The sequence below is a fragment of the Hyposmocoma kahamanoa genome, unplaced genomic scaffold (assembly GCF_003589595.1).
Source record: "Hyposmocoma kahamanoa isolate Upper Pololo Valley unplaced genomic scaffold, ASM358959v1 202, whole genome shotgun sequence".
Lineage (NCBI taxonomy): Eukaryota > Metazoa > Arthropoda > Insecta > Lepidoptera > Cosmopterigidae > Hyposmocoma > Hyposmocoma kahamanoa.
Window position 1 is genome coordinate 3,789,265 of NW_020653726.1, and position 72,089 is coordinate 3,861,353.

At 36.1% G+C, this 72,089-nt stretch overlaps 1 protein-coding gene across 1 annotated transcript; it reads left to right on the forward strand.

The window, feature by feature from the left end:
- Window positions 1–4,958: 4,958 nt before the first annotated feature.
- Window positions 4,959–44,098, forward strand: LOC113226811 (mitogen-activated protein kinase kinase kinase 15). The gene is made up of 24 exons (XM_026459575.1): window positions 4,959–5,118; window positions 8,360–8,554; window positions 10,883–11,052; window positions 16,366–16,644; window positions 18,090–18,373; window positions 19,828–20,029; window positions 21,014–21,125; window positions 21,282–21,451; window positions 22,330–22,510; window positions 23,019–23,219; window positions 23,693–23,843; window positions 24,902–25,116; window positions 25,305–25,400; window positions 26,292–26,431; window positions 27,292–27,441; window positions 29,195–29,290; window positions 30,141–30,234; window positions 30,497–30,679; window positions 39,454–39,718; window positions 40,115–40,271; window positions 40,996–41,112; window positions 42,090–42,269; window positions 43,799–43,902; window positions 43,944–44,098. Exons 1-24 carry the CDS (start codon window positions 4,999–5,001, stop codon window positions 43,982–43,984), a joined length of 3,903 nt encoding a protein of 1,300 aa, XP_026315360.1. The 5' UTR covers window positions 4,959–4,998; the 3' UTR covers window positions 43,985–44,098.
- The last annotated feature ends 27,991 nt before the right edge of the window (window positions 44,099–72,089 follow it).

A 72,089-nucleotide genomic window follows, 5' to 3' on the forward strand; every position in this document is an offset into this window, starting at 1 on the left:
AGAATCAAGTATTCATTACCTTTTGTTACAAACTGTGGCTCGTATTTAAAAACTTTACTCAATGCTCAAGTCAGGACCTGAGTATGATTTCAAGCACTGGAAATACGACCCTAATGGCAGGGACAGGAGTATGATTTCGAGAGCTTTAAACCATGCTCAAATCCTAACTTGAGCAGACTTGAGTATGATTTCAATCACTGGAAATACGACCCTAATGGCATTTAAAGCACTGAAAATCATACTCAAGTCCTGACTTGAGCATTGAGTAGAGTTCTGGAATACGACCCTTGTAATATTATTTTTTTTTAACAGCAACACCTTTCGATACATTTTTAATCTCAATTAGCATCATCGATGAGTTTTTGCGATTACAACTTTGAACTCGGTTTTTCTAAACGCTGCTGAATCTTCACTTACGAAAGTAGGTTGCTAATAGCAACTGACTCCGATAAAACCTTCTTTTAGGAAAACTGCAAAATCAAACTACATAAAAAAGTACACTGATCGATATTAATGAATAAGCTCTAATATTATTATGAATGTGCTGCCATTGACAGGGTTACACTGTACGGGTTAAGAGCCTTCAGCTCGCCCCTAAGTCTGGTGGCACAGTCAAACCCATAAGGGCATCAGTAACCATTTGCAAAATATCTTTAATATAAATCAAACAACACAATCATGCATAACACACGTAAAATTAAAAAACCCGCTATTTTTCTCAATCACATTTCAGAACTATATCTTAAAACGAAATGTTAATTTCAGAACGAACATTTACGTCATATTTACTTCAGTTTATTCTAGAGTTGTTCTTAAAAGATTTAATCATAAGAGCTTGTTCATTCGACTCTTCGTTTCATGATTATGTTTTAAATAACCCACAAAGAATGTATGTACATACTATTGTACGACATGACTAGTACATATATATATTACCGTACACCGCTTTATTCAATACACATAAAATGATTCGTAAAAGAAATATACAATACAAAAAATATTTTAATGATTTTATTTACAAAAAGTTTGTTAAAATGTTAATTATGCGTGTTTTTATGAATTTGTATATCAAAACAACAATCTAAATTAAAACCTTAAATAATGTCTTGCGTCACTTTACAATTCATTTATTTATTTAAAAACACTTGAAAGCTTACAGTATTTACATGCTTACATGCACGCTTACAAGCAAATCTGATTACATTAATAAAAAATACAAAAATAAAATTAAGAAAAATGATATTACACAATGTACGCTACCCACTCTACAGGACACCAATGCTCGAAAGGTAGTTCACGAACAGGACCTTACCATGAACTCTTATTACGATTCAATTTAGGACCTAAAATGAATCATTGTTAGACAGCGCTACATGAAGTGTTCACCATCCCGCTTTTTTGACATTACAAACCTACACTGAACTGTAATGAGAGTTCATGGTAAGGCCCCAGAACACTTAACTAAAATGTACAACTTGCCTGTCTTTCTTTGTCTGCCGGTACTCGTAGACTTGTGCCAGATCAATCTTTAAAGGATGCAGTCCTATCTAGTTTAAATATCTGAGGGGCGCTGCCACTGCGCCTGTCACTCTGATACATAAGTTAACAAGTCCCATGTTCCTTCAATTTCACCAGCACCCTTACCCAATAGGTCAACTGAGCTAGGTCAGTCTTCTAGTTCATCTAGTTAGTTTAGTTCTTCTAATTCGTCAGATCGTCTTCGTCTTGCTCGCCCATTGAACAAAGGCTGGGATCTAGCTATTTTATTCACATGTACTACTAGCAACTTTCAGTATTATGAAGTCAATACACACGGTACACTGTACTAAATATTTAATAACACAATTTTGTATGGAATCGGTAGTATATGATTTTACTTCATACTATACTTGTTTAAAACTGTCATTCTAACTAAATATCTTTTCTTTTTACAAAACAATAATGGAATAACGTATTTCAGTTAAAATGGTGTGTTTAAAAATTAATATTCACAAAAATTTAATTTACGCAGATTGACAATATATATACAGACAAAATACACATCTACCAAAAAATATGAAGAATACTTACTTTGTTGCAAGCTTACATAATATATATAATGCACCGTAATACGTATTAACTTTAAATGAGCTGGCAACATTCAGTCGTGCATATCACAGACGGATAATTGCCTCGCTCGCACCGACCCTACTGATTAAAAGACAGGTGATTTATCAATCAACGCAGACAGTTCCTAGTTCGAACTGAACTAAGAACGACCGTTGAACTATGTGATGCGCGTTTGTGAATGATTTCGATATTCGATTCGTTAGTAAATAATAATCCTGTCATTCAAATGACAAATTAGTAAACTACTAATTTTCGTATTCGAATGATCTGCTTGATCATTCATTAGTATTATTAATCCATGGATTCCGCAGAGCATTTCTGCTCGTGATTAACTAGCCCTCTCTGGCATAAATGGTAAATACCGTAATTGTGACGAGGACAGGGATATTTTGATATGGATATTATTGGTGTCCTCATTCAATGTAAAACATCGAAACCTTGATCGACATCGATCGATGTTTTTCGATGCATCGCAAACATCGATATATAATAATACTCTTTGTTTTTCTTAACTTAACAGTGAAAACAGAGTAACACTATACCAATAGAGTGGTGCTGTCGCTGTAGTGACGTTTAATTTTGTGATACTGTGTGTTAGTTTAGTAGCACTGGTCAAGAGAAGCAAGGAACTTTAAAAAAAATAGTATTGCATCGGTAAGACATACATCTAAAAGTGAAAAAAAAACTTCAAATGAATAGAAATGTTTTTACGTAACAATAATTCCTTGTAGGAATGTTTTTTGCGATAAGGTAAACTGTCTAAAATAGACAACTATGTTCGAAACATATTCAATTATTCATTCACAGAAGAATGAAATATAGGATTATAAATACAAATAAAACTTTCCATTCGATAGTCGGATCCAATAGTCTGATCCGACTACCGGAAGGCGCTCGTACCATAGAATTGTATGAACACACAATACGCCAACGCCACATCAAGTCCGATCCGATAATAGGATCGGACGTGATGTGACTTCTGAGTGGGAAATAGCGTCCGATTTTATTACCGATCCGATTGGCTGAAGGCGCGCTCTCTATACTTTTGCGGGGAGATGAAATACACGTCCGATTCTTCCCTCCGATTTGCAGCGTTGCCAATGCAAATTATTCAAAATCCCCAAAAATCAAAATTATAAATTTGGGGAGAGCAAAGGTCATATTTCCCACATGTAAAAACATTTATTCGTTCTCAGTATTTGTTATATTACTATTGTTACGCTTAAAAATATATCAAATAGTTAAGAAAGTCAAAATGTACACATCTATTACATAAACGTTATGATATAATTAGAAATAAACTCAACAAGTTGAATTAACTTTAAACCTTACTAATTAAGCTTGACGAGTGGCAAGTTGTGGTATTAAAGTCTTTCCACATGTATCCGGGCCGTGCCAAAGGACGTGAAGGGGCCGTGCTCCATCAGAAGCTCAAAAAAATATCGTTGCGTTTATTTTGTATGAACTCGTTCACACATGTCCGTGTCTGGGCGGCGTCGAGACGGGCCCGCAGTTCATACAAACTAGCACGCCCCGTCCACGTCACAGGCACGGCCCTGATGTGTGTGGATAGTCCTTTAAAATACCTGCTGCTCGGCTTTGTTCGGCAACAGCTGTATTAATTTTTCGAAAAACGAGGAAGAGTCGCGCGCTTAACACGCACCGACTAATCATCATCATCTTATTTAAGAGCCAGGGTCTTCTCGGTGACTGATAATAGTAGTAATTTTACAAGTCAAGACAGAGCTATTCCAATCCTACTGGATAATTTTAGACATATAAGAGGTTTGCTAATAATTCTATATAAATGTTGCTATATAAGCAGCGCACGTGCTATGTTGAAAAAAATATCAATATCGTTCATAAACAAACAAATAAATAGTGTTTATATCAGTGATCGTCAATGTAACAAAAATATGATAAAATTCTAGAATGCGAGGACATTTTCCCCACATAGGGTAATCCAAACGAAATCCTCAAAAGTTGTTTAGTTGAAATTCCTTGTATTTGGGAAATTTCCTAGGAATTGGCAACACTGTATTTAGTTCAGAAAAGTCTGACGTAAGAATCGGATGTGTATTGAGTGAATCCGATTCGATAGTCGAATCCCAACCATCAGACACGAAATTGGACGTGTATTTTCGCACTAAATGACTTACAATATCAAATTAAAGCACAAAGTCACGGCCTGACTTAGTGTTTCATATGATTCGATGTTTTTATTCAAAAATATCGATGCATCGAATACAATTTCTTCTTGTCAAAACATCGTATCAATCCGACGTATCGTACAATAAACATCGAATGGATTCTATACATCGATGTTCAACGAATATCCCTAATGTATATAGTGAATGATCGTGAAGTTCCGAGTAGTTCCGTGTTCGGTATCGGGTATCGGTAATCATTCGACTCGACTTGATTTGCCCATTCTAATGATTAGTATTAGTAACATTCAAAGTCGCGCAAACTAGTTCATGTCGATCAGTGTCGGAATATATTCCTAATAGTTCGTGGTTTATGTACTACACAAGTCTAAGTACTCAGCTCAACACTATTTTGTTAAATAACAAGTTTGTAACTCGGTCTCAGATGTTGAGATTTTTGTTTCCGAGCTGCGTAAATTAAGCGGGATACAATTTTAAGAATTCCAAATGTGAGACGGTGCGATAAAATGATAACTTTCGGTGCTGCTAGCACTTCAGCGGCGCTGGAGGACTTTGGTACGGCGCTGTTGCCTTTGTTTTCTTCATAAGTATAAGTTTGTTTTCATGGTGTCAATTCATGGTAGTTTCTTTATTTGTAGGAGAAGTAAGAAGTATTAGTGAGAGTGTGTGCAGCGATGGGTCCAATGCTACGGTACAGGCGAGTTCAAATCAAAGACCTCGTATGGATATTGCCTGTGTTTTGGACATCACACACTCTACTAATTTGGCCCAAAGAAAGCGAGCTTTAGAAGAGGTTCGGCTGGTATCTGAACTGGTTAATGCTAATCTGCACCATATCCCGGTACGTATACGGTGCATTTAATAAATACCTAAAGCAAAGTATGCTAAGAAAAATAAAATCGAACATAAAAAGGTGAGTAAAAGGTAAACAAGTGTTCTTTTCACAAAAACTTGGTAGATCGTTATTTTTAATCCCTCTCGACCTGAGCTTTATAGCTACCTACCAATTCATTATGAAATGTTAGAATTTTCTTTAATAGATACCTATGTTGTATAGTGAACAGCATGGCAATCTTTGTACTTTGTTCATTGAATCTTGAACAAGCAGTATAGAGTTCAATTCAAATCTTAAGTGTCAAGTTAGATGACAGGTTGTTGAAGTGGGTTGTTTCCCCAACTTTATATGTCTATTGGTATGGCATATTATGGTGATGGTACACCAAACAGCTGCTACCGTCCATTATCTAAAACACGGCTAAGTGACAAATGGTCAAATAACCGTTTTAACCTTCCAGTGGTCGCATCCTTGCACCGAACATAAGCAGTCGCGTGCGGTCTGTGAGACCGCAACTTTGCGCGTTCTGTTTGAGAAGACAATTGAATATTTTCATGACATTGTGTAGCACAAAAGTCTAACATCTATTTAAATGAAAATAAGAAAACATTATTTACTTATAATTTTTTTTCATTTGTACTTATTAGTTGAACAGTATATAAAAATGCAAAGTTTTAGTCATATGACACAAACAACGTTAAAAATCAACAAAATAACAAAAGATGGCATTTACTTTCTTTATCATTCATAAGTATAACACTATAATAGATTATTATCGAGATCAATCAATATTGTCATCAATTGCACAATATTGTAGGAACTCTAAAATAACATTAATTTTTTAATATTTTTTTCATGATGTACGTAATATCTCAATTGTTATAAAATAAAAAAGGAAAACAATATAAAAAACTTCTAAGTTTTTTTAGGAGCAGGTAGTATGATAATCTACTAATTATCAGTAGCAATGGTTTGACATAATCAAAATCTTCATCTTCTGTTTCCGCCTCCTCTGCAAGCCTTTCTGATTCTTCGTAACTCATGTTGTGTCTACAACACATAGTGAAATAATGAATAATTTAATACATATTACATTAAAAAATGTAATTTAGTAGGTAATATACTATAATTAACATGTAATACTCACCTTTTTCACCTGTTTCAATTTCATTCCATGAATTTTTCTGGAACACGGCCGGTCGCGCGCGGTATCTGAGACCGCAAACACAAATAAAGACACATATACGCTTGCGACGAACATCACAGGGCTACTAAACTAAGGGAAGTACCTCACCCCCTCGAGGATATCACGGTCGCGCAACCGTTTATTGTTTATAGTTTTTGTAAAATGACTAAAATAAGGTTGCAGCGGTCTCTGAGACCGCGCGCGACCGCTGGAAGGTTAATAGCAAAAAATAGAGCACAAAATTAACTTTTAAAAACAGTTAAAATTAGTTAACGTGTTCGATTTATCGGAACTTACCCTAACGATGCATAGCTGAAATATCATTGAACAATTTCAATATTCTGAAAACGGGGTTATGGTTATTGATGATATCTCAAACAATTATTTTGTCACTTAGCTTCGTTTTGGTTAGTGGACGGCAACAGCTATATTAGCATATGGCAAGTTTATAACTTCAACTTCTTTAGATGTATCTATTTGTTACCTATTAGTAATTATTCCATAAAGTACTCAAGGTCAACATGTAGTAATATCATATTAAAAATATAGTTTGTTTTTACTTTGTGGTTTGCATTCATTGAATAATTAAAGTAACAACTACACTGATTCATCAATGCCCATAAATAATAAAATTTTTGATAACAATTCTTCTTTTCTGAGTATTTTATTTTACATCCCGGACTTCAAGAGTTTTTTTATGATATCAAATTGCGGTGTAAGGAGGTCACACCGTCATCTTACCTCTTTATATCGCCTCTCTCCGCTTGTATCCTATCATTTTTTATTTTACATGTATTTAAATTTGAATTGTTCCATCTTCCATCACTTTCTCATTTTGTTTTCGCACCACGTTCACTCTCAGCTCGACCGCCACAACAGTCGGAGTTGTTACAAATCCCATCGCGAATAATCGCTAATTTTGGGTCTTTACTATGTTTATAATCTTTAAATAAGCTAATCATGTGTAATAATTTATAAGTCTACAGCCTTGATGTATCTATATCTGTAATTCAGTTTCTCGGCCCATTTAGGGCCCTTTCTTTAAACTTTACTTCTTTAATAAATTTTGTGGACCGGAAGTCTCCCGTTTCATTGCCGCGAACCTGTTCACGGCTAGTTAGGGTTACAACCCTTTCAAAGTGATAGAACAAACAAGTTATCCGCCTGGTGGTAAGCATCGTGCTTGTCCATAACAGTTGCAGTGCCGCTTAGAGCTTTAAATCACAAAGATCTGGGTGGCGTGAGAGGCCACTGCACCCCTCACTCTGAGATGTAAGTTGAAAGTACCATATGCCTGTAATTTCACCAGCATCATTACTCTTCAAAACCGAAACGCATTAATGCTTACATTATTGAATGGCGGCAGTACTTCCCTGGACAAACTCTTTCATAAGTAACTCTACTGTTACTAAAACTAACTTTCTTATCAGATATTTACTATCTACAATCCCCTCATTGCTGATTTTTGCAACCCCTGATAATATCCGTCTCATTGCTTAGTATTGTAGGGCATTGTATAGGCAACAACTGGTTCTCTTTCTTCTCATGCCTGCCCACCTTGAAGGTGGTCTAGTGTGATTAGCTTCCATTTGACCCAGTATTCTTAACTTAAATTTGTCTTGGCTACTTTGGGAAATCACGTTAAGCTAAAAACCCTTTCATAGAATGTTTATTTATCACAGTCTTAGATGCTCATCTTTAGATGTATGTTTCCCGAATGCTGCTGCAAATATTATCCCACCAGAGAAACTATCTTGCCCAGCAATTTATGGCTTCAAACTATGAATTTTAGTTAATGAGCATTTATAATTTCTTTTTTTAATTAATCTGTGTGTTTTTTTTTTAATGTACACACTCATTGCGCCGCATTAGGGAAACCTGTATCATTGGTGTCAACCACACACACACACACACACACACTATCCTCAAATTCAAACTCACGAGATAAATAAATGTAGGCCTTGCAAATACTTCTCCTGTTCATTCGCAGAGGCAGTTATGATATTGATTATGAAATGTATAAATGTTGACTATTGACTAACAATTCATAAATGTTTTCAGTTCGAAACTCTAGACTTCGGTGAGACCAGTGTATTAGACACATTTTACAATGCAGATGTAGCACTTGTGGATATCAGCTTACAATTGCAACAGAGTGCTTTGCTATACCATCTTGGAGTCCGAGAAAGCTTTGACATGAAAGAGAATGTACTGCTGTATAATGATGTTGATTCGGATGCTACATTGAGATTGAAGGTAGGTTTAGCACTTAATTGTTATGGAAACAATATATCTGCTAAGCAATGAAGGTTATGTTATATAAACTAATTAAGGTGATTGTAGCGGAGTGCTTAAAATGCAGGAAGTGTTCCCCATTCAATTCTACCTTGTTAAATATGAGTATTTTTATCTGAATACATATTTTTAACTTATTACAACAATGAAATGTTGAATGAGCAAAGTTTGATTGACTGAACTTACATTTCAGAGACAATGTTGAATAGGTACATATTTTGTATTTTATATTGGTGTTTATTGTGAATGAAAATGGTGAATGCACTTCTCAGAAATGAGAGAAATAAAGAAACTAATCAGAGTAACTAATTGAGGAAAACTATTTATCAGTAGTTCCTTATCTAGAATATTTATAACTAAATTTGTTAATCCTTGAACTAGGTAATTGAAGATCATGATAAATAACTCTTTTTAATCTGATGCATGTATTCATTTCATTGATAAAAAGTACTTTAGTCTACAACCAGAATCCTATAACCCAGAAGTTCGGAGCTTGAGTATGTGTTAATTGCGTAATGTGTAGAACGAAAAGATAGTTAGTATCTGAAATTGTTGTTAAAAATAAGTAATTGAAATTGTTTTTGAAATACTAAAGTCATGGTTCTGGTTTATTGAATAAATTGTAAAACTTAACAATTTAAAAAAGTTTCTCGAAAATATATGTATTGAAGACAATAAATTAGTGTGAAGAATCTTTTCACGAAATATAAACAGGTTACTTGTTTTTGGTTACTTTCTATTCACATCAAGTAGAAGAATCTATTTTAAACACAAATATAACAAAGTTCATGTTACATTCTACAATCAAGGGTCATCTCAACAGTGCATACCAATTTGTCAATTACCCTGGCACACAATCATGCTGTGACATCTGCTACCTCGTTTTATTCAATTACCCTGTCATTCAATATAGAATACAATTGTTAAGGAATTGTTGGGAACTAGAATCTATCTTGGAGTCTCAAGGTTTACTTATTTGGTTTTTGGGCCGTGGTTTAGTAGGCAATGGAGGTTTATTTTAATGAAAGTTCTCATATATACATGGGACGGGTTTCGACTATTTCCCCGCCATGCTGGTCCAATGCATGTTGGCGCGTCGCCAGATCCCCGTCGGTAGAAGTAGGGTGTGTTGTAGGACGTGCAGGTGAGGTTGGCTATTGAGCACCAAAGGTGTTAAGGTTCTCGAATGGAGACCAGGGACGGGACGGGCCCTTACTAGATGTACGGATGACCTGGTAAGGGCGGCGGGTAACCGATGGATGCACGTCGCGTCCGATCGGCTAGTCTGGAAATCTTTGGCGGAGGCCTATGTTCAGCGTTAGACGTCTTCCGGCTGATATGATGATGATGATATCATTAAAAAAATCTGTGGTAGCCTAATAGTTCGACTTTCCGCCTCTCAAGCAGAGGCCGTCGTGGGTTCGAATCCGGGCGCGCAACTCTTGAGTTTCTCGGAATGAATTGTGGGAAATTGAATTTGAAATTTACCATAAGCTTTTCGGTGAGGGAAAACATTTTGATGAAACTTGCACGTCGAAGAAGGTTCACAACCCTCGGAAAAAGTGTGTCCGCAATCCGCGTTGGGCTAGCCTGGCGGATTATGGCCTAAACCCTCGCCTGACAGGACCCGCGTCCAGCAGTGAGACGTATAAATGGGTTAATGATGATGATGAATCATAACAAGTGATAATACCTCTAATACGGACACTGTTTAGGATATTATACACATTTATAGATATTTCAATGTGTAATTTATTTTGAGAGAATATATACTACGAGTGACTACAATAAAATCTTGACAACTATGTCATTCATTCAATTTAATAATTGTCTTTAAAAAGCCAATAAAATACCATGGTTGTCATCTATCAATTTTATCATTAAAACAACACAGCAGCTGTAGTGCTTAGGTATTCAACGTATTTGCAAACAAACGTGAAAATAATATATTCATAATCCGTGGTCCATGGACCCGTGAAGACCTGTATGGGGTCCGTGTAATGAAGGCTGGAGGTCCACGGTGAGCTAACATAATGCATTAATACAAAAGTTGGTATATAGTATGTATGTACTGCGTGCATGACTTTTTTGGATTTTGACACCCTTTGACTACCATCCTTTATTGGAGCGAGACGCTCGTCAATGCAACCCTTCTGAAAGCCTTTCTTTTTCATGTTTTTGGAAAGGGTTCATGGGCTCTTTGAAATTCTGAGAGGCGTTCATGATTACAAAATGGTTAAGAAACCCTGCTTTAAAACCTACCAACTATTTAGCAATTGTATTTTACAGGTATCATTGCCAAATTTCCTGTTCGTCTCATACAAACTTACGGATGCTGGTACATGTGTGACTACTAACCCGGCAGCAGCGAAATTCAAAGGCGAAGATGTCCTTGATCCTAAACAACATTTGATGCTGAGACTTAGGAATATATTGCAAGATGTTGAAGTTCAAACCAAGTGAGTAATAAGTTTAGTAGCAGTAGAGGTCCTTGTGAAAGAGTTCGTCCAGGGAAGTACTGCCACCTAACCTTTTTCTGCAGCCAAGCAGTAATGTCAGTATTACTGTGTTCCGGTTTTGACGGGTAAGGGTGATAGTGAAATTACAGGCACGTGAGACTTGTCAACTTATGTCTCAGGATGAACTTATGCCTAAGAAACATATCCGACTACATAAAGAATTTCCTTTTTTTTATGATTCCAAATGATGGGACAATGAAGTCGTGCATATTGTGGTAAGCGACACGCCTGTTCATAGCGGTTGCAGTGCCACTCAGAGCTTTAATTCACAACGATCCGAGGGGCACTACAACTTCGCCCGACAACCTGAGACAAGTTGAAAAGTTCAACGTGCCTGTAATTGCACCCTGTTCTTGGAATAACAAATTAAGCCCAGAATCAATACCCGAAATACCCACTCTTAAGCAAAATGAATTTGGAAACGTTTCCTAAATTGGTTCTATTGAGAATCAAACACCGGATATCATCTTATTGCTGGGTGGCGAAATCGTGGCTTAGTGACAAACAACACGCAACATTTCACCGCGAGTATTTGATTATAACTTCCTTACATGAGACGTGAATATCACTCAAATGTGCTTCGTCGTCTTACAGTGAATAGTGTGTGATTTCTATGTAATTTTTCAGGAGAAACATGAAAATGTGGAGTAAAATTTAATAAACCCAAAACTACAAATTTAACATTTTAACAAATGCTACATTACTTTAATGATATGTTTAAGCAAGAGCTTTATTAGTTTTCCTTCAACAAAAACCCGACAATACAAAGTATATGTATAAAAATGCGCAACTGAGGCTTTTCACTCTATGGAGACGTTATGGAGGTCCTACTTTATTAACTGGCGTACTTTAAAGGGCATTTTCTATACTGGTTTACTATAACGCCTTTGGGATCGCGAATAAAAGCTATTTCACATATTTGGACCCACAAGGGGTACTACGGATTTGAACTTTTTTTTATAATATCAAGTGACGGCACGAACAAGTCGTGGGCGTGTTGATAAGCTACACGCCTGTGCATAACAGTTGCAGTGCCACTCAGAGCTTTAAATCGCAAAGACCTGAGGGGGCACTGCCAATAGGCCCGTCACCCTGAGACTTAAGTTGACAAGTCCCATGTGCTTGTGATTTCACTTGATTTTGATTTTTGATTTTTTTGATTTCACTTGACTTGGCTAGACGAAGACATGACGTTCGCAAGTCGCATTGGGTTAGCGTGGTAGATTATTGCCTCTCTTAAATTATTTCCGTAGCAAATAGTGGAATGTGTACGGTTATAAAGTGCAAGCTTATATCAGTTTTACGAATACGAATTGAAAAGTAATGTCACATACATTGTAATAATTTGAAAGAATGCCAGAACTATTTGTGTAGGTGCAAACAAACATTAACATTCTTTACATAAATTTGCATCTGATTTTGTACACAATGTTGCCAAATATTGCCAAAGTTTTTCGAGTATGCTTATTACGATATGCAATTTAAATATATTTGACTTGAATGAACCTGTAAATCGCTGGTTTTCAAGAATGGTGATCCATACGAAAATAGTTCATTCTCGACTTATATCACAATTGCAATGCAATTCAGAATGTGCGAAATATTATTGTGAAACAGACATCTTTTAACATTCCATGCTTAAAATAATCATGTCGTTTGACCCCAATGCCTTTTTTTACGTATAGGATCATTGATTGGACCGCTAAAACGATGTGTCTTTGCGCGCCAGATACGATTCAACCAAATGATTTTTAACCATTAAGCGTGAAACTCACAGAGAGCGGGTGCGAGTCGGGCGCGGGACGGGCACACTGGGGCCCACACACAATGTAATGCTCAAAATTCAGTTTTCAAAAAAAGATAATTTTTAAATACTCGCATTTTGAAATTTGAGTTTGGAGCACTACCTTGTATGGACCGCGCTCGATGTGTTCTCGTCCATATATACACGGAATTAGACCGGACTCGCGCCCGACCCGCACCCGCTCTCTGTATGTTTAGCGCTTTATCTTTAGAAATTTTTGAGGTAGGCCGTAATTTTAGAAATAATCGGCGTGTAGTGTGTGGGTATAATGTTAACTCATTTATTAGCAATTCGTTATTATATTGTGTGTGTTAGCGTTTTTTAGGTTCGGTTAGGTTATTGAAGGTTTGACTGTGTATCTGTGCGTCTGTGCGTTTGTCTCTCTGAGGGTAATTTTCAGATTAGTTTTCTCTACCTAATTTCGGTGGCAAGTTTTATTTGAATATTCTACAATATCATCATAAAGTATTCATTAATATTCGAGTGTAGTATCCTGGAATATTATTTAATATTTCACGATAATATACTCGAATACTTAAATAATAAAAATTGCCACCGAAATTAGAGAAAAGTAACCTGAAAATTACCCTGATGATGACGATGGACTGATCTCAAAGTGGTTTTCTATTTGAAGGCTAATCGGGGTAATTATTTTCTATGTTTGATGAATATCTGCTCAGCTGTTTAAAGATTATCAGCTCTTTTCCCAGTAAGGGCGTGTTCTCATTATGTAGTGTTGCCAGACAGTCGTGCAGTTTATAGAGTCGTGTCTTGTATATTAAAATGAAGTTGTTCACATATAGCACAACACGATTAACTGTCGTTCACGACTTTACGACGACAGACTATCATGACAGTGGGAACAGCTAGAACGACTGTCATCTGGCGATAAATAAAACGTCACGATAAAAATGTCGTGCAAACGACAAGGTGGCTACCGTGAACTGATAAATTGTCGTCACGATCTAGTGGGAACAGCTAGACACGACAATCGTTCAAATGAAATAAGCGCCCACGACACAGTCACGACGTATAGTCGTGATATGGGCACAGGCTAGACGCGACAGTCGTCAAACGATAAATAAAACGTTACGACATAATGGGAACGCGCCCTTAGTGCAAGTCTCATTCTTAAAATAAATATTTATTTTACTCCACCTATCCGATTGACTTCAAATTTGGTATACCGTGAAAATTCGATGACATTACAATAATATGGTAACCTGGATCTGACGTTCCTACCAGGACAGTCTACAGACTACTCAACTCCTTCACCGTGGCCGAACGGTTAGCATGCTGATCTGCCACGAGCAGGCTCCGGGTTCGCTTCTTTAAATAAGAAACATTTGTATGGCTTACATTTATTGCTCTCGTAAGTTTGGGCGTAATTTGTGGTTGTCTGTGTGTGTATCCAAGGCACCCGCGACACAGGGTGTGGTGACTGTATTGACTTTTTGAAGTATGCCGTTTTACACCAGGGGAATTAAAAAACATAAATATAAATAAGTTCGATTAAACGGTAAGCTGTAGCATAATATCAGCTGCAGTGTTAAGTACTTTTGTCACTGCCATTATGCTGAGGAGCAAACTTACACCACCATTCATATCACCGTTTTAGTTGATAATATTCATTATTTAGTTCATTGTACTGTATATTTGTTAACGTATTTGGATACATACGCGATTTTATTATTATTTAATATATTTTTTAACCGAACTTAAGTTCGGATCTATAATATATGCGAAATATAGTTTATTTTTCATTAATAATCGCAGAACAGAGTACTAAAAAAACCGTCCTCAAAAGGTCATATCATACAGTCGAATTGAGAACCTCCTCCTTTATTTGCAGTCGGTTAATAAGAAATAATCAGCATCAAATGCTAAAGAGGACCAGTGACTTGGTTACAAAATATATCGTCGCCTATCAAAGATAACTTGAAGATCACCCTTACCACATTTTACACCTAATATACCTGACTGACTGACATAATATGTCTGTGTGCTCTCTAGTGACCATATATTTAACCTTTATTGCAATGATATGCCTACCATTGTGCGCCTTAGTGGTGCTACTCTAAGGGTCGTATTCCAAAACTCTACTCAATGCTCAAGCCACGATTTGAGCAGACTTGAGCATGATTTGAAGCACTGGAAATACGAACCTAATGGCAAGGACTTGAGTATGATTTTCTGTGCTCACTGCAATACTCAAGTCTTGACTTGAGTATTGAGTAGAGTTGTGGAATACGACCCTGAGTATGAATATATCATTCAATGAGACCAATTTTGACAACTTTTTTCGACAGCACACTCGGTTCTAATTCCGTTACTCTAATATTCGTGGTATGAGGAATTGCATAGATTGACACCAGATTACACCATGTAACACAATTTTTGTTTCGGTGTTATCAACATCATTTCTTTATTTCTATGCAAATACTTTCCTGTTGTGGTCATGATAACGAAAAGTTAAAATTTGCTAACCATTAAGGAAACGTAGGGTTTTCTTTTTATTTAAGGCAAAAAGGGAACATTATATTAATGCTTTATTTTAACCAAAATTTATCATATCAAGGAACCTAGGAATGCATACTTTAAAAAAAAAACTTTTACGAGAATATCTAAATACAGTTATGTAGTTAAGTAAATAGGCAGCTATGCAAATGCCACTGTGACAGACAAAAGTAAAATGTCAGAGGTATAGCAACTCTTTTCTGCATACTTGCTGCTCAATTAAACATAAACCAAACCAGAAACAGAACCTTTTTGAATATTTGTTATATAATAAGCGTGATAAAAATTTAATTATTGTGATTGAAATTGTTATATTACTTTTAACATATTTCATAATTAATTGTAAATAATTAATGAGCATATACAATATTTAAAAAAAAATGGAAATAAATAATTGTGACTATTCATACACTTAAATGTTAAAATTCAATTCATATTAATTATTATAATATATACGTTGCGGATTGACATAATTACATAATTATGTCAATATTGACATAATTACATAATTATGTCAATCCGCAACGTAGGCTTCGTCAGGAAGACACAAATATAAATCAGCAACAGGCTTCGTCACAAAGAAATTAATAATCCAATTCGCTGGACTTAGTCATTTCTATTTAACTATAAGAATGAAATAGGACCGCTCTAATTCTTAGCTAGCTCAAACGTCTCCATAACACTGGCAGCATTACCGCGCTGAATAGCCAACGAAATTTGTTGCACCAAATAAGATTCAGAGCGTGGATCATAGCCTCTTTCTCTAAGCCGACGACCCAACACCGTGATGAGTTCTTTATGATATTAATAATTGCCCTTTCAGGGTTATCTTTTAATATACATGTAACAACTTTGTCAATCGACATGACACAATGAACAAATGAATTATGACTGTTTAGCATATTGATCAAAATCTTCATACTATTTTTCAGAGCACATCTCCAAGAGAAATTCCTATCAGACCTTCGTAAAGCGCGTGAGAGCTACTCTGGCTCGGAACTGGCCAGTGTACTCCACGCCATGCGACGTCGACTAGACGACCCTGCCGTACTGTCCGGAGACACAATATTGAACATGCTTATATCCTTTCGGGAAATACAAGATTACGACGCGATAGTACAGGTCGTTGACGATTTGAAGACCATCATGAACAGAAAGAACTATGTCAACATGCCCATTATACGTTTTCTTTATGTATTTGCTATGAACAGGTATATTAATTTATTTTTAAGAATTATTAGTATATTATTAGGTTTTATTGTGTTTCATTTGTAGATAGCTTTTCATAGACGTCACATTCTGTATATATTATTATTAATAACAATTTATTCATCGTACAAAAAGGGTTCATTTGTGTTAGTACTTATGAAAAAAAATTCTTAATCATTCTTATAAGCGAATGTTATAGTTCTGAAAAAATAAGAGGAAATGTAGTCTATACATAGACTATTTACATCCCGCTTTTGATGTCGCTATATTGGCCAATATAGTCGCAGTCCGTTCTGTGGGCGATCATTTGCAGTATACTGTTGGAACTGTCCCTAGAGTAAACCCATGCCCAGTAGTGGGATCGAATGTATTTCGCTGTTTAAACTGTTGCCGCGATAATTTACTCACGAATCTTATATGACATAATAGTAGACTAGATTTTAGTTCTTGCCTGTATGTAAACATTGTGATACGATAATCTTATGTCGATTATTGCTTACGATTTCTCGTCACGAGACGTCCGATACTCTCCATATAAATGGCCCTTAAAGCCAAAATATTGCTTTGTAAAAAAACAGTTTAAAGCAGCTTTAGCACAATAAATTTTAACATAATATATTTTGCTGCGAAAATATCTGATATATTGGTTCGATATGGGGGGGTCTACTCCCGTCCGTCATCCGTCCGAAACCAAACTAAGGGTCGTATTCTAGAACTCTACTCAATGCTCAAATCAGGATTTGAGTATGGTTTAAAGCACGCGAAATCATACTCAAGTACCTGCCATTAGGGTCGTATTTCCAGTGCTTGTGTTTCCATTGCAATCCTGACTTGAGCATTAAGTAGATTTCTAGAATACGACTCTAAGGGTCGTATTCCAGAACTGTACTCAATGCTCAAGTCAGGATTTGGGCAGACTTGAGTATGATTTCAAGCACTGGAAATACGACCCTAATGGCAAGGACTTGAATATGATTTTCAGTGCTCACTGCAACACTCAAGTCCTCACTTGAGCATTGAGTAGAGTTCTGGAATACGACCCTAAGTCCCACCAAATGAAATGACGCGTGATGTGAGTGGAGCTTCATACTTGACGTTGGCTTTTTAATTTGGTCGAGTGTTACTTATTTGATAGTAATTGTTTAGGACGGATGACGCATGTCGATAAAGTCGAGCGCTGTCTGAGAGGATAATTTACTTATTTTTTAGTAATGTTAATTTTACTGAATATCACGATGATGTACTATCATGATATTCAATAATTTTTTGTAAAATTGTACCACTAGTTTGTTATAATTATTAATACAAAAATGGAACACTTAAAACTTCCTTCGATCCGGTTGGATTCGAACCAGCGCCCTAGTTACAGTCTTTGTTTTTGATTTATAACGATCATTTGCCGTAGCGCCATCTGTGGGAAAACTATGAAAGTTTATTTTATTTTCAGACGAAATAAAGAAGGCGATCGAGAAAATGCGCTCAAAGTATGCGTAAAAGCGTTAGAAAAGAAAGAAAATCGATTTCCAGACATGTTGTGTCTTTGCGGGCGAGTCTACAAAGACAAATTCGTTGAATCAGGTCACACGGATATTGAAAGTTTAAATAACGCTATTTATTGGTACAGGCAGGGTTTTGAAGTACAGCCCAATGAGTACGCTGGCATTAATTTAGCGACACTGTTAGTGATTGCGGGCAATGATTTCAAGAGTTCACAGGAGTTGCAACATATCGGTAAGGAAATATTTTAATGATTTCGGTCATTTTAATTTTAAATGCAATGTCAAATGCATTTTGGGTAAATTTTGCAGTACGGTGGACTAACAGTTTTGTTATTGGACCGTTAGTATGTATAGAAATTATTTGAAAGAAAACTGTGTTCACTGTTTCTTTGGTATTCACAGAAAAGGAGTTGAGGTCGCGTCATTTCATTGCACGATTTAGAAAAACGACTCTTGTAATTATACAATTAAGTAACTTTACAGTAATTAACTAACAATAAAATTCTTTACAAAAAGTTAATTTGAAATTTACCATGAGCTATTCGGCGAAGGAAACATCGTGATGAAATCTGCATGTCGAAGAAGGTTCACAATTCTCGGAAACCATGTGAAGTCCCCAACCCCATGGGTCAGTGTGACGGACTATGGCCTAAACCCTCGCCTGAGAGAAGACCCGATCCCAGCAGTGAGACGTATAAATGGGTTGATGATGATGAGATTTTTTTTTATTTACGCATGTCTGTAAACGTACAAAAAAACTTTATTCACACTTTCTTATATATTCAGATAAAAAGGAAAAAACGTGCTTCCACTTCTAGGCATAATCTCTTTCAGGCAACCTTGACCCGTTAAACTTAATTAAAATAGACAGTGGGTACAATAAATAGTCCCCAACCCTATTGGGTTATATGGGTATATTATATACATCCGGACACATAAATCCAGCCACCCATTTTTTTTTTTTTGACGGGGGAAATCTTTATGGGTACCCCTGAGCCCAGGGAGACTCAGGGGTTATGTGAGGACTCTCCCTCCAGACTGGAGGGCCTACCCCACTAAAACCCCCCCGGGTTTCCCTCTCGCCGGTTGAGTCGGCGCCGTGGGATCAGTGAACATTCACCACGACGCCGCCCGGAAATCCAGCCACCCTGCAATTTCAGTGTTAAGCCCGAAGCTTATAAAATGTGTCATCGAATGGTCATTGGTCAAAAACTGTTAAGCGATTTTGAAATTGGTATCCTAAATGTCATTTCCAGAAAATAATGTCATTGTTGAAAATTTTAATTTGTAAAACTGGGGCAAACTTCTAATGATAACAATATTTTTGCATTCCAGCTCTTTAATAATATAATTATAACTTTTTTATTAAAAAAAATCGACCCATAAAGTTTGTGGAATTACATCTGTTTGCCAAGTTTTATTCAAATTAGTTAACGGAAAGTGGGATGAAATCCAAAAAACCGGATTCATCCTCTAATTTGTCACTCTTAGAAGTGAAACGTTTTCTTCAAATTTAAATGGGAGCACTAGTGACGTACCCTTTTCCAACAAAAAAATCATCTAATTTTTTGAAAATTCACAAAAAACAATGTCAAATTGAGAACCTCCTTCTTTCTTTGAAACCTGTTAAAAAGTAATACATATGCAAATAAAAAAAATCAATTAAAAATAAGTTAATTGTTTCAGGACGGGTTCTCAACCACTTAATCGGCAAGAAAGGCAGTCTCTCTTCTCTCAAAGAGTACTGGGACGTTGCTACGTTCTTCGAAATCTCTGTACTCGCTCAAGATTACGTAAAAGCTATACAAGCAGCCGAATGCATGTTCAAGTTGAAACCGCCGAATTGGTACCTCAAATCTACTATCGGAAACATTGAGCTTATTGACAGGTAACTATGGCTTTCTATATTATCATATTACCAAATATCTTGTTAAAAGATTTCCGCTACTTTCATTTTGTTAATTATGACAAATATAATCCTTTACTTATACACATCTTTTTACATACATTAAACATCTTTTTTTATACGAGGGACGACGAGGTGACGAAGGCTACTACTCGAGGTCTTATAAAAAAAAACCAAAAAGATTTAAATGTAATTAAGACGCAGAGAAGACACTTAATCTAACTACAAGTGAAATTACGTTCATTCTAAAAACAATGTCGTTTACACGAGGTTTCCAAAATTGCTGATTCGTCGTACTGCATGTTCAAAATTGTATTGAAAGTTCTTATTACTACGCGTAGCTCAGTTGGGAGAGCGTCTGGACGGTATGTTGGAGGCTCTGGTTCGAATACAGCCGGATCGAAGGAATTTTTCTTAGTGTTCGATCTATGTATTAATAATTAAGTACTTATTACTATGTAACATTCATGTAGGGCTTGTCCGTGTGACAAGGTATATAATACATAAAATAATTACGGAGGCGGTGCTTACATTTCACCTATAAGCCTCTTGGCACGCTTGTCGAATGAATTCAAGGTGGTCGGTTGGTATGTAGCATAGCCATCCGATAGGTGGCAGCAGTAGCACTCCGTGCACGATGTGCTTGGTACAGCTGAAGCAGCTGTCCCGGTGTGAACCCTATACACTGGCTGATCTGGGGTCGGAACTGAACTTAGAAGGTTCCTGTGCACGCACAAGTTATAGTGCCCTTCTCGTATACGCTAAGGGTCGGTAGGCAGGGTCACTGTAATCGAAACTAATGTAGAAAGATATGGGGCTGTCCCGGTATGAAGTAGCCTTGCTAACAAGTGCAGTTCAATCCTTAGAGGAGATCCGTGGATAGCAGTTAGGATAGTACAAGCCTTTTCGACTGTGTAATCGTTTTGAAGTATTATTTATAAATAGTATTTGTTTGTTCTTAAACAGATTTAGAAAGAAGAATGAAGAGACGTCACCCGAACAACAGGTATTCTCATTCTGGATGGAGTTTTTCGTGGAAGCAACAAAGAGTAGCTGCGAAAACGTCATTCGATTTCCTGTAAGTTACTGGTTTTCTTTGACACCCACAAGCCGACACCAGATGTTATAGTAACCAGGAATAACACGACATAGACCTGTATTTAATGGCCAAAAATTAAACCTTCGATAAAAATATGGCTGATTTGTAAAAGTTTCATATTGTTTAATTTTTCAGGTACTAATATTAGAAACAACGAAAGTATTCATGCCGTCGTACGTGAACGTGAACATGGGTGCCGAGGAGAAGTCTGTAGAGATATTGAACTTGTGTCTCGACTGTATCCGCGGAGACTGCCGGCAGGTGCATCGGTGGCTCTTCACTTCGGACATGATTCGGACTTACAGGTCTCACTTCAATGTTTTCTTTTGAAATTTACTTTTTAGTTTCACAGTGATGGGCCGTCAATACAATTGTCTTCATTCGTCTCTATTTTGCGCTCTTGTGAACCAAGTGATTCGGGCCCATGCACAATGACGCGAATGAACTTAACTATAAATGCTGAAAGAAAAACCTTGTTTAGGTACTTAGTTTGATTCAAAATTGTTCATTGTATGTTATGATGTATGCCGCGAATGGACTTAACTTTAAATGCTGAAAGAAAAACTTTGTTTACTTAGCTTGATTCAAAATTGTGCGTTATGAATAATTAGTTTTCATTTAAATTGTACGTTATGTCCAATATTTATATTATTTATATTTATTCGATATTCGGCTTGTTCGGCCTAGTTTTTGCTATACGGCTGAATGTAAACTAAAAACACAGTACACACTTATTATATCGTTATTACGTCTTAATAACTACTTGTTGCAAGCCAAAATAAAATTAAGTTTTTCAAAGTTAATCACACTGAAGTGAAATAATTACTTTCTTTATTAAGTCCTAAATATTTATTATGAATTTGAAAATTAAAGTACATTTTTTGTTTCATTGTACAAAATAATTTATCGTAACTGGAGTTAATAAGTGGTGATTTTCGTGTCAATTTTCGTACGTAAGTTAATCGGGCCGAATAACTTTTCCAATTATTCTGTGAAATGTCGAATATACTATTCATTGCTACACGATTATTAAGTATTTATTACGAAAGTACAGAAGTGACACAGTTATTAGAAAAAATATAGTTGCTTGGTATCCACCACAAAGCATATGCAATGCAAGCAGTCTTCTTTACAAATTGCTATTTGCAATACAATAGTCATATTATAATATGTTTATTTTCAGTTTATACAAACGCGACGAACGTTGCTTATTCCTGTACGTGAGTGAGAATTCGGACGATTTCCAAATATTCCTTCCGTCTCAACAGTGCCGGCAACGCCTTCACGATTTGTTAGGAGAACTGACTGCTGATCATGAAAAGGTCACTGATTTGGATACAAGTGTTATGCAAGATCAGCTTAAGGTATTTTTTCTTTTCATATAAATATTTTGTAATAACGTCGATTCTACCAAACGAACAAAAAACAATTCTGAACTCAGTGTACAGAACTCTTTGAAATTTATTTTAGAGATGTCTATGTCGAGGTCTAAGGTTTTCGCGATTGTTATACATATGAAATGAAACAATTTTTTTCGAATCTAAATTGTGTGTATTTGTTTTTTTCCAACAAATCGACGTTTCTGGACCTTTACATGCCCTACGCTGATTGCGCGATACTATACGCGATTTAGATCCGAAAAAAAAAAATACTTCATTGCCTTTTTTTTAGAGACGTCTAATTATATAATATAAAATGAAGTCGTTTATTATATTACTTAATATAAAATGAGATTTGTCTCAGTTAAAATCAATAGTCAATCGCATTGATCAAATTCAGAAGAATAAAATCGTAGAAATTTCAAAATATTCCTGTCAGTTCTTTAAATATGCCACACACTAAAGTTAGTACCAAAAATTTTTATTTTCCCAGTTCGAATACGAATACGACGATTGCAACAAACGAGTTGTGCTAGGTAAAGGCACATACGGCGTTGTGTACGCTGCGAGAGACCTTAACACCCAAGTGAGGATTGCTGTGAAAGAAATCCCAGAGAAAAACTTAGGCGATGTACAACCGTTACACGAGGAGATATTGTTGCATTCGCAATTGAGGCATCGTAATATTGTGCAGGTAAAAACCAAAACACAAAAATGTAACTCACAGAAGTTCGAGTATTAAGATCTGTTCAATCAGTATTTCCCAGGATGATTTCGAATATAATTATACTCGGTTCAATTTATACACCGTTTAGCAGCTTTGTGCACCTTAACTGCCCCTCACCTCATGACTCCGTAATAATTTGTAAGGTTACCTGGAAGAGGTCGCTGTCTAGCGATAAGACCGATTGTACCTTTAAGTATTTTTTTGTATTGTCACTGTTTTATTTGTATTCTATTCTATACCAGCAGTTATTTATCCCGTATCTTTACGATCTTAATGACCGGCGCAGTATGTCTTCTTCCATTAATTTTTATCAGCCTTAACTTCTAACAGTTGAGCGTATTGAGCAGGAATATGCTAAAATAAAGCGGCCCAATTAGTTCGCGTCAGTTAAGTATCACATCCTGAACACCATGTTCACCCTCGTATCATTCTATTTCCAGTACCTGGGCTCCATATCAGAAGGCAACTACTTCAAGATCTTCATGGAGCAAGTGCCGGGAGGTTCCCTCTCGGCTCTTCTACGGTCTAAGTGGGGGCCGCTTAAAGAAAACGAAGCTACTATCTCTTATTACACCAAGCAGATCCTTGAAGGTGCGCTATGACGTTATATTTTCATATGCGGTATATTTGTGAATATCCAGATATACTATAACCAAAGTAGGTGATTTGCATTGCCATAAAGTAATATAATTATTATATATATTAACATTTTAGCGTCACTTTAACTATCGATTGTTATATTTTTAAAAGTCAGCCCTTTTCAATACCATTGTCATAGCTTCTCTTGTCATACTTTCTCGAAACACGATAGTATTTTAAGTTATCGCTTTTAGCGGGTAGTTTAGCAAAAAACCACCTGGTGGCTTGAATATTCTGTCGTTCCGGCTGTTTAATCCTAATTTTGCTAATAAATTAATAACGCACACATTCATAGCCCCGCACTGGGGAAACCCTGTGTTGCGGGTGTCATGGACACACACATCAACAACCACAAATTGCACCCAAACTCACGGTAGAAATAAATGTTGGTCATACAAATATTTCTCCCGGCCCGGAAATCGAAGACGCGACCTTTGCGTGGCAGACCAGCTTGGTAATCGTTTGGCCACGGAGTCAACTAAATCATTTCGCCGTCTCAGAGTGAAAACCTCGGATAGATTGATTTTACTGATTTTTGTTGGAGAAAAATTTATAAACTTCTTGCTCACATATATCATTAAAGTAATATAGTATCTGTAAGAGATATAATTACATTAATTCTAATGCTAACTACCAACATTATTGCGTTTGCTACATTTTACACTACGTTTTTGTCTTTATCTCTGTGTTTTTATCTCCGTCCTGAAAAATTACATAGAAATCACATACGAGGTATTCACTCTATGACGACGATTTCTCAATCAATCAAATGTTATTATTATTGATACAAAAATACTTCTATTATAAATAATACGTACCTTTATAGCTAGCAGAGACTGACAAAAAAAAAACTATATATATTTGACTACTCTATCATGGAATTTACGACGTTAACTGGCTGTACCGTAACTGTGTCAATCCATACACATCCTGCTTCGGGGCACGATTCTCCTGTAAGGAAACTTTTGCTAACAAATTTAACTGTGATGAATTCAATTGTATTTCTACAGGCCTAAAGTACCTGCACGACCAAAAAATCGTACATCGTGACATAAAAGGCGACAACGTACTTGTTAACACGTACAGTGGGGTCGTCAAGATATCCGACTTCGGTACCTCAAAGCGTTTGGCTGGATTGTGTCCATCGACTGAGACTTTCGCGGGCACACTGCAATACATGGCGCCGGAGGTCATTGATAAAGGACAAAGAGGATATGGGGCACCGGTAAGAATCCTTTTCGATAACAATTATCGTTGGACGGACACGTAAAACATGCACAAAACTTTTTTATTCTTGTAAAACTTGAAAACCTGTGAATATATATAAATAAATGAGTACGTTATTTATTTATATGAATTCACAGGTGTTCGTTGTTTTAAAAAACTTACAATGATGTAATGTTCCCTTTATAGGCTGATATCTGGTCTCTTGGGTGCACTGTTGTAGAGATGGCTACAGGGAATCCACCATTCATCGAGTTGGGGTCTCCTCAAGCAGCTCTCTTTAAGGTAAAATCTTATTCATTTATTTAATGTTTATTGCATAGGAAAAAAACACACAAATCACAATTAATAAAAGGAAAATACTAACAAAAGGTTCTGCTTATTTCGAAAATAAATTTATTCCTGCAGACCTAAATTCAAAATAAAATAACGGACTTACGTGCACAACAAAAGAAAAGTTATGAAATACAAAAATAATATAATCACATTAAAATATAAAGTTAGATAAAAACATATTTCATAATATAATCATTCAGATATGTATAGAATAGTGGATCTATAATGGTCCTTAACTCACATTTTGAAATTAGTTAACGGTGTAGACTTTCGTGAACAGGAATAAGAAATGCGTGCCGAAGTTTGACCGCATGAACAGTCTTCTACAATGTAAATCGTTAGATTCATGATAGGGCTGTGACATTTTTTTAAATTGCTATTGCTGCATCTGCAAGGCAATCGTCACTTATACAGTCTAGTTCATAATATTTGATAATAAATAAAATGCCGTATATTGCACAATAACAACTCAAAACAGTTATGTAAATATGCCAGAATAAGCTAATATGCTACTGGCCGCCTTATTTGCTAAATAGCACATAAGGCCGCCTGTTGCATGTTATTTTTTCTGAACACTTTGAGTAAAATTAAGAGACAGAGATTACACATATTGAACATATATATATATAGATACAGATAAAAAAATGTTAGTGAATGTAATAATTACATAAGTAATAAATATGTTTGAGAATTTCGTTTATTATTACACGGTATACATTAAACTGTTTAACTTACAAAATGACGGAATGAAATGGCGCCTGGTGTCTAATGCTAAAAAGCGAAGTATAATTAGCGTATTTAAGATAGTTTTTTAGCGCTTATAACTATGAACTATTATAGGTGGGCTACTACAAAATGCACCCAGAGATTCCGAGCGAGTTATCTCAGAAAGCGAAAAATTTCATATTGCGTTGCTTCATACCGGAACCGGAGCAACGAGCCTCGGCAGCTGAATTACTCGAAGATCCTTTCCTTTGCGAGTTAGTATTGATTTTATATCCACCGATTTTGGCAGTTAATGCCTCATTAAAATGCCATTCCAAGGACCTTTTTTTCTATACATTTAAAGTTATAAGTGAATTTAAATTTAAACGTAACGTCCCTAAGCCTATTTTTGAAGACAATGTTATTTTGAAATCTTTCTCATATCGACCCCTCCGACGTAAAGTATCGTATGTCGAAATTGCCAAGTTTACAGGGAAGCGTTTTAAAGTTCTGAATTCACTGAAACGAACATAACACGTGACTTTAGCATTTCTCAGTTTTATTCGGCAAAGCTCATTACTCACATAGAGTATTATAAAATCCTAGATATCGGTTAGATGATCTATGGTGATCACTCTTTCAGTGAATTCAGAACTTTAAAACGCTCCCCTGTAAACTTGGCAATTTCGACATACAATACTTTACGTAGGAGGGGTCGATATATTCAAGGAAGAGCGCTGATGTCTGAAGTGCAGATAATTACTTATCTAGCTCTGACACAGATGTCTTGCCCTAAATGGATTGTTGCAAGCTTAACAATGTTAACGTCATATTTTTCTGTAAGAAATTACTGAAATAAATAAAGAATTATTACTATTATGCAGGTCGCGGACTACACACGTTTTCCTATAGATGTGAAATTTTTTAACATGCAAGTTTCATCATGTCTTCCTGCAACGTTTATGTTACTTGAAAATTACAGTCATAGATACATGCCTCCACAAGGATTTAAACCGTCGACTTCTACATTGAGAAGCTACTGTTCTACACTAGACTACCAGCGTTCTATGTTGTCTTTACGTTCTAAAAACTATCTAATTTTTTTTTATTATAACTCTTTCTTTATTATCTATAGAAAAAAGAAGTCGACCAACCGCCTTGGAGGCACCGTGGACTACAGTCGCAGCATCTCCGTACCAGCCGACAAGGCTCGTCTAAACACAACACAGAAGAAAATATCCGAACCTTGCATGCCCGGAGCTCTACCCAGTTCGCCAGAAATCGAGTTGGTAGTTTTGTACATACACTAATAGACGACCGTGTGTGTGTTGATTTCATTTTTAAGGAGCCTAAAAAGGCCAAACTACTTTGTTAGGACTGCGTATTACAAAACAATAAAGGTTTCTTTTACGATTATTATTTGATAATAGTAGAAATCATGGTGTAAATTATCATAGTTTATTAGTAATATCAACAAGATAAGTTTTAACTACTATAGGTTACGTTTTAACTACTGTACGGAGGCCATTGAGCATTGGCTAGTTTTATACAGGAGCACTACTGAGCACAGGGTGACCTAATGAATGCCACTCACCAGTGACGCATATATATTAACATCGACAAAATATTAGAACATTTAAAACAGTCTGTAAGATTGAAAATTTATGCACGAGTAGTTCTCTCCCAAAAAAACGAAACCAACGTACACACAGTTTTCAATCGTATTACAAAACACTAGTTGCTTAGAGTTACGAGTACGTAAAAGTTAAACGCATGTTGTTTGTGAAACTTTTTACTTTTTGTTCGCGTATTTTATACGCAACCGTAATATGCATGGCTTATCATAATGATTTTATTCGGAAATTATTAGAACTATTGTTGCACAACTATCGATAGTGAAACCTGATTTTCACGATCTTGAAAATTAATAATAGGCTATCGACTTACTGTTAGGATTACAGGGTGATTATACGTAGTATACAATTTGTGTAAGCGCTTAAATTTGTTCAATATGGCTATTAACAACTTTGTTAAGCATTTCGAAATGTACCCTATATGTTTAATCCATGTCAATTTACGAGTTTTAGTTAAAACTTTTCCGTTTTTACGATATGATTCGTTACAAACATCAATTGAAATTATCTATTTATAATATTAGAACAATTATGATTTTGAATTATGATGTTTTAGCGACACGGTTATCACTTATCGAGATCTATAGATAGATTTCAATTATTGCTGTGCAACACTACTTAGATTTTTGTCCACATAGTGTGACGTTTGTCATGCCATCGACATCCATAATGTGGTGACTGGAAGCTTCTGTCAGTAAAGTGATTTGGCTACACTATTACTTACTTTGGTTTAATAAGTACACACAATAATGTCCATTCTTTTGCGTTAATTTTTGAAATATAAAGTAATTTGACAGGTAGTGAAGAGCTGTACAAAGGCTGCATTTTGGATACAAGTCAACTGCAAAAGTTACTGGTAACGTAATGCAGTCTTGACGTTTTAAATACTGTTGTAAAGGATTTTTAACTTGACAATCTAGTTTGATTGGAGAAAAGTAAACACTAAAGAATAGACGTTGTCGATCATATATCTAGATATTCTCAATCAGAAGTCTAACATACCCAATTTAGTTATGGTTAGCAGTTTTGGTCATTCATATGAATTCATTATGTCCCAATAATGAAACTTCTCAATCAGAGAAGTCAATGATACGTTTTTGATTAAGATATTGTAAACAGAGGCATGAATTGGTGCAAGTCATGGTTTTTGTTTAACACTTAATTGTAAGAGTGTGGTGTTGACACACCCTTGTGGGACGCTTGAATGAAAGTCGAAAATGGAAAATATTTCATTACGAGACTAATAAAAAACGTTCGTACAATTGAATGATATCTCTGCCACGCTATGGACAAATTTTTGTTCGTGTAAAATAAACATTTTAAACATAACAAAATGTTGTTAACTCTTGATAACATTTGTCGATTGCTTTGCACCTAAGCCTGTGTTTGTTTACCCCTTGTTAGGGTGAAAACGATCCGGTCTAACCCGACCATCACTAGGACGGCCTCGTCGATGCTCTCACCGATACTGATTTGTCCACCGGACTTGTCGAATAGCAGGTAACCATTTTGTACCATCACACCACTCACTCCAACACTTTTCATAGAATACTATGTTTTGACACAAATTGATAGGTTTTGTAATTGTAAAAAGTGACATTTGTTAATTCGTGCATGAGACAGTAGCAATCCAAAATGACGTCAGCAACATCAAATAGAGAATAAAAAAATATCAATTCTAAATAACATAATTAGTTTTAAATTCTATACACAACGTCAATTAAAGCTTTATATTTTTATGTTAGCTTTAACTAGTAAAATACCGCCGGTAATTTTAAAACAGTTTGGTGCACAATTAAAGTGCTATAAATGTAGTATTCTATGGGAACAAAGTCGAAATACACCTTCAGCACTACGCACTCAATTAGTTTGCACTAGATTACTTATCACAGTACATCCCATAACACTACTGTTTGTCATTATAGACCAGTTTAGCTTAATAATTATCTACCTGTTGTAAAGTTGCGAACTACCCTTACTAACGCTTTTTCAATATTCCATCTAACATCAAATTGGGAAGATGGTCTCGGATTGAGTTCCAAAATCACGTTTACCCTTATGAGACAGAAGATGAAACTAATAATAATTTGTAAGTATTTATAGATACCATTGCTTACTATCCTATCAAAATGTCAATGTTGGTTTCGTACCTACTGTATTATGATATTAAAAACTAATTCGTTTAACAGCTTGGTATATGTTAATGATATTAATTTTTAAGTAATACTTTTTCCATTTACTGTCCGCAAATAGTAACCTGTCTTTTTTTTTAAATACTGTTGTAATTGGCTTTATTTGAATTACTATTGTACATCAAATAAAATATAATTTAATATTATTTTGTTAACAGTACGATGCCTAATACTCCTTCGACAGAAGAAATGGATAACGGTGATTCAGTTTTAAACAGAAGGAGTTCTTCTGGTGGTTTACTGTCTCCAGAGGTAAGTTTTGTCCTTTGAGGTTTTGACTCAAAATTTGCGACCCGTGGGTACACTATATTATTTCAGTTAGAGCAGAATGGGTCTATGACATAGAGACTAAAATTGCTTGAGATCTATAATCATGGAACTCCTGAAACTACGTATAGGTTCACCTTCTTCACAGAAGCTTAACTTCTGTAATACAAGAATAAATAGATTTTTTCAGTGTCGGTCTTTCACTGGAATTCAGACGAGGCAATTATATTATTTTCTGAACCTTCAGGTGGACATGCCAAACGTGCCTCGCTCGTCCATAGACGTGGAACATGATGGTTTCTATCTACTGAAGAAAGATTCACAGCGACGCATCACACTCTCCCGTGTGCTGGAGCAGGACTGCGAAAAAATATGCTCTAAATGGATGCTCACCATACAGCAGGATTTCGGAAACACTGTCTTGACCATGGTAAGATGCATCTTCTGTTTCTCTGATAATCATAATGTAACCGCGTAACTAAGCTTTTGTCAACTTTGGATAAACTAGACAAAGGCGTCTCACGAAATCAAGAACGCATTCAGACGTCTGATGGACCTGAAGCGACACTGTAGCGCTTCTGGCATGTTTATGCAAGCCAAGTTTCTGCGCCGTTGTGAGACGTTCGTACAGCTTCTGTTATGGAAAGGCTTGAACGGACTACCAATTGTTTAATGCTGGAACAAATTCCAGATTGACGAATTAGTCTTTTTTTTAATTAAATTCCTGATAATAATAGTAGTCCAATAATCACAAAAAAATAAATGATTGCTAGTAGTCCTTAAATAATTGAATGTATTGAGCAAAACTACAATTGATTAAGCTCATTTTACGAAATAAAATTTACAGTTACGTCCTTGAAATTGAATAAAAAGCAATTTCTCTTTACATGCAAACATCCGTTGTTTATAAAATTTACACGAAAAAATAGATAATTTCAAACAGAATGTATTGTTTACTTTTTTTTAACTTGTATAGTCCATAAGTTAAGTGTTATTATTTGAAAAAAATCATTCCTTCCCACTCGCGAGGTCTGCGCAGTACTATGCTCTGTCGTCTTTCAGGCTTCGCGACGGGTGGACTGCGCGTGTGTTTTTGAGCGGCTTTATGCCACAAAAAGTTGTTGTTTTTAATTAATTTTACTTGTGTTTGTGTTAAATTTAATTTGTATATATATATATATACACATTTGACTCGGTTTTTCTATTTTAGATTTTATAAATTAGTTATTTCGTTACATTTACATTGCATCTTTTGTAATAACTAACAAAGACTAAACAATATAGGTATGCCGAAATAAAAAGTAAATCTAAGGTGAAGTATGGAATTTGTACAATATACATGCAAATAATATGGCACTGGATGAGAAGGTTTAGGTGTTATCGAAGAGAAGGCCTAGGTGTTCTGGGTAGTGCCGCGGAGTGAATTCCGTTGCCCTTGGTCTCGGGTTTGATTCCCGGTAGAACAATTTTTTTATATAAACTTCCTAAACTTGGATCTGGTCTGGGTTTCTGGTAATGTATATGTTTGAATTCACTTTCTCTGGCACTCATAAGGAGTACAGAGAGTTCCCTAGTTTGAGACCAGGTGGTTGGCAACAGAACAGACAAAAGTACATTTCCCAAATTGGTTCTACTGGCAATCGAACCCACGACCAAGAGTTACGGAATACACTCCGCGGCACTACCTAGAACACCTAGGCCAAAACCATTTTAGAAAAGTTCATTTCCCAAATTGGTTCTACCGGGAATCGAACCCGGGACCAAGAGTTACGGAATACACTCCGCGTCACTACCCAGAACACCTAGGCCAAAACTGTTTTAGAAAAGTTCATTTCCCAAATTGGTTTTACCGGGAATCGAACCCGGGACCAAGGGTTACGGAATACACTCCGCGGCACTACCCAGAACACCTAGCCCAAAACCATTTCAGGAATGTTAATTTCCCAAATTGGTTCTACCGGGAATCGAACCCGGGACCAAGAGTTACGGAGTACACTCCGCGGTACTACCCAGAACACCTAGGCCAAAACCATTTCCCAAATTGGTTCTACCGGGAATCGAACCCGCGACCAAGCGTTACGGAATACTCTACGCGGCTCTACCCAGAACACCTAGGCCAAAACTTCCCAAATCAGAAAATTCATTTCCCTAATTGGTGCTGCTGGAAATCGAACCCGGAACCTTCTCATGCGTGCTTTATTGCGCACACACAGCATATTCCCGTGAGAAGAAATATTCACTTTATTTGACACATGTGAAGTTCTATATTGTATTGCTATTTCCAAAGCCCTAAGCAGTCCGATGTCGCTCAGCCAATGTTTGCCTTTCAAAGAAATATACCTTATTGTTGAGAAGCCTAGTCAAGCTGGTGACGTCAGGCTGCGCCGCGCTGCACCGCGGGACACAAAGACATACCCACTTTATTTAGTAGAACTGAAACTATTGTATATTCAATTCTAGCGCTGAAAAGATTAATGTGCTCTCTAATAAAATCGCATCATTTAGTGGCCATGCGAATGAAATAAGTCAACTTGCCCATAATTTGGTGTTGGATTCATCTGTTGCGATTATGGCGCAAATAAATGAGCACTTTCAGAAGCAGGAAATTGCTATTAAAAAAATTGCAGGCGTTCAATCTGCAATACTAGCAAAACTTAACAATGATAGCGACATTGAAAGGAAATTCATTGGGACCGTTACCAACAAAACCAAAACGTCTAGCACACCTCATTCTAATTCTACGAAATTGCACAGCATCGCTGCAACTAAATCAAAAACTACAAAAAAGAGTGTGCAGAAGGAAAATGCTACTACTGAGTCGATCCCTAGTATTCTACAAATCGGTTCTATATCACCACGTCCTTCATTGCCTGCACAGCCCCCTAAGCCAGTGACGAACCATCACACATTGAAACAGAATCAGGATGACCAAAAGGACGAGTGGACTAAAGTGGAGCGTAGGCGTACCCGCGGCTCATTGTCTGTGGTTTTGGGGGGTACTGCCGCTCCCGGAGCCACTACATTGTGTGCTTCGGAAAAGAAAAGAGCAGGTGAGAAATCACTTGAACTTTGTGTGCGAAAACGACGTCTGTTTGGTGGAAGCACTTAAAACCCGTGGCAATTATGCGTCGTTCAAACTTGTGGTGCCAACAAAATTTGTCGAACTAATAATGTTACCAGGAGTTTGGGCCGAGGGAATCTGCATCAAACCCTGGCGGCAGAACTTTCGTGCCCATCAAGACAGGAAACAATAAGCGCAAAACGTGTAAAAACTTAAAATGTTACTACCAAAATGTTCGTGGATTGCGTTCTAAGACTTCTGTGTTTTATAATAGTGTCACACAATGTAATTACGACCTAATTGCTGTAACTGAAACCTTTTTCACAAGCTCTGTTTTTGACGGGGAACTCTTTCCAGCCAGCTATGTAGTTGTGCGTCGCGATCGCACAGGGGATGCTGGCTGGGGTGGGGTTCTCCTGGCTGTACGTGATTGTTTCTCAATACGACTTTTTACTAATATTGACGGACTGACAGATGACATGGAACTCATAATTGCAATAATTACTTGGAAAAATTTTTGTGTTGTGTTGTATATTTACCGCCAAATTACAACTCTGAGAAATATCTGAGCGTCTTGACATGCATTGAAAATGCAATCTGTTTATTTCCTGACACGAATGTAATCGTTTTAGGAGATTTCAATTTAAATTCCTGTAGCTCACTAGTCAACACTCAATTTGACTGTTTCTGTGATTTCTGTAAATTGAATCAGCATAATAACGTTCACAATCATTTTAATGGCGTATTAGATCTTGTACTAAGTAATACAGCATCCGACTGTGTGACCGTGACCATGGCAGTGGAGTCCTTTGTCCCTGCGGATAATTACCATCCCCCACTCGAAATAACAGTACGGTTTACACGAGGCAATGTCTTTGCGCTCCCTGTCCAGTACCCCGTGAATCGCCCAGGGTTTTGTCCTGACTGGCATTGGCGCGGGGCTGACTTAGAGGCGCTTTACGTCGCTTTGGGCCAGTTCGATTGGTCGGATCTGTTGACTACTATAGATGTAGATATTGCCACAGAAATATTTTATAATAATTTGTACGCGTGCTTTAATAATTATGTTCCTCAAAAAAATATATGTTCAAGATCTCGTAAAAAGTATGTGTATCCCAAATGGTACACGCCCGAAATAATACGTAATATCAAGAATAAATATTTTCATTTGAAAAGGTTTAAACGCAATAATGCAAATTTTAATAGAACAATGTTCAAATATTATAGATTTTATGTAAAATTTTTAGTTGACATTGCATACAGACAGCACATGCTATCAGTAGAAGTTGAAAATATAATTGACGATTAAATTTTAAATAAAAATATAAATTTTGGAAATATATTAAAGACAAGAAAGCACAGCGCCAACGAAATGAATCTTTTATGTACAACGGCGATCAGGTCTCAGGGCGGGCGGCTGCGGATGCCTTTGCTCATTATTTCAACTCTGTCTTCTTAACTGGAATGCCAAGGCTAGATAAACACAAATTATCGTACATATATTATTAATAATTCCCTGGCTGCGACTGTGTTTCCAAGCACATACAACCTGAGTATCTATAAGGTGCGACTGAAAAGGCATTTTCTGGGCAAACTCGTTCCATTGTAGATCCTATCTTTGCTCCAGAGCTAGGTAGTGCTCAAGAGCAAGTCCATTAAATTGAAAAAAAAAAAAATCAAATTACCATAACAATTTCAAAATATTTTTTCACTTTACAAAGTTCTTATGCACTTTTTAAGTTTAACTTCAACTTCGCAGTATGACAAACATTATAATGAATTGTTTATACAGTATGAAAGTCTCTAACAGTTTCTAATAATGAAACAACTTAATTTACCTAATTTAAATAATATTAAACTCCCACATAACTAAACAAGTCCGCAACATCCTTCACAATAGTCAACACGGCTTCCGCGTAGCTAGATCGACAAATACCAACCTCGTGTCTCTAGTTGATTATACATGCACTGAAATGGATTTGGGAGGACAAGTAGACGCCGCTTACGCGACCTTAAAAAGGCATTTGATGTTGTGGATAATGACATATTATTACAGAAACTGGCAGCTTCGGGCTTTACGCCCAAACTTCTGCAGTTTTTTGCGAGTTACTTGGGTGGGAGAAACCAGTATGTTAGAGTTAATGGTTATGAGTCTTTTAAATACTGTACAAGATCCGGAGTGAGTCAGGGAAGTACCCTGGGGCCAACGCTATTTTTACTCATGATTAATGAACTACCACACTATGTCCGATCCGCCAAATGTCTTCTATTCGCGGACGATTTAAAGCTCTTCACGGGGGTTAGTAAGGCGGCAGATGCTAAGGCACTCCAATGTGATATTGACGCCGTGTCCGAATGGAGTCGAGTCAATAGATTGCCACTAAATGAAAATAAGTGCAAAGTGATAACTTTTACGCGTAAACGATCACCCCTTTTTACTAGACATAGTTTAAATGACGCTCCTATGGATAGAGTTAATAACATTCGCGACCTAGGTTTAATATTAGATGACAAACTGGATTTTCATACTCACGTGACTGAAATGTGCAAGAAAGCTAGCAAAACCTTGGGTTTTATTATGAGAATTGCTTCACAATTCCAGAACAGTAGAGTAGCAAAGGTTTTGTATAATGCGTATGTCGGCAGTAAACTCGAATACGGCGCTATCATTTGGGATCCTCATGAAAATAAATATAACCTTATGGTGGAAAGGCTTCAACGTAAATTTGCTCGATGGTTACATAAGAGAACTTATGGGTACTATCCGTTTCTCTACCCCTCCTTATTTGTAACTGCTATGGTCGATTTAGAAACACTTGCATTTAGGCGAAAATGGATGCTAGTACTACACTACCTATCAATCGTTCATAATAAAATCGATAGTCCAGATATTCTCGAGAAATTTAGCATTCAGGTGCCCTCTCGCATTAGTTGGGATGAGGCTGGGATAGTGACGCCGCGTCGGCGGCTGCGCTTGCTGCAGCGGCCGGCAGTGGGCACCGTTCGCGCTGCGCATGCGCCCTCCGCGCGGGCACTCACGCTCATCGGAGATATGCTCGCTGACCACTATGACATCGACTTATTTGCTGATTCCTTTGGACAATTTCTTAGGAACGCGAACATATTTTTAAATAATTACTTTTTACGTGTAGGAAATTAGATACTAAGTAGGTTAAGGTTTTGACATTTGTAAGCTAAATTGTATCTATAATTTTATTTTATTTTAATTGTATCGCAATTCTATATCAATAATTTGTAATGTTGCCTAAGCTTGTGGGTGTTTTGGATACGCTCTGTGAGCCCACTCGCAATATTGATTAAATAAATAAATAAATAACAAGCGAGTTGTCGATTGATGGCGTATGAAATTGTTACTACTGCTTAGAGGTCAAATCGTCAAAGTCATTCGCGACTGTTCAAGCCTTAATGCGAGTGCTTTTTGCTCGCTTAACTGCCACGTCCAACCGATGATGATCAACCACTGGTTCTAAATTGCCACGTAGGTAGAGCTTGACTGAACAAACTTACTTTATTTTAATTAAATAATACAAAGATCGAACACTCAGAAAAAATTCCTTCTATCCGGCCGGATTCGAACCGACGTCTTCTAGCATACCGCGCCAGACGCTATACCAACTAAGCCACGGAACGAACCAGCGGACCTCACGAATGTTTCGTCGTGTTGTCGTGTCTTTGTATTTGGTTTTTCAACGACTTTTTAGTCGTTGCGCCATCTATGAGAAATCTATGAAAGTTTTATCACCTTTACAGCTACCGGCCCTGACGAGAGATGTCGCTATTCAGCTACCGGCCCTGGCGAAAGATGTCGCTATTCACAATATTTTAAATTTTTATTGAATATGAATTCAATGTTCCACTAGTTTAATATAATTATCAATACAATTTTTTTCTGAGTGTTCGATCTTTGTATTAATAATTATAATAAACTAGTGGAATAATTTCACAAAAAAATAATTCAATATCAATTCAATAAAAATTTAAAATTAGTTTATTTTTATTTATTTTTTATTTTTGTTCATTTGGCTTATTTTCAGTTTGACGTTTTAATTATTAATTTTTGCTAAAAGTGATGATGATGATGAATTTCCTACTACCATAGTAGGATTGAAATAAACGGGTGCACCATAGGAACCTCCTCTCACGACATACCATTCATTTCCGTGGACGTCTGGCGCATTCTGGGCAACAATCGGCACGACGTACCTTACGGCGACTGGCAAATCCTTTCATCACGATGGCAAACATTATAGTGTATGCCAACGATACGACAAGAAAAGATAAAAATAGCATAACCTATGAAATATCGACTGTAGACTGACAACCGTTACTATCTCAATTTTGACAACTTTACAGGTGAAGAAAGAACTTGTTTGCGTCATTCATGTAGCATCTGGTTACTATCTCAATTTTGATAACTTTACAGGTGAAGAAAAAACTTGTTTGCGTCATACATGTAGCATCTGGTTTATTAAATAAAAATATGTAGTTTTTAAGTATTTTTATTAAGCATGTTATTAAAAACAATGGAAAATCTTGCAACGCTGTGGAGTATGAAATTGTATAAAATGGTATTAAAAAGATGAAATCTTTAGAAAATTGAGATAGTGCCGGTTGCCCGGGTTGCATGCAATTTATGGAAATTTAAGGAATATTATGGAAATTTATTCATTTACGCAGGTTTCTTAAAAAAATAACACTTTACTTTTACAACCATTCTATAGAACTGTAATTCTCCATAAATATTTCTTTTTATATTACATATACAAGTAAATATGATTTGTAAATTTACTATTTTGAAAATGTTCTTTCAGCTCGGAAAGTTTCCCATTTCGGAATGTTTTTGGCTGCCCATCAGTAGTGACCAATAATAGGCGATCGATTTTGACGTCAGCAACTTTTGGAAGTGATTGATACACTATTTGCTCACTCACTATGTCTTCTTTGATCTTTGAAATAGGTGCTGTCTTGGTAAAAAAATTGATTAACAGAAAATAATTAAAAAAAAATTGTAGGGGCAACATAAAACACGATCATTCAAAGCGGTATCCGAGGGTAAAGATATTATAGCAATTTCTGTTTAGAAGAAACGGTAAGCGCCGAACTTACGCCGTTGAATTTTGGAAGGCGTGACTTTAGATGTTTCCTCTGCTGTCTGTCATTTTGCTATCAAATCTGTTAGTAGTAAATTGTTAAGATTTGTTGTCCTATCTCTCGAGATAAAACCTTATCGCCGAAACAGTTGTTCCAGCCTTGCGACGCGCACTAGTTTAGGCGTGGCCGCAATCATAAATATTTTCGTAAGTGTTTTTGTATCGTCATGTATTTTGTTTTGCTGTTCGAGAATTGAGCAGTTTGTGTAAAGCCCATTTACCAAAGCTTAGTGGACTTTTATTTAGCAACTGCTAATTCATTATTTTAACGTCTCCACGCTGCTAGTAAATAATTATGAAATACTAGCTCCGCTTTAGTATATAATGATACTATATAAATCTATCTGGTCTGTGATCAAATTTATCCACTTGTAATTTTACACTTGCAATGATTTATAATAGTTTACTTAATAAAGATTTCTCCTAAAAAAGGTGCTTTCAAAAGATAGCGATTGCAGTGAAGCCATAATCTAATGCAGAACCATTCTTTTAACTCATTCAGCAACCGATAGTATTTTGGTGTTTGGACATCTTGACGTCGCTTATTAGTAGCAACAACTTATTATTGTTTGTTGCATACACTTCTTTCACGCTCCGTTGTGGTAGATATTGAACTTGGGAATAAATCATCAATTCAGGAGATATACGTAGATTACAGTGTCTTCTTGTGCATTGGATTATAGAACTCTACCATTCCAACTCTTTTACAGTTAGGTTGTTGAAACACAGCTTGTCTACGCTTCATTATGGTAGACAATGGCCCTAAGTGGCTGTTAAATATACGGACCGAGCTGTGCCAACAAGTGAAATGCTTGCTTGTTAGCTTAGCACGGTTTTATTATTATAATATGCAACGGTGGTGAGCGCAACCACACATACATACATAACAGTGGCTTTACGTCGCTCAACGGGCTACGCGAAGATATATTTGTTTATATAAAGATTGAAATAGATTTTATTGCTATATTACAGAATCATCTGGAAACCCTTAGATGCGCTCTAAAAGCCTATATAACGGACCAAAATCGAAGCGTCATCGAACAAGCCATTACAAGTCTAAAGGAAGAACTAGACTTCGACGCTAAAGCGATAAATGAGTTGCATTCAGCAATTTATATGTTCCAAGAAGCTGTGAACGCGGTGTTGAGGATGCATAGTATTAAACCTCATTGGATGTTTGCGCTTGACAATCTTGTGAGGAATGCTGTACAAGCTGCTATTACTGTATTGTCTCCTGGTAAGTAAATCGTCATTTGTTTTACTTTTCTATTAACTCACGTTTTCCACAGTTGGACGTAGTCCTTCCCTATTTTTGTTATCTTCCCGTCCCTTACATCAGTAATGGACGCAATTACAATTTTCAGGATAACGAATTGTATTTAATTCATTATTCACTATTAAAATTGATAAATTACGAGATTACAATTTTGTTTTGTATTGCATGTACGTAGTTATTAAGTATTTAAAAGTCGCCCCAAAAGTAACGATGCTTATTTTATTGTGTGATGTGTTTAGTGCACTATTAGGACTTAATGTATTACGTCTTCGAAGGCTTTAAACTTTTACTAACAATGATTGCTTTCACCTTTAAATTAGATAAAGAATATATTTATAATTATATTTTTTCTTGTAGAATTAGGAGCGAACCTAGCCGGGCAAGACTCCCGTCGCGGCGGTGGCGATAGAGTGAACAGCTGCGGGGCGCAGGACAACGCCACGCCTTCCGCCTTGTCCACAGCCAATTCCACGCGGGATAATCAGCTGCACCAACTGCGACAGGAGAACCATAAGTAAGTTACGTAATAATAAACACATTCTTTATAGTTTATGTGCCTGAGTGGTTGTGTTCCTATTTGAATTCGAATGAATAAGGAGACAGTGCAAATTGTAAGTACGGGAGACTTAAGATCATACTACTTTTTAATAATACCAACTGACGGGTCGAATAAATCGTGCGCCTGATGTTAAGCGACACGTCTGTTCATAACAGTTGCAGCGCCACTCAAGAGCATTGAATCGCAGATATCTAAGGGATTTGCCAATACGCCTGTCACCCTGAGACATAAGTTGACAAGTCAATGTGACTGTAATTTCACCAGCACCCTTCGTATCCTTCAAAACTGGAACGCGGTAATGCTCACATTACTGCTTGGTGTCAGAAATAGCTTGGGTGGCAGTACTTCCCTGGATGAACCCCTTCACAAAGAGCTCTACCACTACTAAATCTTATAAAACTTATTAATGAATACTTATTTTAGTGCACTGCTTGCCTTTATTGTATGTGTATCTAAATGTAATAAATGTTATTATTATTATGTAAGTGTTAAATACATCCCTGTCATCTGTTACACCATCTGTCTATTTACTGGTTTATTACTATAAAATAAACAAAATGAACACCATTGTTTAAGATGAAAGTAACATGTGCATAGGTATTACGTCGTTCTAGCTGCTGGCGTAACGAATACGCCCCTTTAGACAAAATACGTCATAGGTATTTTTTATCTATTCTAGGCTTCATCAAGAATTGTTGGAGAGCTATCAGCAGTACCAAGGTTTGCTTAGACTGATGCTTGAAGAGCAGCGAACGCAAACGCAAATCTTACGAGAAATTATTGAAAAGAAGGAAAAGTACGTAACGTATCCAAATTATTGAAACTTTATTGCGGATTGCTTGTTCCTAACGACGATTGTGCCACCTCGCTTACAAGCCTGTCCACAAATTAGTTGCAATGATTGTTTTATTTTATGTCCTTCCCGTGAATGTTACTGACTTTTAGCAGTGATGTAAACGCGCATTCGTCAAAACGCGCGTTTGCATCGCTGCTTAAAATTGCGCGCGTATCTAAAGCTAGATACGCGCGATAGATATGCGAGGTAGGTACGCGATGCAGTAGCGACTGTATCGCTACTGCATCGCGTTTGCATCGCTGGTAAAAGTCACCGCGTGTTAACCGCTCTAAAATGTACATTTCTAGAACCGTATGGAATGTTAAAAAAAATGGAATAAACATGATTAAATAGACGCAATATTAATGTTAATGACACGACTATTTCATGTGTTGTACAGCAAAACGTTATATTAACTAAGTCTCTGTTTACGATTAGCACGTGTGCCGTTGATAAGGAGGTTTGATTCCCGGTACGATACAAATACAAAATACAAAACTAGTACAGGGAATTCCCTAATTTGAGACCAGGTAATGAGTATAGGTGCCTACAGATTTTCTCTCTATTATTGATTGTCACTGTTGCCTCTTAGCGATCAATAAATATCAGGGTTAAAATCGAACAACTTTGTAGGCACCTACGCCTAATTCAAATTTTGCCGTGTCGATCGCCAAAAAATAAGTTTTATATCGTTGTTTACACATTTACTCGTTTTGTTTGATTTCTCGTGTTGATCAACAAAATATCGAGCCAATTTATTTTACGACTGGAAAATTTTACTTAATTTTCGCTTTAGATTGGATTACACTATTCAATAGAATTTAATTATTTGCATTAAGCTGTCTCTCACACTCTCCTCGTTTAGTAAGTAATGTACCTTAGGGTGAAAAAGACAGAACGAAATCTACTTATAAACCTTATAAAACTATTGCTTGTAGGTCTCCAATCCCCGAAGAATTGGAAATGGTAAACCCCGATGTGCTAATCCCTCTCCGCGAGTGGGTGACGTCACGCGGCGTACCCGAGTCAGCAGCGCATGCGCTCGCATTGCACGAATTCACTCTGACAGACTTGTTTGAACACGCGCAGCGGGAAGATATTTCGCGGTTGAATCTCAAGTAAGTACACTATAACTTGACTGATGCAAGGTCTTCCTCAGCGAACGTAGGAGTAGTTAGAATATAGGGTGATGACACCAATGATCGACATTATGTGTGTCTTTAAATTTTAAATAACGATTTTGTTTTAAACATATCATCGGGCATAGTGCAAATCCGCGCATGTAGCATTGGTAAAAGGCGCGTATCTGAACAAAACCAAATTTTACTGGAGAGGGTTTTAACGTTATTACTTTGGTATTTCAATGGCTACGACTTTCATGTTGCACAGTAAGCATTAATTTATGTTTTCTATGGTGACTGATAACAATAGATTCCCGTATATCAGGCTATCTGGTTGCCACGACATATACGCGGATTTGTTTTGTCCACTAAATTCCTGAAATGGAAACTCATAATCCAATGCTAGTTACGCGTACTTGAACGCTATTCCCGACGAATGAATAGTGTTTAATTTACTTGAAAGATATAATCCTCAGGAAAGATTATACTGTGCTATGTTTCAAATGCTATTATAATTATTACTTAAAAAAAACCTGAACTACATTTTCTCTAAATCTCCAGTAGTGAACACCAAAAACACACTAATTTACTAACTAGTACTCTACATTCACCAATAATGAACACCCAGTAATTGACACTTACCAATAAGAAATGCGTTACTATGATAGAAAAACTCCTCTATCTATCTTATTGGATATGAGTTAAACAAAAGTATGTCTAACAGTGGTTGTTGTCGGTCACTTGTGCCACCACCTTACCGTGTCCATCCAATGAAAAAGCCATTAGCTCCGCTTGTAGACATTTGCGACACTTAGAAGGCATGCTTAATATAATTAGTGCGTCGCAAGCCGTAAGCTGCTTTTAATGACTAGTGGTCAAACCAAAATAGTTCATATTTTACGTTTACCTAAAATTCAAGTAATAAACATGGAGTGAGATATTTATTTTATTGAATATCATGTTGTTTTTACTACCATGATATTTATATATTTTTTCGTGAAAATACTAATGGTAGTTTGTTATTATTTATTTTTGATACAAAATTCGAACAAACAAAATATTCCTTTGATCCGTCTGTAAATAAGACACAGAGCTTTCATTGGTTAAATAATCACGAGATATCAATGAGCCGGAGCAATCTAGATTCCGCGACTGTTTCTTAAACCTTTTTCCTGATGATTTAATTTTTTTTTATAATATCAACTAACGGCACGAACAAGTCGTACGCCTGGTGGTAAGCTACACACCTGTGCATAACAGTTGCAGTGCCACTCAGAGCTTTAAATCGCAAGCTGGCAGTACGTCTCTGGACGATCTCTTTCACAAGGAGATCTACTGCTACTAGTTTTATATAGAACATTTCCAGAGAGTTATCGGTAAGTTTCCTGCGTTTGTGGTTACAGAAAAGAAGTTACAAGTAGGGTGGCGGTATCTAGATACCAGACGCTAGCCAGACTTGTTCTTTACAGTACAAAAACACAACCACCAGTTTAAAGCAAGTAAGAAAAAATATGTTCCTCACACAGATTGGGAGTGGAACTGCGACTATGGCGAGCGATTCGCGATCACCGTCTACAATCATCGCTGAATTTTCGACGCACGAGCAGCACTGAAACTGACATGGATACAAACACGATGGAAGTTGTTGAATGCCAGCGATGTAAGTGCGCCACACGTCGTACTATCTCAAATCATTCGAATATCTCAAATAATTCGAATACGTCAAACAATTCGAATTGCTCGAATAACCCTACAGTCGTGATAAGAGAGAGAGAGAATGGAGATGATAGAGAAGCTGAGTTTTATGGAGATAATGGAATGGTCAACCTTTGACAATTGCGCGGGTGGTGCACTCTGCAGTGAAAGGTCTCGAAAGTGTTGCAGTCAAGTTATACAATGTTTCTGGTTATTGTATTGCATGTTATATGTTGTAAAATAAATACAAATATTTTATTCACGCAAACGCGAACTAAACGTAATTTAAATTCGGTTCGTCTGTTTCATTCGATATCGGTAAAAAGGACAGAAAATTGAAAAATTTTTAATTTAAACAGTTAAATTAGCCAACGCCCGTACTCATACTCCTTACTCCTTACGCCCATACTCCTTATTTTTGTTATTATCTTATAAAACTAAAGTTTGTAGTGAGATCTTGGACTTACATTTTTAAGTTTAGTTTGCGTTTGTATTCAATGTCAACCTTAACTTGGTCTTAACCCTATTTATAATGTGCCTTACCGTCATTTAAAAACGAGACCCGTATTGTGTCGTTAACAATGTATTGTAAGCAATAATCTGTTTCATTAGTTATATAGCAACAAAACAAATTAATGAAAAAACATTCAAGTGCCATTATTTTATAAGTAAATTATAACTTTTCAGAAGGTGCTATGTCGTTGAAGGGGAAAACTTGACTGAAACACCCAATTTAAAAGTGTTATCGTAAGCAATTTGATGGCAATATCTCGTAGATGTAGTTCGGTACAAATACTTAATAACTAATATCAATGGACCAATAACTGAAGAGGACTGCTAATCTCCATACTACAGAACGTAACTTTCAAGGTCAAAATTCCGTCTTATGCCTAGATGGCGCTGATCAATAGCCTAGAAGTAGTTTATATTATGTAAATGGCCGTGGATATCAATTAATTCCTCTTTAATATGAAATACAAGTAGTTGATTTTTTCCTTCTAATATTATTCAAATATTGACCGTGAGCTAAAATTTCTTTCTGAACTTTTTTCCCCTCACCTCCCGCCAAAGGAGTAGAGTCCATCCCCACAAGATGCCTGACCTTGTAAGACCACGCGGGCATCTCGTTCGTTCCTTCAAGATATGGCATTATCTTGCAGACATGGGGTTCTTCAAAAAGCGTGTTTACAGGGCTCTTAAAGGCTGGCAACGCATAGGCAGCTCATCTGATTTTGCAAATCGACTGTGAACTAGTAACCGGTACTATCTCAGTTTTGATAACTTTACATTGACTTTACAGGTGAAGAAAAAAATTGTTTGCATTTATTTATCCCATCTGGTATATTAAATAAAAAAACGTCGTATATGTGTAACAAAAATATTTAAAAACTACTTATTTTTATTTAATAAATCAAATGCTATATAAATGATCCAAACAATATTTTTTTTCACCTATAATCATCAATGTAAAGTTCTCAAAATTGAGATAGTACCGGTTGCCAGGTCACAGTTGAAATGTCCATGGACGACGATGACCACCTCCCAAGTGGCTCGTCTGCTCCTTTGCCTCCTTCTTTACATAAAAAAAAATAAATAAATAGCTATTTGGTACTCGTCGCGACATCTGGTATACCTACAGGTACTAAATACCCGATTACGCTGTCTTGTATCGCGGTTAGCAGTCCTATTGAGATATTGGTGCTTGCTAATACACAGTTGACGGTTCGTAGTATTTTTAGACCAATACAAAAGTGGCAAGACTGCTTGGGATACCTATAACACTTATCTAAAAGACGTAATCGATCCTTGAACGCTAGGCAAGCATATGCTTCCATAGATTTTTGCACTCGTTAATGTACAGTTCACTAACACGTGACAAAGAAGTGTTTTGTTTGCCTAACTAGCCTATTTTAGTTACGTAATTTCAGTTGCTTACAATTTATTTTCACAAAGATCAATTTTTCGTAGACCTAATTTCTATGGGTGAATACCAAGGCACCGGAATTACATAGATTAATTACAGCTTAAAAAAGTTACTGGTCAAACTAGCAGAACGATGTTTTATTGGTCTAAGATTCATATGAAATGAGTTTCATCATTGTGTGCGCTTTCTCTTACACATAACATTGCTTTATAAATGCTTGAGACCTCGGAGTGTTATCACCCACTAATAATAAAGTCATGTAAAATATAACTCGAAAGTATAGGTTTAAAGTATAATTTTGGAATATTTATATTAATTAATACGTAAAAAATATTATTATGCTATAATATAATAATTTGTTACTAGTCTATATTGTAAATATTATTTTTTGTTACAAAAGAGTTGAATTTTTGTTGAGAATTGGCTTATTAAATAATAACTGTTAAGTTTACATGGAATGTTAACACGGAGCGTAATCTTTTAAGAAGTGATAAATGTAGCCTTAATGCAGAAAAGCACTTAACTTAATGTTTATTACAAAACTGATTGTTTAAACTACACCGCGCCTATGTATAGCGCCACATACGCCGAAATCCAGTCGCGTTATATCGGCGTCTTCCAGTATCTTTTAATCAGTAATAGTATTTTGTCATAGAGTCATCTATGACTGTATAGCGATCTCTCATTGGAATAAATAAAATGCGCGGCGAAAATTCGGTGTGGCGCTAAACTAAGGCACTTACTTATTGCACAGAATAGCAGAAAAGAGATGCATTTGAACAGCCAATAGGATTACGTTATTTTCGCACTAAGAGATGTCGAAATTGAAAGAAATTTTATGGTTGTTAATAATTTATATGCAAATTTACAACATAACGTTTGCAAACAAACAATGAAAATTGGCTACGAGTAAGGAAAAGATAGTCTTTTGACGGCACTGGTTGTGTAACTTAGTAATCATGATGTCTAGTTGCGAACATATAAAGAAAACACATCTATCGCAAACAGTTGCGTATAAAGAGTACCGAATCGGTTATCACAAGTGGTTATGAACTACAGTAGTGATGGCGTCCGGTGGGGGTTTACCACGTCTCCACGATTTACACGACGCTTTAGTGATTCATAAGTAGCGACGTGATGAGGGATAGAAGAAATATTTTCGATTAAATTTTGCCATGTGTTTGCTCTGCGTACACCACGTAAAATTTTATTTTGTAATAAATTACCACCAGTATAGTTAATGGCAGTAACAGGTTAGTGCTCCCTCAATGCCGTCATTCACATCGCGAATTAGGTTAATATCCGTCGTAATGCAACGATGAAAAGGTATGTGTTTAACTTCCTAAGACAAGGCAAACCATAAATGGGAAATGCGCTAAACACTCTATTAAAACTATAAATAAGTACTAAATATAATTACAGGCTTCAGGCCCAAACGAGTATGATTCTAAAATATATATACTTTTTTTAGAAACCCTTTGGCCAAATAGAATATACAGGGTTATTTGTAAAATATTAACAGACTCTCAGGACTATATTACTAACATGATAAACAACTAATTGTATTCCATTACTGATGAATTATGTAAAGCCATGGAACAAAAGTTGTTGTTTATGATGTTAGTAATATAATCTTGCGAGGTTGTTAATATTTTACAAATAACCATGAATAGCGCTAAATTTGAATTCGATGTTTAGGGGTTTACGTGGTCATCATACATCTGCCGTTCACTAACTAAAACGCGGCGAAGTGATAAATGGTCAAATAACCGCTTTAAATAGCAAAAAATAGAGCACAAAATTCTCTTTTAAAAACAGGTAAAATTAGTTAACGTGTTCGACTTACCCTAACGATGCATAACTGAAATATCATTAATCAATTTCAATATTCTGAATACGGGGTTATGATTACTATGATATTTCAAAAAATTATTTTGTCACTTAGCCGCGCTTATGAGGTTAAATCTTCTTATCGTAAGGAAAGGATGGAAAGGATTTGCCAATCGGCGTACGTAATCGTCGATTGTTACCCAGTAGGGCTAGATCTCTGTGCGAGAAAAGCAGTATCTCGCGCTTTATGTCGCTCTCGCGCTTTATGTCGCTCTCGCGCTTTATTTCGCTCTCGCGCTAGTTGCGCCATACCGTGCTAGAGCTTAAATAACCAATAGGACAGGTATCAAAACAACGAAATCTTATTCGCCGATAAAGCGCACTTTCTTGAACGATAGCTTTACGGAATCGTGGTGAGTCATACGCCAAGCGCGTCGATCTAAAGATGAACAAGTATAAACGTAAAAACAGTAACACCTTACTATACAAATGAATCAATGTTCACAATCGATTTTGCGCATTAATTTGTTAAGTGCTTGGTTTTATTACGCCATTTAAGTAAACTTTACGGGTTGTTCGTAATCTCACTGGCAAATGGAAAAATTTTACATTCGGCGTCCTGGCCGAATTAACGTGTAAAATTTTTATCAATAGATAAAATGATGTAAAATATTTATCTATTATAAACTTCCTAAATTTTTTTACGCTAAAAAAGATAAATAATCTATTTTAAACGCATATCAAACCATTTTTAGGGATAACAAATATAAATCTAGCACGAATACAATAATACGCATCTAAAAAATTTACGATTTCGTTAACGACGTAAAAACATAGGTTAATTTATTTCCATCATTACGTAACAAACGTATGACGGCAATGATAAATAAATCTAACGCGTGCAGAGTTATTGAAGTACTCTTTTTATTTTTCCTGTGAAGTTGGTGTTTTGATAATAAAAGTTTATACGGTGGGGCCGTCGAATTGATTTGGGCTACATTTTATGATAAAAACAGGGAAATCGGGAATATCGTATTTGATAGTTTAATTTTTGTACTACGCTTTCATATACTTTATTTATACTATTTAGTTGCAATATATTTAATTTAAATTAGTACTATTTATTTCCTTACTATCTTTTTGTGTACCTTCCGTATCAATTATATTAGTTACTCTGCCTCTAAGAAACCAGTTTATGTTAGACTTATCAGACTAATTTTATAGTACAGCCGCGAGCAGTAAAATTTATACACAAAGATAAACTAAAATAAGGTTTCATTGGAATCATGAAATATTTATCACGCATAATAAGATCTTTTTGTAATTTTTTTTTATGGGGTATAATATTGTAACAAAGGGACAAACGTATACATTGGTAAATTGACTATTACTTCGCTACGTGTACAGTATTACAGGCGACTGTACATGGTTTCAAATTCTTTATTTTCTTGATTAAAAAAAAATTAAGCATAAATTGTTATAAATTTCTTTTAACTTTATAATTCACTATATATTTGCTAGGACTTGTTTTGTAGGGTGCTAATATTACTTACAGAAGTATACATAAATCGGTGCTAAGATTTTGATCGCAAGTTGTATGTACGGATGTGCCTTTGTTAATACGCTTAATATATATAATTATAGAAATAGTAAATATTTAGAGATCACAGGATTTATAAATCGTTTGAACATTTTTCTGCATTTACACAATAACGCAGTATTGCATAATGCTTCGTAGCATTTTTTGAACCAAGCATGCAGCGACGATCAGAGCAAGCGAAACTTTATCGTGAATAAAGCACCCATCTTCTTTTGACCTAAATTTTTTTATGTAAGAAGATGGGTGCTTTGATTCTACAATAAAGGCAGTGATTTGATTATAGAGTATCCCTCATTTCTCCCCTTTTGTCATTAATTGCCATAGCTATCGTAAATACATTTTTGCCGTATGTCTTGCCTGCATTCAAAAACTAACATTCTTCACTAATCATTTATCCCGTATGTGAATATAACTTTTAGAATAAAGTTTTACACGGACTATGGCTTAATATACTGGGTTATTTGTAAAAAACTAACAACCTCTCAGGACTACATTACTACAGTATACCATAAACAACAGCTTTTGTTCTATGACTTTTTACAAAACAATAAATTTATCAAAAGTTTTCAAAACTTTTCCGTTTTTGTCGTAGGCAAGTTGTTGCTAGTGGGTACTTTCTTTTGGACCGCACAGAGTTATTACCGTTCAGAGCGATCTATTTAAATAATTTTATTTTTGTATGAAAGTAAAATATGATGAATTATTAAAAGTTAAGGAACAAAAGTTGTTATTTATGGTGTTAATAATTTAGTTCTGCATTGTTGTTAATGTTTTACAAATAACCCTGTATAAAGTGCAACTCAAAATATGTTACCCTAAATACGTCTATTGCCGATACGACAGAAAATCAGGATATTTTTGTTGTTTATTTCTGTTAAATAACCTGTCGTTATATAATCACTTACATTTAGAAATGAAGAACAAATCTGCTTTTTGTGTAAAAGTGAATTGAGATAGTTAACTAATTACCGACGGTATGACGCTATAAACTCTGTGATCTGTTGGTGTTCTATTTGTTAAATCTAAAACTGTTAACGTACAAAGCAGATAGGTATACTAGGTGTTATTAGATCTTTCCCAAAAACTTCAATGTGTTTTAATTTATTTTATATTTACGATTTACTATGGTCGCACATAGATAAAAGACGCGTGCAGAGAACTCGCGAAGTTTCGGGATCGATGTAGTAATGCCTTAATCGCCTAAGCATTAAAAAATATCACTAATATAGTTTAAATGTAGTCAGACATAATTTTCTAGACTAAATTTGAATCGTCAGAAGGTAAAGTGTGATAACATGATTATATATTGTGCGAAGGCTTTGGCCACGCCCTGGGCATCCACCGCAAGAGACACACTTAGTTCACAGTGTCGCAGCGCCGCTGTTAAGCTAAGGCACAAATACGATTCATAGTAAAAATAATAGGGTCTCACGATCTTCGTATAGAATCGATGGCATAATTCTTGCCATCGTGGTGAAAGGATTTGCCAATCGGCGTAGGGTAGCCGCATTTGTTGCTCAGGGTGCGCCAGGCGATTAAAGTTCAAAATCCACCTTATACAAGGTATGACAATAGTAATATTGGACCATATTGCAGGTGGTTATCGTACTCCTGGTAAGAAATTAATTTAAGTTTTCAGCCATTACTGTCCCACTGCAGGGCAAAGGCCTCCCTTCCCCTTTGTCACTTCGCGATTTAGCGCCGCTATACCGCATAACCAATTACTTAAAAAAAAATATTTGCACTCGTGAAAGTGAAGTTTTGATTAAAATGTGCGCGTTCAATCGGACATTTTCAAAGACAATTTTCTTTTTCGCAATTTGTATTGTATATAATACAATTTTTAAATATCGGTGCCTTACTTTCTCAAACTCGTATCTTATAAAGAAACATTATTCAGGAGATGGTAAAACTTTCTATTCATTTTAAATTTCTTATCAAGGGTTAATTGGATGCATTACTTTAAGAATAGGTAAAATCAGTGTCAGTTGTACCATCAATGGTACTGGCTATAGGTATACTGTGCTCCGATGTTTTCACTCCTCCCAGTCTATCGATATCGTAATTTGTCAAATTTAGTGTAGAAAATTATGCTTAAAATAAGCGATACATTATTCTGTGTAGATTTTTGTTGTGTGCCATATGTATTATTACTTAGGTATTGTGTACTTTTTGTAAATGATTAGTTTCAATCAATAACTTAGATCTTAAATACAATAACACAGTTAATCTGTAATGTTGTGTAATTGAGTCAATTAAAAAAATAATTAATTTTATCAATTTTATGTGTCAATCAATAACATTCAATTGATCTTTAATTACTAAGCTCCTAAAATAATAAATATATAAATGTATTAATAATGAACAATTATATTCTACGCGCTAATACATATCGACGCCTTACTCTCTCAAACTTGTATCTAATAAAGAGTGATTATTCAGGAGTGATTATTTAAATTTCCTACAAAGGGTGTTAATTTCGATGCATTACTTTAAGAATAGGTAAAAGCCAGTGTGTGAATATGAAGGAAATGTGATGTAAAATCGGCCTGCAAAATTTGTATATAAAATCCATTTTTTGCGTTACAGTAACTTCGTGCTTTAAGATACGAGAAAGTAAGGCGACGATATTACGAGTATACAGCAGGAGTTTATTACCTATAAAAATATTTTGTAGCAGTACAGTCAGCGTAATAATTTAAACAAGTTTCAAAATCAACCTTATCTTAATGAATGTAGAGCGCACTTTCTATTCGTTCGCCACTAACTTGAATTCAAACGGCGATAAATATCGGAATAACTAATAAGAACTCAACCAAAAATTTAAGGTGTTTGATAAATCGTAATGGAAATGAAATCGTTAAATAATTGAAATAAAAATAAGGCTTTAATAAAGTGATGTTTTGGTTAATTTCTAATCAAATGTTCAGATATTTTAGATATGTATCTGAGTGTTGAACTCGAGATAATATTGTCGCTGACTGGACACTGAAAGAGTGTTTAAAAATCACGCTGGTCAATGTAGTTCTATTTCGTACCGAGTGTTAAATAGTTAACTGGCACTTTTGAAGAAGCTTTTTCGTATGGTAAACACAATGGTGTTCAATAGGAAAAGAATTTAAAAAGTATATAATTTATTAACAATACAATACAATACAATACAAATTTTTTTTATTGTACACCAAAAAAGGAAACAAATACAATACAATTAAATTAAAAGTAAGCGTAATTAACCTTTCTTTATTGTGTTACATGAGCAAGTAATTTTTATCTTTCTTACGATTTTCCTACGCTGTTAACTACTTAACACCGTGTGTAAATATTGCAGCAATAAACTAAAAAAAAGTAAGCTTATAACCAATTGAAGGAAGTAGAGTCGTTTCTTTTTTTTTTCATATTTTAACACTCCATACCAAACATGATTCACGTCATCCAAAATATCTATTATATATACAATACCTACTAACTTATATCAAAGTTAGATCTGGGATTTTATTTTAATTTACGTAGAACTTACAATACTCAGTGACACTGTTGAAAAGTACAAACATATTGTCTTTTAGTATTAGATATATACAAAGAGCGGTTCGTATTTTGCAATAATGCTAGCGCGCCCTTTTCTTCACCTTGCTCAAGTTTCAGTAAATTTTAGAATTTAATGCCTAACTGCTGAAACCCGCGTTATGTCGCGCACATTCGATCAATTGTATGACAAAATAATGATCTCTGTTTGGCAAAATTTTAAAGGCGCCTAATATACGAGTCCGAATTTCCGTAATTCCGGAACTACACTTAGGCAGATACGTTTAATATAACCCTGAACCTGTTGCAAAATTGTAAAGAACAGTAATTACATCATGTTTGGGGGTCAAGAATTTACTTGCCAGCCTATAAAATCTTTTTCTTAATAATTAGCTTTGTTAAAAAAATTGCAATATTGGTTTTATAGGCATTTTTTGTATTTTTTATTACAATAATTTATTAATTGTGTCAATTAAGTTTGACTTCAAAAATGTACGCGAAAAAGCATCTACTAATTTCCTATTTCTTAGTAATTTTTTTTCATTATTATGTTTCACAATAGTGTCTTTTGAAATAGATATTGTATAAGAGAACCTTGAGTAGCTAATAAATGATTGTTAATTCAAAAATATGTTTTTTTTTTTCTCCACTTATTACATTTGCTTGTATGAAATGTCCTGTACCTATTATCCGTTTATAGACAACCATTTTTTTTAACTTTGGTTACAGGTTGACGATATACTTTGTCATTTTAATTAAGATTTCTCCCACCGGGTCGATGAAAGTTTTTCTGTGTGTTCGATCTGTATTCATAATTTCTCTGTTCGATTGTTTACCAGGTAAATGATTACACTACAGGTAATCAAGATAATGCTCTCGAATATTTTAATAATATTATGATTTTTTTTATAATTGTTTTCTTGAATAATATAAAAGAACAAATTTTCTCGTGCAATCATCGTGCAATCGATTATTTACAAGCTGTCACCCCACTTGGTGATATTGAAATAATTTTTTTTTAAGTTGTTTATAGTAGCTTATTAGGGAGCGTCACAGTATGAATTTTAACTTGTGCTATAATTCATTAATTTAACTGACAATTTCAGGGTGCCTAACATAACTTCAACTTTATTATGTCCGATAGCACTCAATAGAGGCTGGCAATGGACTATGAATGTAGGTCGTTGGTTCATATCCGGAAGGACCATATTTCGATAGCCGTCTAACCTAGGTTCCATCATATTCACTCTTTCTCACATCTTACCATTATTTATATAGGATGGATTTATCGAATGTGTAATTATAATAATAATTTTCTTTTACTTTTTTTTTTAAATATTTAGTGACGGGACGAACAAGTCGTGTGCCTGATGGTAAGCTACTTACACGCTTAACCAGTTGCAGTGCTACTCAGAGTCGCAAAGATCTGAGGGGCACTGCCACTGCCCCTCATCCTGAGACATAAATTTTGATAAGCCCCATGTGCCTGTAATTTCACCAGCACCCTTTCCCATCAAAACCGGAACACAATAACGCTGACATAGTAATGTCAGAAATAGGTAAGGTGGCAGTACTTCCCTAGACGAACTCTTTCACAAGGAGCTCTACTGCTACTAAACTTATATAATTGTAAGACGTGAGAGAGTGTAGGTGTAGCGCAGCTCACACTACAGCGTCTGAGGTGGTTCGACAGATACTATGTAACGTTTAGAAGAAAATAATTGTACTTAATAAATTTTTGCATGTTATAAACCGGCATCACCTGAATTTAAACCCCCGACGCAAAAAGAGGGGAGTTATAAGCTTGAAACCTTTGATAGCCGGTGCCTGTATGTCTTTCTGTAATATCGTGCCTCCCAACGGACTTATTTCAAAGCTTTACTCGAGGGAAATAAAAATCGAAATGGTCCTTTGCTATGTCTGATGAACATGTGTTCAATTGTTTAATAATCTTTTCGCAGTAAAGTGCAGACCACACCGCTAGATACGCTACGTTGGCTTAGCTCAAGTAGCTTTTTTTTGACCCGGGGGAATCTTCTTACAGATTACGTTATTATGTTTATTATAATAATGTTTGGGCTGTCTAAATTGATCTCGAAGAGTTGTTGTTAGGTTATATAATAATATATAGTGATTTTATTGACTTTTTGGAGTACACTATTTTGTATTGGGATTTTTAATTTTAATTTAATTGTTATAGGCCAAGAGATAAAATGAGAGACCCGGGTTGCAGCGGCACAAAAATTATAAGACAATTTACATTCATATATAATATTATTCTACTTGACCACACAGTTATCACAAGACAATTAAAACGGACAAAACCATTCGAATTATTTATAGTGTAGTGTTAGTGTATGATTAAATTAAATAGTGCCAGTGACATTGAACTAAAAGGTCACATGATAAAGGTGCCTTAATAAATGATAAGAAAATTGCCAGTGTGTGAACTCTTATTTAATTTGTTTATTATTAGATTAAGTGAAATGTAAATTACTTATTAGTCTTGTATTTGGCTAGATTGTAATGTATTTATAATGTTCTTTATTGGTGCCTTACAAATAAATGAAAACAAAAAATTTTCTACAATTAAAAACATATACTCATATAGACTCAACTATGCTTGTATAAAGACGTAGAAGGGGCGAAATTTAAGTTAACCCTTCTAAATTTTAATACTCAATATATCGACGTGTAATAGCTAATTTCAAGTAATTTGAATAGAAAGCGAGGGCTCACCGATATGTTACAATTTAAGTTGCCTCCCTCAGGGCCCAGGCTGAGACGCAAGACATTAATTCACCCAGTGTTTGCGGGCGTCTTCTGATTTACATGTTGTGGGTAAAGTAGGAGCTCATTGCACTGACTCTTGTTTAATTATAGTAGATAAAGTAGAACAGTTAATGAAGAGATTAAGTCTGATTGTACTTCTAAAGTTTCGTTCTACGAATTATATTGGTGTCAGTGTCGATTTTTTTCAGTTTGTTCTGAACTTTCCTGTCGTTCAACTCGATATCAGATCAGTGATTAACTCAAAATTAAACATTTATTTACATCGTGATAAACGAGCATGTGTTGGATTTATTTTCGAAACAATTGTTCGTTGTACAAAAATTACAAATTAAATTAAATTACTTTTACTAAGGTATACAACTTCAACAGTTCTTTCAATAATTTAATTTCAATAAATCAGTTAACCGATGATTTACGTCATGGTGCAAACGAACCTTAAAGTTGCATTTCGTAGGTACCATCGCATACACAGTAAAATAGCACAGTATATATCGACGTGTTGACATGCGATGTATTTACTGACAAAGCCATTTCACTAAAAGCTGATTTTGTAGTGTTTCGTAGTGTAATGTTATTAAGTTATTAGCGGGTGAAAGGGATTTGCGGAGTTACTCCAAGTTGGTTTTAGTCTGTGATTTTGAAGGATTTAGAATATAACACCTAGAAAATTTGTCGAAAATAATATTATATAATAACAAAAAAGTCGAGGAATAACTATTTTTTGATCTTCGTAATACCCACTTATTTCTTTCAAATATTACTTCTGTAAAGAGTAATGAAGGAATTAAATATTATATATTGCGCAATAAAAAATACAGAGACAATATAGAGGTTACTGCCCTATATTACTTTTACTCTTTACTACGTGGTAGTTTAGTAGCAGAAGAGCGCCTTGTGAAAGAGTTCGAGAAAGCAGTATTGTGAGCATTACTCCGTTCCGGTTTGGAAGGGTATAAGGGTGCTGATGGTAAAGGTACATGGGACTTGTCAAATTATATTTCAGGGTGACGAGCGCACTGGCAGAGCTCCCTAATATCTTTGCGATTTCAAACTCTGAGTGGCACTGCAACTGTTATGGATGAGCGTGTCGCTTACCACCACGCGCACGACTTGCTCGTCCCGTCACTTGGTATTATAAAAAAAACGTAACAATAATATATTAGAAAAAATAAGCGAATGTATAACAGACTTTTGGCGCAACGAAGGAATATCTTCTAAGAATAAAATTTTAAAATAATATGTTAACATAATTATGTAAATATATCGAGTCCTTAGGTTTTCGCGATTGTTACGCAATGGAGATGAAACTATTTTTTCGGTTCTACATCGCGTATATTTGTTTTTTTTAAACAAGCCAACGCTTCGAGCCCTTTATGCCCTGGTCACACATATGTGGGTGCGCATCTAATTTCCCGCGCCCGGAACGCTTCCGCGGCCGCCTCTGTTCGGCCAGAGCATTACAGGTTCTGCGGTCACGGCTGATAACGTTAAAGTTGTCAACCAGTTACGTCTATATAATCTAATACAAAGTCTAATATGTATATATTATATTAGACGTAACTGGTATATACCTACTGGAAACCCAGCCTATTGTTACTAAAGTACATCAACACTGTCCATTCATTTATATGTCCGTCCCAGTCCTGGACACGGGTCTCCCTCAGTTGAGGGTTTAGGCCTAACTCGGTTGGGACTTTTGAGAAAGCCTCAGAACCTGAGCGTTTTTCCGAGTGTTGTGAACCTTCTTAGAAGTGCAGGTTTCATTATGATGTTTTCGTTCACCGAAAAGCTCATGGTAATTTCAAATTAAATTACGCACATAAATTTCGAGAAATTCAGGGATGCTAGTCTGGATTCGAACCTGCTGGATCTGGATACGAAAGCTGAGGCTTGAGACGCGGTAGGTCAAAATAGTAGGCCACGGCTTTTTTAAAGTATTAATATTAATATATAATAAGTACATATTTACATATTAGTATTAATATGGTTTCCAAAAACTTATGTAGACAAACTTAGCTCAGTTAACTTGATTACTTTGAATATAAAACACTCCCAATCACGTGAAAAGCATTTTATTGCAAATTTAGTGCAAAATAAAACAGCCGAATTCGATCAATACTTAATTTAGACGTTACAACTATACCGGTGGTCGGATTTTACTACATTTTTATTTCCCAGTTCCTTAGTGTGTGTATAAAATTGTGGGGACAGGGCCGCATCACTTGTAGCTATAGTTAGCGTGACTCTATCGAGGGTGTAGAGTAAACTATTTATGAATGTCGCTCATTTGGTACTACACTGAAGCAATTGTACGTTTTGCAATGTTACAGCAAATGGATTCCAATAGGTCAATGATTCCAATTGATTTCTTAATTTTATTTCAAATTAATATGACGTGTACAAAAGACTGTATTTTTACAATATGTACAAATTTAAAATTACTACCGAAACACACACGTAAACACTTGTTATTGTTAGGTACTGATATTGTATTAACATACGTAAATACATTTCGCCATAATTACAATTACATCAAAGTTGCACCAAATGAGCGATGTAAAGAGCTCGTACTAAGTGTTTGGAAATGTGGTTGTTATTCAAATTGACTTTTTATTTTATGTGCTGTAGAGTTTGGTATATTGATATTGTATTATTATGTTATATATTACAATATTAAAATATTGACTTTTGTCTTTATGGATGCAAACGCCGCCAAGCTGAGAATGAATTTTTCGAACTTTGCTCCTCTACCTGGGCTCCTTTGCCTAATAAGTTTTTCAGTTACTGTTAATTGACGATTATTGTTGCACACTGGATGCCTTGGTGGTTTTAGAGAAAATAAATGTATTTCACATAGGTCAAATTCTGGTTGCACCCCCCAGTTCAGCAGGGTAGGTCATACTTCTCGAAGAGGGGCTGCGCTGGAAAATGTTCTTAAAATGCAGCCCTGATCATGTCTCGGATGTCTACTCAATTAGAAAGGACTTAATTATATTAGGTGCTCGAGACGGGTATTTGAATTTCAATCACAAGCCCCTAAAACTCAGCAAAGAAAGAATTGCTAATTTCATTAGAATCGCTCGAAACTTTTTAATGCAAATCGGATTCGATCTCATTATCACTGCGACAAATCCAGAATTGACTTAATTTGATACAAATAAGTACTGTATATATATACACACATCAAAAAAAGTTTGCGATCAGTTTGAAAACTTAACATATTTTTAATATGTGGAAATATTATTAAGAAATATGTAATAAATAGTTTTTTTGTTAAAAGTACAACATTAAATAAATAATTAAAATTAAAAACAAATAATAGTATCACTAAAGAGGTTTTTGAAATATTTTTAGAAATTAAAAAATATTTCAAGTTTTAAAAGTGCTCGCAAACTTTTTTTGATGTGTGTACGTGTTACAGGTTCCAAAAGTACTTTAGAATAGCCATTTATTGGTCTGGTTTATTGGTCATACCAGCATGTCATATGACAGTTATTTATATATAAATAATAGTCACGCGCTTGGCCACAATCTCACCTGATGTCAAGCGATGATGGAACGCGTTTGCCTAAAAAATGTCTATTCACTCTACCCTTGAATACCCCCAAATTATACGTTTCGGAAAACACAGATGCACACACACAGAAACACAGAGTATTTCATTCTTTTGCCACACGCACGAAAAAGGAACAAAGCGCTTAGTGCGAATTGGTGGTATATCAACGACATGAGGATGGAGTGTTCCGGACCTTTTAGTCGACCAAAGGAGGAACGGTGAGGGTGCAACTAAATTGAAAAGTTCTTGCGCACACTCCGCGAAATGTATCCGATAGAAAACGACAAGCAGGCTACTTTTCTGCAATGGTCGAGAGTTTGTAGCTTCGACTCCACAAGATAATTGTTTTTAATAAGTTTCTTTGCTTTTCGCTCCACCGAGTCTAAGGCAGCTAACTGGTAATGGGCAGAGCCGTCCCAAAGGTGGCAGCAGTACTCCATACACGATCGTACTTGTGATTTACAGATTTAAAAGCTGTTTAGGTGTAAAGTACCGCCTGACCTTGAAAAGTATGCCTAGTTTTTTGGCAGTAGTTTCTGCCAAGCACTCGATATATCGCCCAAACTTAAGGTTGGATGAGTCCAGGCCAAGTAGCTCAAGGTGGTCAGCGTACCCAAACATACCGGGCATCAGCAACAGGTCGTTGATATGCAGCAAGAATGGAATGGCGGAGAGGACAGATCCCTGAGGTACACCGGCATTTATACCATGAGGAGCAGACCAGTAACCATCTACAACTACACGGATTGACCTATCCTTCAGAAAATCGCCTACCCATATGCAAAAGCCAACAGGAATGCCGTAAGCTGGAAACTTGCTTAACAGGCTATCAAGCCAAACCCCATCAAAGGCCTTTGATATTATTATGTTATGTATTATTACACGGCAAGTGATTCACCGCATTTCTCGACAGCACGCCCCATAAATGTGTGGCATACACAAGAAGATCCCCAGTAGATCGAAATACGACGAAACCATACTGACGATCACTGAAAAGATCATTAGCTTCGAGGTATCCAAAGAGACGGCTGTTCAATACACGCTCCATAGTCTTACAGAGTATGGAGGTGATTGCGTTAGGTCTATAATTAGATGGGTCGGCATGACTACCTTCCTTAAGTACAGGCTGTACAATTGCAAGCTTCTTGGTTTTCGGGACTTGTCCAGAACTCGTAGAGAGGCGATACAGGCGAGTCAATACCGGAAACAACTCGAGTACACAGTTCCGCAGGACAATCGCTGGGATTGCGTCAGGGCTACTGGCTTTGTTGACGTCTAATTTGAGTATAGTTTTCAACACCTCCTTTTGACAGGTAGTGACCTCCGGCATTTCCGAGTAACAGCGAAGTAGTGTTTGCAAAGCAGCGTTAAAGTTGGAGTTGGACGGAAAGAGAGAAACAAATAGATTTACTTTCTCTTCAGCGGTGTGAGCCAGCGACCCGTCTTCTCTCATTAAAGGCGAAATGAATGACCTGCAGAAATTCACCTCGACCGATTTAGCGAGCGACCAGAATGCTTTACTCCCTGATGGGTATGAAGACAACCTGGCTCCAATACGACTAATACGGCCGAAGCGAGCTTTCCGTATTGCTTTTTTGCAGGATCAAGCGGCTTTATTAAAGGCTTTCTTCAAACGGACGGTTTCCGGTGCTTTGCGATCTCGAGCATCAGCCCAAGCCTGGTGCGCAGTTTGCTTTAGCGTTTCCGCAGAAGCACAATCAGCGTTAAACCAAGCGAGCTTTGCCGCTGGAGGAGTGTCCAAGATACTGACTATAATTACAAGAGCTCTTCCTGTCAAACTCAACAGATAATAATAATGTGCCAGACAACCACACTGAATGCTCAAACTAAGGAGTTCCCTGTACTATGGAGTATCAGAGCAACGGAATTCAATTTGGGGCACATTCCGAACCACCTTACCAGGACCAATTTAGAAAAGTTGATTTCCCAAATTGGTCCTACCGGGAATTGAACCCGGGAGCTCCGCATCCAACGCCCACAATGTAAACCGTTAGGCCACTGAGGTCGTTAAATTAGTTAATCAGTAACATAGATATAAAGTAATAATTTGTTTCTTTTTATAGTTTAAGTAGGTATATTTGTCATACATATTTTATATTATCATCATTTAGTATCGGTAGAGCTCCTTGTGAAAGAGTTCGTCCAGGGAAGTACTGCCACCTTACCTATTTCTGCCGTCAAGCCAATGTCAGCATTACTGTGTTCCGGTTTTGAAGGGTAAAGGTGCTGGTGAAATTACAGGCGCATGGGACTTGTCAACTTATGTCCAGTAGACTTTCTTTCTTCACGACAGCTATCGTTGGCTCTAAGAGATATCTCTTCGAGACAAGTTCACCTTTGTATGTGTCCTTTGTACCGTATATTTGCAATGTCTTGTCTTTGTACTATCTAGCATCCACAGACTACTCCCTGCTCTATTAGAGATACTCATCATAGTATTATGTTGTACATCATCAATCAGCGTACGTCACATGCGGCCTATTATATTAGGCTGTCTTCTTTATGAAGAGGGTTTTAGACCCTCGACTGCTACCACACCAAAAGTGTTATTTCTGCGTTTCGGAAAGCTTGGCGAGTCATTACAAGCGTTTAAATCTAGAAGATTCTTACAAGAGAGTTACCGTGCTTGATTTTCAAAACATGGGTAAGCTGGGTAATAGTATGCGTACAAAGGTGTATGACTCCATCCAAACAAAAACCGCAACATTGTGAAAACAGGGTCACTACGACATTTTAATATGTTGATTGCGCACGCCGTAAACAAACAATGGTCTAAAGTCATACATAACGGTCGTTTGTTTCAAACAAAGCGTTTGCGACGCGTCGGTGATTGCCATGATTCATTTGGCTTGTATTGTGCTTACCTATAGGTTGGTGTCTTGTTTTCATTAGTATCTATAATTTGTATTATATTCAAAATTGAGAAATAAAAATCGTTAAAAATTAAGTATATCGAAAAAAGTTGTGTATTTTAAAACTTTTTTCATTGAGTGTTTAGACACAACATAGCAACCTAGAGGTCAGGCAGAGAAATTTGTTATTTAAAAAAATTAATCTCAAAAGTTTGTCCATCCGCTTTCGCTGTATACGTTACATCGCTTTGCCAGATTTAATTGAAAACGGTTAACAGAAAGCGGGTGAAATCCAATAAACCGGATTCATCACCTTATTTGCCACCCTTAGAAGTGGAATATTTTCTTTAAATTTGAATGAGCTCACAATGAGGTAGTCCCTTTCATACAATGAAATAATCATCGGAATCGTTTCACGAATAATTGCGTAACATAAAACATACACACAAAAAAATAAGAGTCGAATTCAGAAACTCCTCCTTTTTTCAAATCGATTAAACACGTTATTGACGCATTCCAAATTATTATTTTTAATCTACTTTTATACACGAAACGAGATTCTTTTGGGGCTTTTTCGTCTACATTATACGTTATTAAAGTGTTGCTGGTTTCCTGAACGGAAAAATCCCTAAAGTATCGTCAATTTCAGCAAAAAGAGAGGACGCAAAAAACAAAATGTAGTAGCCAGTATTTTTATTTATCTCTGTTTAGAGTAACATTTTGTATTGTTTCCACACAACAATTAGTCGAGTATGAAGCAAGAACGCAGTACCAAACATGCATGCATAATCCGCTGGCAATGAACCAAAACGGTGTAACTTGCATAATGTGGATTTATACCGAGATCGCTTAAGTGTAACCTACGCGTCTCCGGTGGGCTTTACAGACGACCTGATATGGTATGATGATCTGGCTAACTATTACCAGTAGAATTTAGGCCATATTAAAAGCTAGTCTTATGCGGTTCTGGGTCTGTCTATTTTTTTTTTCTTCTGCCGTGCATCTAGGACGTGTTGTTTCGCCGATAAAGCACACGATAATTTAGTAATATAATGACACAAGAGGTCGTCCAGGGAAGTACTGCCACCTTACCTATTTCTGCCGCCAAGCAGTAAAAAAAAAAAAAATAAAAAAATAAAATGCATTTATTTCGGACAACGTTGATCCATAGGGTGTTAGTATTACAAAACGAACTTTAAATAATAACTATGTAATAACTATGTAAAGCAGTAAATTGAAGGGTAAGGGTGCTGGTGAAATTACAGGCATATGCGACTTGTCAACTTATATCGCAGGGTGACGGGCGCAGTAGCAGTGCCTTAAATCTTTGCAATTTGAAATAAGAAAAAACTTTTATTCACTAAATTTAGTCACTATACACATTTAAATGTAACACTTAAGAGTCTATACTACCTCAAATAGCTTTGATTGATTCCGCATAACAGTGAAAGTGTTGAATTAATAACTTTGGAAAAAATATATAGTAAAATTGAGCATATACACCATTGACTTACAATTATACGGACGTCGGGTCCGCGCTAAAAAGTGTCCGAACTTATAGGGCGTTAAAATCGTACACAGAGCGTCATTCACGCTCTAGTCTTCGTTTGTTCGACTGACAACGAAGCAAGCAAAATTAGACAGTACTGCGATGACATTACAATTTAAATTCAACGTTTTAGATTTGTCATATTGCTTGACATGTCACTACGTGTAAATAGGTTGACTTGGGACATTTTTTTCGTGGTTTTTGTATTAGACCCGTCGTCCATTTATTTGTAAGTCAATGATATACACTGATTACTATATGGTATGAAAACACGATTCTTTTTTTTTACATATTATATACCAATGATTTTTTTTTTATTTCAACTGAATTAAATAGAACACGTATAGTATACGATATACATTTTTCAAATGGTTTTAATTTCGCTTGTAAAAAAAACAAATTCTGAAATAAAGCGAGTGTCCCTCCCGCTCTGCCTTCCGGTACGGGAAAAATTTATATCAACTCTTAAAAGTGAGTTTGTGATTTTGAGTTAGTAAGTGTGCATAGTGGCGCAAAGGAGGAAAATGATACGACTCAGCAATAGGTCTATATCTCGGGCGAGACATACGCTGATTTTCAGTCGGCGTCTGCTAAGTCTTAGGGAAATGGTACATACTATGTGTATCTACTGTTTATGCCACATTGCACGTTTGAAGCTCTGAGTGGCACTGCAACTGTTCTGGACAGGCGTGTCGCTTTCTACCAGGCTTACAACTTCCTCGTCCCGTCACTTGATAATATAAAATAAAACAGTCTACTTTAAGAACCAGGCTCTTGTCGGTGTACTTTCCTTCATTCCCACGTTTCATAGCTAGCTGATCCCCTCATAGTTGGTCGCTGTGATCTTCTTTATTTGTTAACTGTACGCCATTTTTGGTCTTCCTCTCTTCTTCTTCCCTTCAATTATCATTCGTGCAAATTCGTCATTCGTTACGTAACAAATGTCCAAACATTTTCCCTCGTCCGTTCTCTATTGTATTCAAAAGATATTATATGTATTCAGTCCATTTCATTTCGTCCATTCGCTGGAGGTATGGTGTCGGAAGCGAATGGAAAAATGTCTACAAGTATTAAATCACGCATTGTACCTATGCAGGTACAATGCGTGATTTAATACTTGTAGATGCCTACAAGATAATAGCTTGTACTAACGTGACAAATTTCTTATTAGCTACTTCATCTTACAAAGTCAGGTCGTCAGTGCAATCGGTGTCTGAACCAGAGCTATTTGCAAGATTCCCGTAGGCGGTACCCAAATTAACCATTCTATCATGAGTTTGTGGTTCCTTGTTTTATCTCGGCTTGAGAGAAATTATTAATGTCGCACACTGCGAACCTTAAGATAGTTATGACTGTTTCCTAACTTACTAGACAAACTAGAGAGTAAACTTTGGATTCTATTATAGTCATTGACTTACAAATAAATGGACGACGGGTCTAATACAAAAACCATGAAAAAAATATCCCAAGTCAACCTATTTAAACGTAGTGACATGTCAAAGAATATGAAAAAGCTAAAACGTTGAATTTAAATTGTAATGTCATCGCAGTACTATCTAATTTTGCTTGCTTCGCTGTCAGTCGAACAAACGAACTACGAACGACTAGAGCGTGAATGACGCTCTGTATATGATTTTAACGCCCTATAAGTTCGGACACTTTTTAGCGCGGACCCGACGTCCATATAATTGTAAGTCAATGATTATAGTTTAAAAATATACGCATTACTTTATCTATAAACAAATCGCACTAAACAAATATCACTATGCTCCTATCCTCCTCTAGGAGGTTTAGTGCGACTAATTTTTCTGAAGATAATGCATGTATTGTTTTTAATATATGTTAGAGGCGTATTATTGTTACCGTGTTTGCCACTTCTACTAACCACAACTAAACAATGCTGTTTTTAATAGGTACTTCATAGACAACAATGGTTGTAGGTAGTTGTGGTTTGATGTGAATTTTTGTTATGGATGGATCCTACATAATCATGATCGGTCCTATAGAACTTTGTACCAGTCTCTTCATATCTATACCGACAAAGTATCTTCATACTGCCGTACGTTCATAAAATAATTTTTGAGATATCATAAAAGACCATAACCCAGTTTTAGAATATTGAAAATATCTAATGATATTTTAGCTATGTATGTACTTAAGGGTGAGTTCCGACATGTCCGACTGTTAAATAACTTTAACTGTTTTTAAATAGAGAATTTTGAACTCTACCTTATGCTATACATATAAAAGGGATGTTTGACCACTTGTCACTTAGCCGTATTTTAGGTAGTGGACGGCAGCATAGCAGTCATGTAAGGGCCCATTCCCATTATGTCGTGACGATAGATAGTCGTGCAGTTTAAAGTGTTGTGCCTTGTATATTTAAATAAAGTTGTTCACATACAGAACAACACGATTAACTGTCGTTCACGACTTTTTTGACGTTACGACGACAGACTGTCGTGACAATGAGAAGAGCTAGAACGACAGTCGACAGTAAAAATGTGGCGACACATAATTGCAGCTTCAAACGATTCTGTCGTGCAAACTACAAGTCGGCTGCCGTGAACGGATAAATTGTCACAATCTAGTGGGAACAGCTAGGCACAACAGTCGTTCAGCGATAAAATAAACGTTCACGACAGATAGTTGTGATGTACCCACAGGCACATAATGGGAACGCGCTCTAGGCCTTTTGCAGCGTATGAATAGCGCTACGCAGTTCGGTTACCCGCTATTAGAGCGGTGTTGTCAACTTAGTATGGGAAACAAACATTTTTTAAAATACCCGGACAATAAACTTTATTCTTATTTATTTGCTTTCCATAATGTACATCACATATGTTTTGGGTCTATACAACCTCAAATAGTTTTGGTTGATTCCCCAGGACACAGCAAATGGTAGAAGAGAGGACTAGTCTCATAATCACTTACTTAATATACAATCAGATATCCAGCAACAGTTTTATAATTTAATGTTATTATATGTATTTTGTTTAGTGTAACTCAAATTTTTTTTTTCGCACACACTCAACATTGCCTAGTGCGGGGCGCACTAGGGAAACCCTGTGTCGCGGGTGCCATGCACACATACATAGACAACCACAATTTACACCCAAACTCATGAGAGAAATAAATGTAGGCCAACAAATATTTCTCCCGGCCCGGGAATCGAACCTGGGACCTCTGCGTGGCAGATGGTAACCGTTCGGCCACGGAGGCAGTTGAAAATTAATTTAAAAAAAATGTTTATTTAACTAGATAGCAAACTCAGGCACAAAAATGTAGCTTCTAAAAACTCTTTTACATTATAAATAGCTTTTATTTATTTTATACAAAAATTAAATTAAAAAAAATCTTGTTATTTTGTTCATATTTTATGGTTTCCGTTAATGTACTAAATAGTTTACTTGGACATTATTTTATTTAAACGTGTAAATTGATTGTTACGGCGAGAAAAAAAAAGCATTTTTGAAAGGATGTCTTTTTCGTGAGACAATTTTGGTACGGTCATTTTTTTGGTCAAGCGTGAGTTGTCTTTAAAAATGAATAAAATTGGTCAAGAATTTTTTTAGTGCTAATCGACTCAATTTTATGAATTATAAGAAAGAATGAAAACATTATGAAGTTGGCCTAAGTTCATGAAATATTTTTCATTCAAAATGAATGAAATTGACATTTTTTTTTAAATTTTTATAGACTCAGTTTTTTATAAGGATGAATTTCATTGTAAGGAAAGAAAAAATCAGAACAACAGAAGTTGGTTAAATTTAATAAAATTCTTTTTAATGCAAAATGTACAAAATGTACTATTTTTTTTAATGCTGATAGACTCAGTTTCTTATAGTAATTTATAGAATTGGAAGAGAATAATCTGGACAGTAGAAGTTGGTTAAAATTGATTATGCCAAAATTGTTTTCACAAAAAAACTTAATGGTTCCTAAGACAGATACTTTGTATCTTCTATGGTTTCGGATTTCCCCTTACTGTCCCATTTCAAAAAAACACTGGATATTTATGGGAGCACTGTATATAAAGGTAGATAAAAAAAACCACTGACCATTTTAAAGGAGGATACTGTATAATGGGAATAAAAAATACATGTTCGGTTTGTTTTTCAAATACTTGACAAATAGATAAGTTACGACGTCACGAAGTTTTCCGGTAAATTGTGAATAATATTGACACCCGACAATAATAGACGCCGTTGCTATATTAGAAATCAGTAGGCGGAGTCAGCGCGCGAGTTTACGTATTGTCGACCTCGGTAGCCGAACGGCTACCTCTATGTGCGCGATGATGAGGCCTCGGACTCGATGACCGGTAGAACCAGGTAATTCAATTGCTGTGGTTGTTTGGTATTTTAATTTATTTGTTTGAAATAAATTGAATTGCAATTTCTCCTTCATACTTGCTACGAGCTTAGGACCGACAAAATACAGAAGTTTTTGTTAAAACAGGAGGAAATTGTAACATCACAAGTAGGTACTACTATATTCAGACGTGTTTCAAACAAAATCACATGGAGTGAGATCAGTGACCTGGGAGACCAATGTACAGGGGCCTTACCATGAACTCTTAATACGATTCAGTTTAGGACCTGAAATGAATCGTAGTGAGACAGCGCTACATGAAGTGTATATCACCATCCCGCTTTTTTGGCGTTACGAACCTATACTGAACTGTAATAAGAGTTCATGGTAAGGCACCTGATCCACCAAGGACTGAGCTCGTAGACGCTCTCCATCGCATAGAGCCTTTGAGCTTCGTGAAGACTCCAACCACTTTCGATATAAACACGAACCATTTCGTAGTAATCCCGATGGGAATATATTATTCCGCAACGACGACTGCAATTCATATGCGTTTGCGTCGATTTGATGTCCTGTGAGGACCAGGCATGACGGCTCCAGACATGGCGACGCCAGTCTCTCGAAGAACCTCTTATTATTTTCTAATTTTAAGGAAACCATGCGTTAGAGATCATTAGGAAATATTGACAATTTGAAAAAGCTTTTTTATCATCCTATATATGCTTGCGAATACGCTTCGCGAATTCGCTTCATATGCGCAAGCATCCGACCCGATGTCGCGATGACCACCCTATCCCCGAGTGACATAATCAACTTCTTGAAGGTAGATGGCGCTTCTCACCTTCCCTTCTTGCTTCTCTATTTAATCGACTTCAAAAAAGGAGGAGGTTCTCAATTCGACTGTATGTTTTTTTTTTGTATGTATGTTACGCGATAACTCCGGTATTTGTGAACCGATTTTCATGATTCTTTTTTTGTTGGAAAGTGGGTATTTCCATAGTGGTCCCATTTCATTTTGAAGAAAATCATCCACCTCAAAGGGTGGCTGTTCACGCATGAAGATTTATTTATATAAATAGCGCCTAACTTTAATTTAGGAGCAATTACTTTTAGCAATTATTTAGTTGATTTTGCTATTTCTCCAATTCAAGGCGTTTTTCTCTCGATATACTTTGAGTAGTACACTTTGTCGTAGTGAGAACCTATTTTTATTATCTCCAGTAGCAAGTCCTGTATAGTGGCGAACTAGGGGATATTTCAATGAAACTTAGCCAATAGACGTAATTCCACGTGCTTTTGAGGTCGGTTTTTTTAGTACTCTGTACTGAGATTATTATTTGACTGTGCACTCTGTGAATGTTTCTGTCCCCCGTTTTAGACAATAAATACCTACCAATAGTGCTCTACCGATTGATTTAAATTAAATTGTCGAAAGTTCATTACGTACTTTCATATGATTGTTTGCGAAAAGACGAACTACTTCTCCTTTATTAACACTACAATAAAAATTATCAATAAGACAAAAATATACTTCCATTTCAGGTAAGTTTCATTTCCCTAGTGAATACTTCAATCGATAGATCGACTGACGCTCGCCACGTGTTGAGAACTGGGTAATATAATATAAAAGCTTTCAGTAGAATAGCTGTGTCTCAAGTATCAATTCCACTTGTAACACCTCTCGGATGTGCCAGACCTGATGGCTGTATTGAAAATTGCTACAATCTCGTGGGAAAAGGTTTTTATTAAGACTCTACTTTGATATTATGAATACAGTTTTCTGTATAGCCATTTTTGTAATTGGTGATACCGTCCCGAGAAAATAGTCAATTTCATGTCTTTTTATGTATTCTCGTTTTTTAAATTATGTATCCATGAATACAAAACGACTTTAAAGCTATGAGTACATTGTAAGCACTTCATCTATAGAGATACAAAGGGTAAACATACATTAAAAGCTGAATACTAGGCTAGGACAATATTAAATGGATGAAATCGATTCCTCGCGACAGTGCCTAGAATGCTTACAGCAGTCATCCTTTGTCTGGCTATGTTAATTTGTTCAACAAGATAGATGCCAGGATTTTGTTCCAGAGAACTCCTTCCTATTCTAATTCTATTGTGAACACCTGCTAGAGACAGAGAAAGGTGGAAGTAGCTGGACGGGGCTTTTACTGCTGGAAATGCTGTCCTTATGTCATCAATCTTTTGTAGAAAAGGCGTCAGCGTAAGGGCGTAAATCTATTTCGGTTTTAATGAAGTTTAACTTTAAAATTTAATTTTAAAATTGAACATAATATTTTTAAACAGTCGTTAAAACCTAGAACATGCTCCCTTGAAAAGTTTATAAAATGTCATTACGCTCTTTTCACAAAACACCTACGATATAGAACAGGAAAATCAATGTGTACCTATATACTAGTAATCAATACACTAACCTACTTAGTTACTTTTAGTCGAGAAAAAGATACTGATATAGAAAAGAAATTGTAGAATATGTCTAACATTTAAGTGTATTTTACTGTTTGTAATGACCTCTCATTTTAATAACTGCCTCCGTGGCCGAACGGTTACCATGCCGGACTGCCACGCAAAGGTCCTAGGTTTGATTCCCGAGCCAGGAGAAATATTTGTATGGCCTACATTTATTTCTCTCGTGAGTTTGGGTGTAATTTGTGGTTGTCTATGTGTGTGTCCATGGCACCCGCGACACAGGGTTTCCCTAGTGCGAGGCTATGTTGAGTGGGTGCGTCATTATTATTTATTACAAAGATCGAACACTCAGAAAAATTGAACGACACATTAACCACGACGCAAGCACATAGAAAAATTCGTGAGGTCCGCTGGTTCGTTCCGTTGCTTACTTGGTATAGCGTTTGGCACGGTGTGCCGGAAGACGTCGGTTTGAATCCGACCGGATCGAAAGAATTTTTTCTCGAATACATTGTTATTTTTCAATAATTATAACAAACTAGTGGAGTAAATCACATAAAAATAATTGAATATCAATTCAATAAAAATTTAAGCTCTTATTTATTAAAAGTACAAAGTAAACTAACGATTATTTACCTTGTCACTCTACGTTTTTGTATATTTTGATAAGGGTTCAGAGAGAATCCCTTAAAAGAAATTCATGTCGGAGCGATTCAATTTTAAAGTAAGCATCAATAGTTGTGGCTGATATCTGATAGGCTGAGATATCCAAACTTGTTCGACGGATAATGCCCGAAATGTTGTCTAAACATTGTAATAATATTTTCATCTTTCACGCTTGTTAACAAACCTGGGTATTGTAGGTAGTGTGGCTCACATTGAAGTATTCTATACCGTATAGGATCTTAGATCAAAGACTACTTTCCAGTTGTTTTTATAATTAGAAAGGATTTCGGCCTCTCACTTGACCTAATAATTTTAGAGATATTATTTTATAGCAAGAAAGGGACCATAGACCTATGATTTTAACTTGTGAGTAAGTAGCTGAAGCCAAGCTTCAGGTACTCTGGAATTTTAATATTTTTCTTTGATTCATACTTCACGGAGTAAGAAGTATCATGACTTCTCGTCGTATGCCATCAGTTTGCGATATATCAACAAATTCTGGCAATATATTGCCGCAATTTATTGCCTTACGCGATAAGACTTTGAGTTGACCAATCAGGAGCTGCGACAATTTAACGCGCGATGCAAATTGAAAGCTTTTTTTAGGAAAGTCTTATTGCAAAAAGCGGGAAAATGAGCGATGACGAACTGTCACTGTCGTTTATTTGGGTAGGAAAGGTTCCATCATACAGCCTCTTCATATCTTTACCTCGGAAATCCAACTGTGTTTTCGGATTTAAATCACGTACATTTGTTTTTTAAACAAACCAACGTTTCGGCGCTTTACAGGTCCCATGGTGAATTCCTTGTTTTAATTGGTTTTGATGGGAAAATGAATTCTAAATATTTTGCAGGTAATTTTTGAAAAAGATGTGGATTTTTAATATTTCTGGGACAGTGAATTCTAGTGGTTTGTACCATAGTTGCTTAAATTGTAAATAACTATCGTCTTTCTATCGTATATCGTCGCCTTACTTTCTCGAACTGGTATCTTAAATCACAAAGTAACCGAAATGCAAAAAATGCATTGTATATACAAATTTTGCAGGCTGATGTCACATC

Coding starts and splice junctions, on each gene's coding strand:
- LOC113226811 (XM_026459575.1), top strand. CDS start 4,999: ATGGATATTGCCTGTGTTTTGGACATCACACACTCTACTAATTTGGCC. Junction 27,442..29,194: donor CCCAGTTCGCCAGAAATCGA/GTTGGTAGTTTT, acceptor ACCCCTTGTTAG/GGTGAAAACGATCCGGTCTA. Junction 30,680..39,453: donor GAAACACTGTCTTGACCATG/GTAAGATGCATC, acceptor GCTATATTACAG/AATCATCTGGAAACCCTTAG.